This window comes from Lucilia sericata, unplaced genomic scaffold, assembly GCF_015586225.1.
Source record: "Lucilia sericata isolate MDLA Ls3-8-SP2 unplaced genomic scaffold, ASM1558622v1 Contig000070F_arrow, whole genome shotgun sequence".
Classification (NCBI taxonomy): Eukaryota; Metazoa; Arthropoda; class Insecta; order Diptera; family Calliphoridae; genus Lucilia; species Lucilia sericata.
In genome coordinates, this window is record NW_023994104.1 from 4,496 (window position 1) to 76,584 (window position 72,089).

A 72,089-nucleotide genomic window follows, 5' to 3' on the forward strand; every position below is an offset into this window, starting at 1 on the left:
TTTTATTCGACGTAACTGATGTGCGTTTTGCATGTATTTAAATAGTTGGCAATCTGATATTTATACTAGAACTAGTAGTAAGACTCTTACCTAAAATAACTAACAAATTTTTAAGCTTTTCATTAAATTCTAAAGGTATGAGTTGTCACTACAAATAAACTTAACTAAAAAGGTTTTTAGCATGTCGCCGTGTGATTAATTTAAATAAACAATGAAAAAAATATGAAGAAAAAAAATTGTATTTTAGCAGCAAATAAAAACTTTATTAAATATATTTTTAAATGCTGAAATAAATCTTGCACAAAAGCTATGGTGTCCTCAACAACAGTTTTTGTTTATATGGTAATATTTGTTTTATTTTTTATTTTCCAATTAACCATAATTGTTTTGAAATTTTGTTAATATACAAATATAAACTTTTTAAAGAAATTTTAAAGTTTTGTAAACAAAAAATGAAACAAGTTTTCATTTCATATATTATAGATGGGTATGTGTTCTTTATAACAAAAATACTTTACTTCTGAAGAAATAAACTCCACATGAAAAGCAGAGATGAACAACAATAATAAAAGAGCGGCTCCTCACCCAACTTCGCTATAAACTAGAATATATCCAAAACTATTGGTTAAACTTTATACTAAAGTTATACCATAGACCAAACTATACAATAGACTAGACTATAGAATAACCAATACTATAGACTAGACAATATACCATAAAGTATACTATAGATTATACTATGGATTACACAATAGATCAGTTTATAGACTAGACTATAGAATAGACTATAGACTAGACTATAGACTAGACTATAGAGTAGACTATAGACTAGACTATAGACTAGACTATAGACGAGACTATAGACTAGAATATAGAATAGAATATAGAATAGAATATAGACTAAACTATAGACTAGACCATAGACTAGACTGCAGACTAGACTATTGACTAAAATATAGGCTAGACTATAGACTAGACTATAGACTAGACTATAGACTTGACTATAGACTAGACTATAGACTAGACTATAGACTAAACTATAAACTAGACTATAGACTAGACTATAGACTAGACTATAGACCAGACTATAGACTAGACTATAGACTAGACTCTAGACTAGACTATAGACCAGACTATAGACTAGACTATAGACTAGACTCTAGACTAGACTATAGACTAGACTATAGACTAGACTAGACTAGGACTATAGACTAGACTATAGACTAGACTATAGACTAGGACTATAGACTAGACTATAGACTAGACTATAGACTAGACTATAGACTAGATTATAGACTAGACTACAGAAGACTAGACTAGGACTTACAGACTAGACTATAGAACTAATATAGACTAATATAGACAAGACTATAGACAAGACTATTTAGACTAGACTATGGACTGGACTATGGACTAGACTAGACTAGATAGACTATAGACTAGACTATAGACTACACTATAGATACTAAGACTATAGGGACTAGACTATAGGACTAGACTATAGGACTAGACTATGGACTAGACTACTAGACTAGACTATAGACTAGACTATAGACTAGACTATAGACTAGACTATAGACTAGACTATAGACTAGACTATAGACTAGACTATAGACTAGACTATAGACTAGACTATAGACTAGACTATAGACTAGACTATAGACTAGGACTATAGACTAGACTATAGACTAGACTATAGACTAGACTATAGACTAGACTATAGACTAGACTAGACTAATAGACTAGACTATAGACTAGACTATAGAATTAGACTATAGACTAGACTATAGACTAGACTATAGACTGACTATAGACTAGACTATAGACTAGACTATAGACTAGACTATAGACTAGACTATGGACTAGACTATAGACTAGACTATAGACTAGACTATAGGACTATTTACTATAGACTAGACTATAGACTAGACTATAGACTAGACTATCGACTAGACTATAGACTAGACTATAGACTAGGACTATAGACTAGGACTATAGACTAGACTATAGACTAGACTATAGACAGACTATAGACTAGACTATAGACTAGACTATAGACTAGACTATAGACTAGACTATAGACTAGACTATAGACTAGACTATAGACTAGACTATAGACTAGACTATAGACTAGACTATAGACTAGACTATAGGACTAGACTATAGACTAGACTATAGACTAGACTATAGACTAGACTATAGACTAGACTATAGACTAGACTATAGACTAGACTATAGACTAGACTATAGACTAGACTATAGACTAGACTATAGACTAGACTATAGACTAGACTATAGACTAGACTATAGACTAGACTATAGACTAGACTATAGACTAGACTAGACTATAGACTAGACTATAGACTAGACTATAGACTAGACTATAGACTAGACTATAGACTAGACTATAGACTAGACTATAGACTAGACTAGACTATAGACTAGACTATAGACTAGACTAGACTAGACTAGACTATAGACTAGACTATAGACTAGACTATAGACTAGACTATAGACTAGACTATAGACTAGACTATAGACTAGACTATAGACTAGACTATAGACTAGACTATAGACTAGACTATAGACTAGACTATAGACTAGACTATAGACTAGACTATAGACTAGACTATAGACTAGACTATGGACTAGACTATAGACTAGACTATAGACTAGACTATAGACTAGACTAGACTATAGATTAGACTAGACTATAGACTAGACTAGACTATAGACTAGACTAGACTAGACTATAGACTAGACTAGACTAGACTAGACTAGACTAGACTAGACTAGACTAGACTATAGACTAGACTATAGACTAGACTATAGACTATAGACTAGATTATAGACTATAGACTAGACTATAGACTAGACTATAGACTAGACTATAGACTAGACCATAGACTAGACTATAGACTAGACTATAGACTAGACTATAGACTAGACTATAGACTAGACTATAGACTAGACTATAGACTAGACTATAGACTAGACTATAGACTAGACTATAGACTAGACTATAGACTAGACTATAGACTAGACTATAGACTAGACTATAGACTAGACTATAGACTAGACTATAGACTAGACTATAGACTAGACCATAGACTAGACTATAGACTAGACTATAGACTAGACTATAGACTAGACTATAGACTACACTATAGACTAGACTATAGACTAGACTATAGACTAGACTATAGACTAGACTATAGACTAGACTATAGACTAGACTATAGACTAGACTATAGACTAGACTATAGACTAGACTATAGACTAGACTATAGACTAGACTATAGACTAGACTATAGACTAGACTATAGACTAGACTATAGACTAGACTATAGACTAGACTATAGACCAGACTATAGACTAGACTATAGACTAGACTATAGACTAGACTATTGACTAGACTATAGACTAGACTATAGACTAGACTATAGACTAGACTATAGACTAGACTATAGACTAGACTATAGACTAGACTATAGACTAGACTATAGACTAGACTATAGACTAGACTATAGACTAGACTATAGACTAGACTATAGACTAGACTATAGACTAGACTATAGACTGGACTATAGACTAGACTATAGACTAGACTATAGACTAGACTATAGACTAGACTATAGACTAGACTATAGACTAGACTATAGACTAGACTATAGACTAGACTATAGACTAGACTATAGACTAGACTTAGACTAGACTATAGACTAGACTATAGACTAGACTATAGACTAGACTATAGACTAGACTATAGACTAGACTAGACTAGACTAGACTAGACTAGACTAGACTAGACTAGACTAGACTAGACTAGACTAGACTAGACTAGACTAGACTAGACTAGACTAGACTAGACTAGACTAGACTAGACTAGACTAGACTAGACTAGACTAGACTATAGACTAGACTATAGACTAGACTAGACTAGACTAGACTAGACTAGACTAGACTAGACTATAGACTATAGACTATAGACTATAGACTATATACTATAGACTATAGACTATAGACTATAGACTAGACTATAGACTATAGACTATAGACTAGACTATAGACTAGACTATAGAATAGACTAGACTATAGACTAGACTAGACTATAGACTAGACTATAGACTAGACTATAGACTAGACTATAGACTAGACTATATACTAGACTATAGACTAGACTATAGACTAGACTAGACTAGACTATAGACTAGACTAGACTAGACTATAGACTAGACAATAGACTATACTATAGACTAGACTATTGACCAGACTATAGACTAGACTATAGACTAGACTAGACTATAGACTAGACTAGACTATAGACTAGACTATAAACTAGACTATAGACTAGACTATAGACTAGACTATAGACTAGACTATAGACTACACTATAGACTACACTATAGACTAGACTATAGACTAGACTATAGACTACACTATAAACTACACTATGGGCTACACTATAGTCTAGTCTAGTCTACGGACTAAAATAGACTAGTATATAGACTAAAAACTAGATTTTAAGTTCTTTGTTAAACAAACATTTTTTATTCATTTTTTTGCCCTTATGGTTGCCCCTTATTGTTTATTCATACACATATCCTGATCCTTATGCATACATCTAAATAACTTCATTCATAGTTTTTGTTGCTACAGCTACAAAACTCCTGACGACAAGAACAACAAAAACACCAACAGCAGGAACATAATAAGAAACTCAATTTTAAAGAAGTTGTTTCTTTTCTACGTCTTGCATAGAGTTTTTGTCGTTTACCTTTGCTGCAGTAACTTTTTAGTAGAACAACTAAGTTGGTCTTAGCATTTCATCATCATCTAGTTTTTGTTCTTTTTTTTGTCGTGTTTCTTCTTCTAGTAAGTAACTTTATTGAATTAAGTTGTTAAATTGTTTAGTTTTTGTATGGATATACAAAATTATGTATACGCAGACAAACTTATAGTTGCAAGAACTTCTTTTACCTGGCCATTCAGTTTTCTGAACTTTTGTTGAAAAGTTCAACAGTCAGGTTGTTGGCTTTTTTTTTAACATTTTGCATTCTTTTTTGATCAGATACCTTTACGAGTATGTATGTCTATTTAGCAAGTTATGTCCTGTTTTTATATGATTTTTATATGTACTTATACTTAAGAAATAATACTATTTTTTATTTAAAATATAGAAACATGCAATGACATGTTTTTTTCATTCATGGTAGATGATTTGAATTCTTTATAACAAAAGTAGTATAAGTATCTAGTGTGTATTAACTTGTTTATAAATGTTAAAACTTGTTGAAAGAAATTGTTAAAATATTTGAATGAATTTTTTAAATAACTAAGTATTTTTATAAATACAACAGAAAGCAATTTTGCAAAGAAATAATTATTTGCATTGAATTAAATTTGTTTAAAATAGTCACTATGAAAGCTATATGATGAAGAAGACTGTTCCATATATAATCTATTCTATTCGGCAGTTTATAGATCATTATTTAGTCCACTCTATAGTTCTTTTTTCTGAGAACTACTGAGATGAAAGTTTTACTGTCAGAAATCTTCTTCATATAAGTACTTATTATACAAATATTATCTTTAATATATAATTTATTTTTATTTCAACATTTCTATATTAAGAATTACAAAATCCCAAAAAAGAACGAGCCAAAGAGTAAAAAAGACATTAAAATACATTACAAAACGTACTTACTTGTGTCTTAGATCCCTAAATATCTAGTGGTTTATATAATTAAGTGAAATTCTTTTAATTTTCTTTATTGTAGATTTGAGCTTATTACGTTGCCAATTAATTTTATGACTGTGTTGTCAGCCAAATTCCATGAAAAATACTTATACTAACACAGCAAAGTTACTAAAAAAAAGAAAAATAAAAACACAAAAAATGAAAAGGACTTACTACTACATACATACATACAACTCCAACTAAACATGTACAGCAAGCACCAAAGGACAAATGTCAGTTCTGTTTAAGTAATTTTAATAAGAAATACAAGTATTAGGCTGGAACTAATTACAAAATATGTACATTTAAGGGAAAAGGTAAAGGGGCTAAGAGATAAGCAGGATGAAAAGAAAAGTAAAAGTCAAACTAGTGAAAGGAAAGCAAATAATTTTCTTTATTCTTTATCCATTTTTTTTACAAGTATCTTATCTGTAGATCTAAAGAGTCAGGAGTATGAGCATGTTTTCCATACAATTTAAATTACATACATATATTCTTATTTTTTATAAGGAAATATTTGCATTTTATAATTAGCTGAAAGTAATTAAGTTTGTCTTATTTAGCTAGAAATTGTTATCGTCGTAAATATTTTAACTAGTGCCTCTAAGAATTGTACTAATTTTGGCAAATATTTAAGAGATGTGTTTTTTAATATAAAATATTAATAACAACCTAGACTTGGCTATAGACTATAAACTAGGCTATGCTATAGATTACTCCATAGATCAGAATAAAGACTACATTATAGACTAGACCATAGAATAGACTATAGACTATATACTTGACAGGCTAAACTAGACTAGACAGTATAATATGGTGTATACTAGACTATTGGATAGCTAGAGTATAGATTAAACTATAGACTATTGACAAAACAGACCAGACAGACGAAGAAAATACAGACCAGACTATAAATAGATTATAGACTAAACTATAGACTAGACTTTACTATATACTAGACCATAAGCTACACTATAGACTATACTTTGGACTATACCTCTATTATAGTTACGCTAGGACTAGACTATAGACTAGACTATAGACTAGATTATAGACTAGACTATATAGACAAGACTATAGACAAGACTATAGACTAGACTATAGACAAGACTATAGACTAGACTATAGACTAGACTATAGACTAGACTATAGATTAGACTATAGACTAGACTATAGACTAGACTATAGACTAGACTATAGACTAGACTATAGACTAGACTATAGACTAGACTATAGACTAGACTATAGACTAGACTATAGACTAGACTATAGACTAGACTATAGACTAGACTATAGACTAGACTATAGACTAGACTATAGACTATAGACTATAGACTAGACTATAGACTAGACTATAGACTAGACTATAGACTAGACTATAGACTAGACTATAGACTAGACTATAGACTAGACTATAGACTAGACTAGACTATAGACTAGACTATAGACTAGACTATAGACTAGACTATAGACTAGACTATAGACTAGACTATAGACTAGACTATAGACTAGACTATAGACTAGACTATAGACTACTAGACTAGACTATAGACTAGACTATAGACTAGACTATAGACTAGACTAGACTATAGACTAGACTATAGACTAGACTATAGACTAGACTATAGACTAGACTATAGACTAGACTATTAGACTAGACTATAGACTAGACTATAGACTAGACTATAGACTAGACTATAGACTAGACTATAGACTAGACTATAGACTAGACTATAGACTAGACTATAGACTAGACTATAGACTAGACTATAGACTAGACTATAGACTAGACTATAGACTAGACTATAGACTAGACTATAGACTAGACTATAGACTAGACTATAGACTAGACTATAGACTAGACTATAGACTAGACTATAGACTAGACTATAGACTAGACTATAGACTAGACTATAGACTAGACTATAGACTAGACTATAGACTAGACTATACTATAGACTAGACTAGACTATAGACTAGACTATAGACTAGACTATAGACTAGACTATAGACTAGACTATAGACTAGACTATAGACTAGACTATAGACTAGACTATAGACTACTATAGACTAGACTATAGACTAGACTATAGACTAGACTATAGACTAGACTATAGACTAGACTATAGACTAGACTATAGACTAGACTATAGACTAGACTATAGACTAGACTATAGACTAGACTAGACTTTATACTAGACTTTAGATTAGACTTTAGACTAGACTTTAGACTAGACTATAGACTAGACTATAGACTAGACTATATACTAGACTATAGACAATAGACTATAGACTAGACTATAGACTAGACTATAGACTAGACTATTGACTAGACTATAGACTGGACTATAGACTGGACTATAGACTGGACTATAGACTGGAATATAGACAGGACTATAGACTAGACTATAGACTAGATTATAGACTAGACTATAGACTAGACTATGGACTGGACTATAGATTAGACTATAGAATGGACTATAGACTGGACTATAGACTAGACTATAGACAAGACTATAGACTAGACTATAGACTAGACTATAGACTAGACTATAGAATGGACTATAGACTAGACTATAGACTAGACTATAGACTAGACTATAGACTAGACTATAAACTAGACTATAGACTAGACTATAGACTAGACTATAGACTAGACTATAGACTAGACTATAGACTAGACTATAGACTAAACAAAATGTTCCTGATTATTAATAAATTTAAATTCTTAATTTTATTATACTAATAAAATAATTTAAAATATTTTTCTTTTTTTTTGGGTAAACAAATATAAAGATAAATCTTAAATTCCTTTGTTAAATAGCTTCTCTGCATATTTTTGGCCCTAGGATATTTTATAGTTTTCTTCTCCCTACTCATAGATCTATAACAACTAAAATCAAACAAACCAACTGTTATAAATGAAAGAAAAAAGAATTCAATAATATATTTCCGGTCGGTTGGTTTATTTTATTTTTCTTGTTTCCTTCCAGAGAAAGGTTTGCGTGTTAGTTGAAGTACGTGTGTATTTTTACACCCAATCATACTTAAATAACGAACAAACACCATATTGAATTATTTAGTATGTGTGGCCTACACAATTGCCTCAAACTAAAAGTTTCCTTTATAATATTTTTTCGGTACATTTTGTTCGATTTTTAAAGAAAATATATTTTATTTTAATTTTTTGAGGTTTTCTTTGCGCTCTTCCCCCTGTTTTGCTATTAGTTACCTCTGCTGTTATAAGAAACATGTCCATTTTGTGAAACCTGACCAGCATAAAATTATGTGTTCAATTTTTTTTTAGCTTCTGCCTTTTGGATTTTAATATTTGATTTACAATAGTCTAATATATTTTATTTCCCTTTACTAAAGGGTTAAATTATAAAATATAAAAAAAAAACAGGAGCAAACATTTTCACAAGAGTTTGTTGACTGTAGGAATAATCAAACAAGACTAGTGTTTGATTAAACGGATTACAATGCAAGCAACAAATTGGTGTTAAGTCAGAACATGGAAATACACACATACTGACACAGGCGCTGTGAGTGTGAAAATCCTTTTGTTTGACCCCGTACGTGAGAGATTAAAAGAAACAACAGGATACCAGTTTAGAATATATTGATTAAATTTAAGTTGAATAAATATTATCAATATTTGAAAATTATACACGATTAAATCGGGGTTTTAAATAACAAATGTATATAATTGGTTTAAAACAAATTGGTTTAAATAACACGTAAATGGTTTAAGGAAAAATTATAAATATAGAGGAGGGAGAAGACGATTCTAGAAGTTTTATTGTTTTAGCAAAACTGTGTGATGTTTGAAATTCGAATGGCAACAGTATACAAAAATCTACATAATTTTAAACTTATAATATGATTGTATAACTAACTAACTAACTAACTAACTAACTAACTAACTAACTAACTAACTAACTAACTAACTAACTAACTAACTAACTAACTAACTAACTAACTAACTAACTAACTAACTAACTAACTAACTACTAACTAACTAACTAACTAACTAACTAACTAACTACTAACTAACTAACTAACTAACTAACTAACTAACTAACTAACTAACTAACTAACTAACTAACTAACTAACTAACTAACTAACTAACTAACTAACTAACTAACTAACTAACTAACTAACTAACTAACTAACTAACTAACTAACTAACTAACTAACTAACTAACTAACTAACTAACTAACTAACTAACTAACTAACTAACTAACTAACTACTAACTAACTAACTAACTAACTAACTAACTAACTACTAACTAACTAACTAACTAACTAACTAACTAACTAACTAACTAACTAACTACTAACTAACTAACTAACTAACTAACTAACTACTAACTAACTAACTAACTAACTAACTACTAACTAACTAACTAACTAACTAACTAACTAACTAACTAACTAACTAACTAACTAACTACTAAACTAACTAACTAACTAACTAACTAACTAACTAACTAACTAACTAACTAACTACTAACTACTAACTAACTAACTAACTACTACTAACTAACTAACTAACTAACTAACTAACTAACTAACTAACTAACTAACTAACTAACTAACTAACTAACTAACTAACTAACTAACTAACTAACTACTACTAACTAATACTAACTAACTAACTAACTAACTAACTAACTAACTAACTAACTAACTAACTAACTAACTAACTAACTAACTAACTAACTACTAACTAACTAACTAACTAACTACTAACTAACTAACTAACTAACTAACTAACTACTAACTAACTAACTAACTACCTAACTAACTAACTAACTAACTAACTAACTAACTAACTAACTAACTAACTAACTAACTAACTAACTAACTACCTAACTAACTAACTAACTAACTAACTAACTAACTAACTAACTAACTACTAACTAACTAACTAAACTACTAACTAACTACTAACTAACTAATAACTAACTAACTAACTAACTAACTAACTAACTAACTAACGAACTAACTAACTAACTACCTAACTACCTAACTAACTAACTAACTAACTAACTAACTAACTAACTAACTAACTAACTAACTAACTAACTAACTAACTAACTAACTAACTAACTAACTAACTACCTACCTAACTAACTAACTAACTAACTACTAACTAACTAACTAACTAACTACCTAACTACCTAACTAACTAACTAACTAACTAACTAACTAACTAACTACTAACTAACAAATCTTAGTTCAGATCATTCAATTGGTGCGCTTTTATTCCATTAAAACAATAACACAATAATATTGCTATAACATGAGTTGAATTTTCTTATATCCAGCTATAGGCACTGTACGTATGAATAATATATAATTGTTGCTTTAGATACATATTACTCATACTCTGTACCTTAAAGGGCATTTTATTAAAGAAGTTTCTATTTTAACGTAAACAAATGGAGTAATGCTGTAATTAGAAGATGTTGCGCCGTAAAAGAATTTAATGGATTTATATTTTTGTAATGATCAAATATAATTCCTTTTTTAGTTTTGCCAGTATAGTAAACTATGATATAATGAATGTTTCTTTAACCTTTAAAATTGTGTAATTCCTATAAACTATCACATAAAACACATATAATATAAATAAAGTAAAAAGAACAACACTATAAAATGGCCTATAGCTCTTGGAATCATACTTCTTGTAGTTTACTTATTATTTCTCCTCTTCTTTGTTCTGTGTTGGTTTTTATTTTGAGCCCGATGACAGTATTGATAATTTATGTTATTTTAGTTTAGTTTGTTGTTTACGTGCCAAAAATATTTTTACCTGTATCAGTTTCAATATCAGTTTAGAGAAAATAAAAGCAACATTTTTTTCTATTTATGGTACCAGCAGTACTACATACACATTTGTAAACTAATACAAAAACAAACAAAATACCTTAAAACATACATACGTATACATATAAACACACATACATATTTTGAAAACTATATATTTATTTGCCAAAATATAGATGTTGTAGTTGATTTTGTTGCTGCTATAGTATTACAAACTTAAGATATGGCATGCCATGAATTATACAACTAAATAATAAAATAAATAGTAATAAATTCATAATGTCAACTGTCAACAGGCAATATATTTCATACACATATTTTTACTTATATACACATAAATTTTAAGTTTATATACTTATACATATGTAGGTATAATGTGTGTTTGTATTTTAGTAGGAAAAGGAACTTACCTTAAAACGAGCAAAGCAATTTTATTAAGAAAATGTTGTTATATTAAATATTTATGGAGTTAAAGGTGTTTAATGACTTACAATATGGGTGGTAATTTGTTAAATTTTTTCTAAAGGACCTGCTAAATAAATTATAGCTTAAAGAGAGAATTAAGGACCACTTTATAGTATTACATGTTTTTTTTTTGTGGTAGAGCGTATTAACAAATAAAATTATGTCAAAAATTTTAAAACAGTTCTAGTTCAGTTCTAGTTCAGTTCTAGTTTAGTTCTAGTTCAGTTCTAGTTCAGTTCTAGTTCAGTTCTAGTTCAGTTCTAGTTCAGTTCTAGTTCAGTTCTAGTCCAGTTCTAGTTCAGTTCTAGTTCAGTTCTAGTTCAGTTCTAGTTCAGTTCTAGTTCAGTTCTAGTTCAGTTCTAGTTCAGTTCTAGTTCAGTTCTAGTTCAGTTCTAGTTCTGTTCTAGTTCAGTTCTAGTTCAGTTCTAGTTCAGTTCTAGTTCAGTTCTAGTTCAGTTCTAGTTAAGTTCTAGTTCAGTTCTAGTTCAGTTCTAGTTCAGTTCTAGTTCAGTTCTAGTTCAGTTCTAGTTCAGTTCTAGTTCAGTTCTAGTTCTAGTTCTAGTTCAGTTCTAGTTCAGTTCTAGTTCAGTTCTAGTTCAGTTCTAGTTCAGTTCTAGTTCAGTTCTAGTTCAGTACTAGTTCAGTTCTAGTTCAGTTCTAGTTCAGTTCTAGTTCTGTTCTAGTTCAGTTCTAGTTCAGTTCTAGTTCAGTTCTAGTTCAGTTCTAGTTCAGTTCTAGTTCAGTTCTAGTTCAGTTCTAGTTCAGTTCTAGTTCAGTTCTAGTTCAGTTCTAGTTCAGTTCTAGTTCAGTTCTAGTTCAGCTCTAGTTCAGTTCTAGTTCAGTTCTAGTTCAGTTCTTGTTCAGTTCTAGTTCAGTTATAGTTTAGTTCTAGTTCAGTATATTTAACAAATTTATCAAACATTTTTGGTAGAAAAGATACAATATTTAATCCCTTCCTTCCTGTAAAATCCCGGTCTTGTTGAATCTTCTATCCCTTTTTCTTCACACTTAAAAAGATTCAGTTGCTTAAAGGTATGAAACTCAAACACCGAAAAAAGCTACAAAAGAGAAAAAATGTATAAATTTAATATATTACCCACCACGTTTGCCACTAATGAAGGTAACGCGAGTTGCATATTTTAATAAAATGAACTGCTTCATTTAATGATAACAACAACAAAAAAGGTGAGTAACAAGAGCACATTAATTATAATTTTTTTGCTGCATAAACTCACACACTACGACAACTCCTTCCATTCCCTACCAACTACCGGCAAGAGATACGTATACCTTGTCTTGTTGCTTACCTATTTTCCCCGTTATATTCTCGGTATGACACCATATCAACAGTTTTTGCTACATTTTTTGCTGAGACAGACACATGCACTTGTCATTGTATGCTTGTATCTAAGAGAGAGTATAAATGCAAAGTGTGTGCTCTTAATATGTTGTCTCTTATCCTTGGTTTTATCCTTTAAGTTTTTTCTTCTTGTGTTCTTGTATAATGCATACAATTTGCATGTTGTAAAGCTAGAGTGTGTTTATAGGTAGTAGTTAGTTTTAGCAGCAAAAAAATTTTCAGACGTGTAAGCAGTTTGAGTTTAATAAATTTCCATATAAAAACATTAAGTCATTTATTGTAATTAGTTGAAACAGTGAATTTATAATTATGAATTATTTATGTTAATATGCATATTAAAATACGTGAAGTATATTTATGTTAAGTCCTTCATATGTTAGTGTCATTAATTGAAAGGTAGCACAACTAATTGGTATTAATGGAGAAATTTCAAAATTAAATTAATTATACATAATTTTAAATGTTTAACTCTGGAAAATGTTTCAAACTGAATGCATTTTTGCTGTTTCACTTAAGGATAAGTATCATTAAGTGACATATAATTGGTTATAGAACCATCACTGAACTATAACTGAACTAGAACTGAACGAGAACTGAAGTAGAACTGAACTAGAACTGAACTAGAACTGAACTAGAACTGAACTAGAACTGAACTAGAACTGAACTAGAACTGAACTAGAACTGAACTAGAACTGAACTAGAACTGAACTAGAACTGAACTAGAACTGAACTAGAACTGAACTAGAACTGAAGTAGAACTGAACTAGAACTGAACTAGAACTGCTGTTTCACTTAAGGATAAGTATCATTAAGTGACATATAATTGGTTATAGAACCATCACGGAACTATAACTGAACTAGAACTGAACGAGAACTGAACTATAACTGAACTAGAACTGAACTAATAACTGAACTAGAACTGAACTAGAACTGAACTAGAACTGAACTAGAACTGAACTAGAACTGAACTAGAACTGAACTAAACTGAACTAGAACTGAACTAGAACTGAACTAGAACTGAACTAACTGAACTAGAACTGAACTAGAACTGAACTAGAACTGAACTAGAACTGAACTAGAACTGAACTAGAACTGAACTAGAACTGAACTAGAACTGAACTAGAACTGAACTAGAACTGAACTAGAACTGAACTAGAACTGAACTAGAACTGAACTAGAACTGAACTAGACTGAACTAGAACTGAACTAGAACTGAACTAGAACTGAACTACTGAACTAGACTGAACTAGAACTGAACTAGAACTGAACTAGACTGAACTAACTGAACTAGAACTGAACTAGAACTGAACTAGAACTGAACTAGAACTGAACTAGAACTGAACTAGAACTGAACTAGAACTGAACTAGAACTGAACTAGAACTGAACTAGAACTGAACTAGAACTGAACTAGAACTGCTATAACTGAACTAGAACTGAACTAGAACTGAACTAGAACTGAACTAGAACTGAACTAGAACTGAACTAGAACTGAACTAGAACTGAACTAGAACTGAACTAGAACTGAACTAGAACTGAACTAGAACTGAACTAGAACTGATCTAGAACTGAACTAGAACTGAACTAGAACTGAACTAGAACTGAACTAGAACTGAAATAGAACTGAACTAGAACTGAACTAGAACTAGAACTGAACTAGAACTGAACTAGAACTGAACTAGAACTGAACTAGAACTGAACTAGAACTGAACTAGAACTGAACTAGAACTGAACTAAAACTGAACTAGAACTGAACATATATCAAACATATTTTTTTACTATCATTTCAAACAGGTGGATTTGAAAAATGAAGAAATGCATATAATGATTCTTAAATACATCCTTTCTACAACATCAAGGATGCTGCATATGTTGTAAGAACTTATGTATATCTGTATATGTTTGTTAAAGTCATAATTTATAACATGTTCATGTTAATATCTTGATTAGGCTGGCAGCTTTATCTTGTTCTTATTTCTTTCTTCTTATTATAATTTTTCAAAGTTTTAAAACAGAAAAAAAATCGAATCAAAGGAAAACAGAGAAAAGGGGAAATAAAACAAGTAAACATGAAACCCAACACAAATGTAAATGAAGTTTATGGTACAACATTTTAAAGGAAGTAGATTGAAAAAAAAGTAAATACAAGAACAAAGTGTCTGAAATATATTCTTATTTGAGATATTAAATTACTTTTTTCCTTTTAGAAATTTTACTTTTAACATACACAAACCCGGCTGATCACTCTCACACACACACACATTAAAATACTTGCATGTTTAACTTACACTTGTGTATTTTAAAAGATTTTGTTGTTGTTGTTTTTATAATTTATGACTTACAAACTGATATGACAGTTTCCTTACACATTTAAACTGATAAACCCTTTTGTTTATAAACACTCACCTATACCACCTACACACTAACTTACAACACAACCTGCCAGTGTAAGTAGAAGATTTCTCATTTATTTTAAAAAACTAACACACTTACATAAAGAAATACACCTACATGATTTACAAACACACTTAGTTTCATTCACAAGTAACTGTAAATTAATAGGTGGAAAAGGAGGAGGTGAGACCAAGAGATGGTGGCAGATAGGGTTTGAGTATTTGTGTATCATTATTATTTGTTTTAATTGTTTGTCGTTGTAATTTGTCAACTTTGATCTTGTGTGAATGTCTGTAGTATTTGTTGTTGTTACTTATTTTACATACATATGTATATATACATATACTTACATAGTACGTATGTCGCTGATGTGTGTTTATTTCAGAGCATGTATGTATGAGTGTTAGTAAAAGTTTTACAAATGGTTTATGTCAATTTATTATGTTGCATGATAATGTTATTAAATTTAACACACATAATAGAAGGGCTTTTTTGTTTTAATTTTTTTATAAACAATATTCAACTAATTAAGTTTTTACTTTGCTTGTTTGTAATTTTTTACAGGTGCATATACTAACATACATTTATTTAAACTAAATACAGAGTAATTATGTAATGGAATTCTATTATGTAATAAAAAGTGCAAAACTGTATCAAAAATGAGTTATGCTAAAATCCTTATAATAAATTATAGTATCAATACTATCATTTGTGAACTTTATTAGGCAGGAAATTTGTGTTATAGTTCAGTTCTAGTTCAGTTCTAGTCTAGATCAGTACTAGTTCAGTTCTAGTTCAGTTCTAGTTCAGTTCTAGTTCCAGTTCTAGTTCAGTTCTAGCTTCAGTTCTAGTTCAGTTCTAGTTCAGTTCTAGTTCAGTTCTAGTTCAGTTCTAGTTCAAGTTCTAGTTCAGTTCTAGTTCAGTTCTAGTTCAGTTCTAGTTCAGTTCTAGTTCAGTTCTAGTTCAGTTCTAGTTCAGTTCTAGTTCAGTTCTAGTTCAGTTCTAGTTCAGTTCTAGTTCAGTTCTAGTTCAGTTCTAGTTCAGTTCTAGTTCAGTTCTAGTTCAGTTCTAGTTCAGTTCTAGTTCAGTTCTAGTTCAGTTCTAGTTCAGTTCTAGTTCAGTTCTAGTTCAGTTCTAGTTCAGTTCTAGTTCAGTTCTAGTTCAGTTCTAGTTCAGTTCTAGTTCAGTTCTAGTTCAGTTCTAGTTCAGTTCTAGTTCAGTTCTAGTTCAGTTCTAGTTCAGTTCTAGTTCAGTTCTAGTTCAGTTCTAGTTCAGTTCTAGTTCAGTTCTAGTTAGTCAGTTCTAGTTCAGTTCTAGTTCAGTTCTAGTTCAGTTCTAGTTCAGTTTCTAGTTCAGTTCTAGTTCAGTTCTAGTTCAGTTCTAGTTCAGTTCTAGTTCAGTTCTAGTTCAGTTCTAGTTCAGTTCTAGTCATTAGTTCAGTTCTAGTTCAGTTCTAGTTCAGTTCTAGTTCAGTTCTAGTTCAGTTCTAGTTCAGTTCTAGTTCAGTTCTAGTTCAGTTCTAGTTCAGTTCTAGTTCAGTCTAGTTCAGTTCTAGTTCAGTTCTAGTTCAGTTCTAGTTCAGTTCTAGTTCAGTTCTAGTTCAGTTCTAGTTCAGTTCTAGTTCAGTTCTAGTTCAGTTCTAGTTCAGTTCTAGTTCAGTTCTAGTTCAGTTCTAGTTCAGTTCTAGTTCAGTTCTAGTTCAGTTCTAGTTCAGTTCTAGTTCAGTTCTAGTTCAGTTCTAGTTCAGTTCTAGTTCAGTTCTAGTTCAGTTCTAGTTCAGTTCTAGTTCAGTTCTAGTTCAGTTCTAGTTCAGTTCTAGTTCAGTTCTAGTTGAGTTACTTAAATCCTTAAAGTATTCTTTAATTTTTAATTAGTTAGTTCTCTTCAATGTTTCATGCAAATAATTATATTTCTTACAAATCATGTATTTCATTCATTACGCCAATGAAAACTAAATGCGTTATAACAAAAACGTATTTTTTAATTTTAATTTCCCAAAACTCTTCAATTTTTTTTTAATGCATACAACAGCTTTTGTTTTTAGCAAAGAAACTAGAAGAAAAAACTCAATTAAAATAGCTATTTCATTACGCTAAAGTAACAGTAAATATTTTTTTAACATATTTTTAGCAAAAAAGGAAAAAAATAATAAAACTATAAAAAACACTAGTGCAATGTTCATTTTATATTATTTTAACAACTATTTCCCTTCCATGTCCTTTTCCTTTGCTGTTGCTGCTGTTGAATTTTTGAACATTTTGTTTTTATAAAAATTGTTTGTTTGTATTTTATAGTCATCTCTCTGGTGATGATGAAGCTGGCAATTGCAGTTTGGTATGATGACTGGTAGCAACAAAAAAAAGCAGACTGGGTGTTGGTAACATTTTACATGATGAACACGTCTCATCTAAATAAACACAAACCACCTTTTGCTCACATACATTTTGAATTTTACTTTTCATACATTTTATTTCCTTTTTTACCTCTGTTACTGCATAAGTCTGTCTGTCTGTAGTATGTTTGCATGCAAATGCCCTGCATACTACCTTTGCTTTTGATTTCAACAAAAAAGGTTAGGGGGGTTTTGGCTTGTTAAGTAAATTAAAAACAAATAAGATTTCTTAAATCAAAAAAAATGACAAACACTGTTATTTATACACGTACAAGAAAAGTGTGTGTGAGTGTGTGTTTATTTGTTTAATATCACAAGAAAGATATTAAATAGTAAAATAAATAAATAGCAAAAGTGTTAACACAAACAGAAACTGTTTGTTAAAACATTATTTTCATTTTCTATTACTTTTTATGTCTTAGTGTTGCATAGTTTAAGGGGTTTATTTAAATTAAAATCAAATTAGGTAAAACAGGGTATAGTTTGGAGTGTGTGGTGGTTATCGAAAAGTGTAGCATATTTTAGATCATAGTTTATATAAATTTAATTATGTTTATGGAAATATTGTCTACATAGCTTTTTGTTAGTCAACTGAATTGTTAATATATGAACATATTCCTGACCAAATATCAATTCCTGTCACTATTCTTTTTGTTTTAGTCTTAAATGTCAACATTTCCTTTCTTTACTTTTCATTCTATGACAAAAATATTTTAATTTAATAAATATAAATTCCAAATTTGACATATGAATTGATAGCAACTAAGCCTCCAGTAGAGTTTTGCCAACGACTAGACAATAGGCAGACACAAAAACAACAAAAAAAAAAAAAGAAAAGTAGAAACAAAAAAAAAAAATAAAACTAGGAAGCGGAAACATAAACGGAAAAAACATGAATAGAGTTAGTTTAACAAATAAAACACCACACCCTAATCGAATGTTATCTATTGTTGGTAGAAAGTGGAAAAATGTCTCAAGACAAAACGAGAAAAACAGGAAGTTTCTTATGTTTTCTTAAAGAAAAAAGAAAGAAAACATAAAGGAAACTATACTTTATAAAGCCTGGGTAAATCTCAAACAACATTGATAAAAATTAAATTAAACAGATTGACACATTGTCACATTCTGCACGGCTTTATAATGTTTAACAATGGCTAAAGTTTTTCATACAAAAAACCAAATAATCTTTCTGCTTTTCTTGGCACTAAATAAAAGATAAAACAAGTTGAGTCAATACAATGCGTCCAAAGGTTGTAACCGGGAACACTCTACTTTGTTTGTTCTTTAGCGCTTTTAAATCTTGGCCTTTAACTGCAAAAGTCTTTTGTTTGCTTTGTGGTTTTATTTGGTCTCAAAAAAATAAGAAAAACTAAGTTGAGAATAAACAGCAGCTTTTTAATAAATTAATGTTGACCATTCAATAAAATGTGTGCGTTATCAATCATTTTTATGTAATCATTGTACATTAAAAGAAAAGTAATTTTATTATCTTTTGATTTTTGTTAAGTTTAATTTTTCATTTTTCTGGATAATAGATTGTGGTTTTAATTCATTAAGATATTTACTGAACAAAGACTTAATTAGATTAATATATTACATAAATAAAGGCATCCTCAAAAGTATGCTTCATTAGTTTTGTATTAAATTACTTAAGGTATGCAATAGGTAAGAGATGAATTAATTATATTTTATTTACTTTATTAAAATAATGTTTTTCGAAGAAAATTACTATAAGAATGCAAGAAAAAACTAAAAAAATCAAGTTTTCAAGGAAAGAAAATCGAGAAACGAATATGTCTTTCAAAGTTCCTGATAAGAGAAGTGTTTTCCAAGCCATATAGGCTATAGTCCTAGTCTCTAGTCTAGTCTATAGTCTATCTATAGTCTAGTCTATAGTCTAGTCTATAGTCTAGTCTATAGTCTAGTCTAGAGTCTAGTCTAGGTCTAGTCTATAGTCTAGTCTATAGCTAGTCTATAGCTAGTCTATAGTCTAGTCTATAGTCTAGTCTATAGTCCTAGTCTATAGTCTAGTCATAGTCTAGTCTAGTAGTCTATAGTCTAGTCTATAGTCTAGTCTATAGTCTAGTCTATAGTCTAGTCTATAGGTCTAGTTCTATAGTCCTAGTCTATAGTCTAGTCTAGTATAGTCTATAGGTCTAGTCTATAGTCTAGTCTATAGTCTAGTCTATAGTCTAGTCTATAGTCTAGTCTATAGTCTAGTCTATAGTCTAGTCTATAGTCTAGTCTAGCTAGTCTATAGTCTAGTTATGTCTAGTCTAGTCTATAGTCTAGTCTATAGTCTAGTCTATAGTCTAGTCTATAGTCTAGTCTATAGTCTAGTCTATAGTCTAGTCCTATAGTCTAGTCTATAGTCTAGTCTATAGTCTAGTCTATAGTCTAGTCTATAGTCTAGTCTATAGTCTAGTCTATAGTCTAGTCTATAGTCTAGTCATCTATAGTCTAGTTAGTCTATAGTCTAGTCTATAGTCTAGTCTATAGTCTAGTCTATAGTCTAGTCTATAGTCTAGTCTATAGTCTAGTCTATAGTCTAGTCTATAGTCTAGTCTATAGTCTAGTCTATAGTCTAGTCTATGTCTAGTCTATAGTCTAGTCTATAGTCTAGTCTATAGTCTAGTCTATAGTCTAGTCTATAGTCTAGTCTATAGTCTAGTCTATAGTCTAGTCTATAGTCTAGTCTATAGTCTAGTCTATAGTCTAGTCTATAGTCTAGTCTAGTATAGTCTAGTCTAGTCATAGTCTAGTCTATAGTCTAGTCTATAGTCTAGTCTATAGTCTAGTCTATAGTCTATAGTCTAGTCTATAGTCTATAGTCTAGTCTATAGTCTAGTCTATAGTCTAGTCTATAGTCTAGTCTATAGTCTAGTCTATAGTCTAGTCTATAGTCTAGTCTATAGTCTAGTCTATAGTCAGTCTATAGTCTAGTCTAGTCTATAGTCTAGTCTAGTCTATAGTCTAGTCCATAGTCTAGTCTATAGTCTAGTCTATAGTATAGTCTATAGTCTAGTCTATAGTTTAGTCTATAGTCTAGTCTATAGTCTAGTCTATAGTCTAGTATATAGTCTAGTCTATAGTCTAATCTATAGTCTAGTCTATAGTCTAGTCATAGTCTAGTCGTGAAATTTTTCAGTAAAAATTTTATTTTTAAGTAAAAATTCCATTTTCACTTAGAATTCAATTTTTTCACTAAAATTCTTTATTTCGTTATAAAAATAAATTTTTAACAAAAATTTAAATTTTTTATTAAAAATTAGATTTTTTATTAAAAATTAAATTTTTCACTAAAAATTAAATTTTACACTAAAAATTAACATTTTCTTAAAAAGTTAAAATTTTTATTGAAGAGTAAAAATTAAATCTTTCAGGGGAACTATTTAAAATTTAATTTATATTGATTTAGGGAAATGATCTCGAGAGTCTGATTTGTCTATTGATTTTAAGTTTATTTATATAAGTTATTTAAATTATTTGTTATTTTTTGATAAATCCCTAAAGTATAAAACTTTTCATTTCGGTTTTTATTTGTTTTCTGTTTTATTTTCCTTATTTTAATTTGACAGTTTTGCATAAATGTGAAGTGAAAAAAAGTATTTCCTACATCATGAAAATTATGTTTAAAATTTGACATAAAGTGAAATGTTTGACTTTTATTCAACTTTACTTTTGCTCTATAATTTAAAATGTTCTTTGAGTTTTAATTTTCTATGCAAACTAAATGATACAATAACAAAAGAAGAAAATTCTAACAAAATGTTGCATAATAAATTAATAGAGAAATCCTTAAGGATTTCATAGCTAAATAGAGAAAAAATCAAACAAATTGTCTTGACAAATAAAAATTAAAAGCAAATGGAAACAAACGTATGTTAAGCACATGACCTATTTGGTAAAAGTGAAAAAGGCATTATGTAGCAAAATTTATTTTACTTTCCTTTTTTTATAGAGTCTGCTGTGTATTTGTAAATTTCTGTTAAGACCTTTTTTCCTTTTTTGTTGTAGTTTTGTTATGCAAATTCATTTGTTTGCTAAGCTGTTTAAATTACTGCTTTCTTGTATATTTGCAAAACGGAAAACCTCCCTTAGTGTGTGTCTATTCTGTTAGGGTTTTTTTCTCTCTGTTAAAGCCAAAATCCAATTAACAAATCATTAAACTTTCATTAAACGCCAGGCTTAACAAACAAACAAACTACATAACATATGGTTGGTTGTTATGTTTGAGAGCTGGTTGCCATTTTTTTCAATATTTGCCAACATTTTTGCAATGGTCACTGTTAATAAAATGGTATAAAGTTTATTTGAATTTGTTTGGTTTGTTCTGGTTTGTTTGTATGTAATTTTATTCTCTTCTGTTGAGCGTTTATTTTTTTTTTTTCGTTTTCATTCAATTTTATTTCATCGTTTGTTCATCCGTTTACTTTCGAGTATGTTGTGTAAACTGTTTCTATAAAGTGCATTTGTGTTAATCCATTTTTGCGTGCGAAAATTGCTTTTGGGGATTTTTTTTTGTGTAAAAAGAAGTACATACTCATGTGCATGTACATATAAAGGGTTTTCCAAAAAAGCGGTTAAATTATAATATACTCTCATCAAGTTAGATGAATTTAATCGGATTTACTTGTTAGTGTAGTTTTATCTTCTGCACATGTTGTTTTGTTAAATTCTAACTTTTCACCCTTTTTATTGTTATATCCTTTATGAAAACTCACATATTTTTCTAGTATTTGATGAAGTATGAAAGTGTGTGTACGCACATATGTATGTTCACATGTGTGTTAAAAGCGTTTTTCATAAGCAATCATTTGAATAATTCAATATGCTTTTTTATGGAATACATTTTTATTAGAACCTTTTGCAAATTTTTCAAACCCAATTTGGTCACTGAAGTAGTTAAGGATTTGGTGGAATATTAATTATTTTAAATATTGAAATCTATGAAGACTAACAATCAACATATATAAATAGAAGAGTTATATTTGTTCGTTATCGATAAACTCAAGAACTACGGCACCTTATTAAGACAAAACTTCAAATATGTGGTCATGAGGAGTGTTCCTGTCAAGCGGCTGCAACGCTGACCGGGCACCATTAGTAAGGTATAAAATAGCATATTGAATTCTTCACAAAACATAAATTATACCCTACACCACTTTAGTGGGGAGGCTATATAGGGTTAGTGCTGATGTTGGTAAAGCACAAGATTGGTCCTACACCCACCTTAAATAAAGTAAAAAGATTCTAAGCCGATTAGTAGAATCTTTTGCTGAGTCGATTTAGCTATGTCCTTCCGTCTGGCAGTCCGTCCGTCCGTCTAAACTTTGTAATCAAACTACAGCTTGCAATTTTTATATTCAATCATTTTCTGAGTCGATAAGATAGAATTCTGCAACAAGTGTTCTTGACAGATAAAATATCTGATATAACATCACTCCCAAGATGACAAAGACAGAGAAGGTATAACTGCATTCTATGGTCTTCTCCTCATGCTTTATCTCCTTCAGATCCACTCGTCTAATATTGTATAGTTATGCCCTTAATCCGTATTGTTCAGCTAAAATACTGACCTTGGTCTTGCTTTTACCACACTATTTCAATTTCCGTGTAACTCAAGGACCTTAATAGCAGAGCTTATAACTGGTAGAGTAGTCTGATATGACTTTTTTACAGTCTAACAAGGTTTTATATTCAGCCTTATCAGCTGATATCATCGTAGTTGCTCTCTTTCTATGCTCCATATTCAATCCATTCCCTTTCACACACACCCCTCTATAGCATGCACTTTTGCCTTGAAGCTAGTTTTTTTTTGTTAGGTTATCCTCGTTTTACCACACTGTTCCAATTTCTGTGAAATCCGGGGACCTTAATAGCAAAGCTTATTGCTATGCCCCATATTCAATCCATTCCATTTTACACGCATTCAGCTATAGCAAGGACTTTTGCCCTGAAGCTATTTTATTGGTTAGGAAGACGGTAGTATTTCTCAGCTTCCGCCTTTCAACTGATTCCCACATAAATTTTCAGGTCTTTATGTATAATCATCCAATATGTACGATTTATATTGATAGCTTGTCCTGTAACCTGCAGATCAATTCTCTTAAAGATAAGAGCTGTTTGGGGGCTAGTGTCCTCTGGCACTTATCTTATCTACATATGACTCAATTGAGGGATATCCAGCAATATTTATAGAGCTTTGGTTGTCGTAGGAAACTATCGTTGACATTCGTAAAGTTAATATTTTATCGGAGAGATTTTATCGATCAGACAATAATAATAAAGCTAAATAAAGTACTGAGTTGAGTACTCAGCAAAGTTTTTCGTTTAATTCTCTTTGTTCTTTGAATCAGTAGCTAAGATCACTTAAGGTGTTTTTATTACCGACCAATTATTTGTTCAAGGTCCAGAGCAATTTAAAGGTTCTTTTTTTTATCAATAGACTTACGTTCACTCAGAACCATTTATCTCTTTTTATTTTTATTCTATTTAGGCTTCTTCATTACTAAAGAACGTTTTCATTCAACTAGAGAGATACATTGGCAGAGAGTAAAAAATTGCTTCTCTGAGTGCTTTTGTTTGTTTTTTAATCATGTGTGAGCATGAACATGTAAACTTTATAAGTTTTCTGTTATCATTAGAGAACCATTTCTTTTAGATTATCTCAAATTTGTGGATATTTTTCAAAAGAAATTTTGATCAAAAAGCTGGAACCATTTTTTTCTATTTCAAAAAACTTTCACATAGCGCCAAAAAGCTTTCTCACTTTCACATGTGCAAAAGCTCATACTTAGCCATTATAGTTACTATTCGAAAGTTTTAAAGGTTTTCTAATGTCAAGAATATTTCAAAAAAGATCTTTTAATGTTTTATACTGCTGTTTAAGTTTTACAGCAAAGTTAAAGGATTTAAGATATATTAGATCGATTCAATTTAGATATTGAATTTCTCAGACCCATAATACAGAGTTTATTGTTTTATCTATTTTCAGTAAATTTATGAAAAAAAGTCAAAATAATTTCCATTTCTTTCAAAGTCTCCTTACACAGAAAAAAGTTTCAGCATAAATATTATGAACTGCTTTCATTGACTAAAGTTAATAATATTTAAGAATAAGTTCCTAAATTGTATGAATTTTTTCATTTTTATATTTTTAAACATAATCTAGAAGCCTTGACTTAAAATATTAAAAATTTTCTTTATATTTTTCTGTTTGTTAAAAAATGTTTGAAATTTTCTTTAGAAAATTTGTTATTTCTTTATGATTTTTAGATTGAAAACAATGAAATATGCGCGTAACATGCAGCATTTTCTGAAGAATGGATGTTTAGCTATATGCTGGTTTTTTATTTCATATTTTGTTTTCCAGCATTTTTATTTATTTATCATAAAAATACGCTAATATGTGATTATTTTCTAAAAAATGGAAGATATTAATGGGTAACGGTTATTTATTTATTGCATTTTTGATGAAAATCAAAGAAAATGAACAAAAAAACAAAAAAATCTTTCATGTACAAATTCATACATTTTATGAACTTTTAATATTCTGAATGAAAATGGTTTGGGAAAAAAAGTCATGTTCGATTCATTCAATTTATTTCAAAATTCATTCCAAATATGAATTATTTTTTTCTGTGTAATAATTTATTAATATTTTCTTTAAAATTTTATTATTTCATATTTGATACATTTTTTATAACACAATCCTCGAACTGATAAACCACCTGACAAGGATTTGAAGATTTGATGTTAGTACACTTAGCCAAGGCTGGTTTAATTTTATCCTTATCATTGGGAAATCTAGACTCTAAATATTTCAATACCACCTCAGGCTTTTGCTTGCCATCTGCACCAATAATGCCAATATGCTTATAGTAGCACAGCAAGAAACATTTTAGTTTCTCGGAGGTCTCTTTATATTTAGTGCTAAATATATCACCGTTCAATATGCGTTTAGTATCTTCACCACCTAAACTGCCTTCCTTAATGCACTTCTCGGTAGCCTTTTTGCCAACTTCAGCGTCAGTAGCAGCGGCCTGAAATTAAAGACTATGATTTTCTCACTCCATAAGTGTGGGTGTTTTTTTTTTTTTACTTACTTCCGTGTGATGGTTAAAGCTTAAAGCCACCACTACCAAGATGAACAAATAACAAATAATGGTTTTCATTATTGCAAGTTGTTGAATTTAATGATAACATTGCTCTCTGCTCATGTTGTTTAAATACTAATTTTTAATCAAATATGCGGTTGGCTATTGTTTGTGAAAAAAATTTAATTAAATAAAAATAAAATTACCTCTTTAAAATTATTTTTATTCTAATAAACATATTGTATAATTAATTTTTTTCTCCCTTTTGCTTTATTTAATTTGAGTTAAATACAATTATTTCAAGCACACTTTTTTTTCGCTCATTTTAGTTAATATCTCTATATGCTATGGCTAATATTTTAAATATTTTAAATTAAATTTTAATAAATATAATACCAACAGGGTTTTTTTTTGTAATTGTGGTTTTGTTTTTAAATTGAAAAATTTTCACATAAATAAACATAGAACAACCAATGATTTTAATAGTGAAATTCAAACAACCATAAAAAGTACACGGTTAACAATGACAACAAAAATATTATCATCAAAGGCAGCCGCAACTAAAATGACAAAAACTTTAAAATTATTAAAAATGCAACAATTTATGTTTTTAATGATTTTAATGGTCATTGTTAATGCTGCTATGGTATCAGCTAAAATGGTAAAAGAGCCATAAAAATAAAATAAATTTTTTCTAACAAATTATATTTCCTTTTTAGTCCGAGGAGGAAGCTTTGGAAAAGGAACTATTGGAATTTCGTAAAAAGTGCATGGGTTTATCTAAACTTACTAAAGAACAAGCCAAAAAAATAAACCAGCATACACTCTTCTCCAAAGACACCACTCTGGCCAATACACCCAGAGAGGTCCAGTGTTATTGTTCCTGCATTTTGGAGCAATATGGTATTTTAGTTAATGGTAAACCCAATGAGAAAACTTTACGCCAAACCTTGCCCGTTGTGATAAATGATAAAAAGAAGGCTGATGCTGCTTTGGACAAATGCACGAAATTGGAGGGCAAGGATAAGTGTGAAATTGGATTTAATTTTCAATTGTGTGTGGTTAGGGAGACTGGTTTACAAGTTTTCCAATAACATCAAAATTTCTATGAATATTATTTAAAATAATAATATATTATAGAACATATTGCATTTTAAAATCTATGGTTTTTCATTTATCTAACAACAAGGATAACTATAACTGATAGCAGAATCAAGATTTTATCAAAAAGTGGTTTGTAGTCAAAAGTCTCAGCAAACAATAGTCAAGAGTTTGTGTTGACTATATCAAAATCCAGATTAGAGCTTACTGAATAGTTTCTCAGAATATCGCCTTTTATCTGAGCAGAATGTAGTCACAACTCTGAACAGTCTTTCAAACTAAGTATAACAAAAAGTATGAACACACTATTGTTATGGGTCTATGCGGGCTATAGTCAATAGTCTGGGAGGACTTTAGTCCATAGTCTGAGCAGACTATAGTCAATAGGCTTAGCAGGCTACAATCAAAAGTCTGATAAGACTATAGTTAGTATTCTGAGCACACTATATCTATGACTATAAGAAGCTCAAATTATTGACAAGAGTCAATATGAGCAGACAATGTCTGTAGTCTCAGCAGTATATATACAATAGCCTGAGATGACTTTAGTCAATAGTGTATATATAGTATACTATATATAGTCAATAGTCTGAGTAAAGTAGAGTCAATATTTTGAGTAGTATGTAGTCAGTATTCTGAGCACATTACAGTCAATTGTCGAAATAGATTAAAGTAACTATTACGAATAGACTATATACAATATTACGAGCAAACTATAGTCATTGAACAGAGCTAATCATAGTCAGTAGTCTGAGCAAACTATAGTCAATGAGCTAGGTAGACTTTAGTCAATATTATGAGCAGATTATAGTCAATGAACAGAATAGATTATGGTAACTAGTCTTAATAAACTATATTGAATAGTATAAGCAAGCTGTAGTCAATAGTCAGAGCTAATTATAGTCAATAGTTTGAGATGGCAAAGTCAGTAGAATATATACAATAGCCTGAGATGACTATAGCCAATAGTGTATATATGAACAGACTATGGGTCTAGGCGGGCAATAGTCAATAGTCTAGGCAGACTGTAGTCCATTGTCTGAGCAGACTATAGTCAATAGGCTTAGCAATCTATAGTCACTAGTCTATATATATGTATGACTATAAGAAGCTCAGATTATTCACAAGAATAAATATGAGCAGACAATGTCAGTAGTCTCAGCATTATATATACAATAGCCTTAGATGACTATAGTCAATAGTGTATATATAGTATACTATATATAGTCAATAGTCTAAGTAAAGTATGGTCAATAGTTTGAGTAGTATATATTCAGTAGTCTGAGCAGATTATAGTCAATTGTCGGAATAGATTATACTTACTAGTCTGAATAGACAATAATAATAGTCTGAGAGAGCCATAGTCAATATATTGTCTATAGTGTGAGCGATTAAAGTCAGTAATCTGAACATAGTATATAAATGGTGTAGGCAAACTTTAGTCGTTACACACAACTGATTACAATCAGAAGTTTAAGCGACGATTTTAGTAGCCGGAGCAGCCTGTAACCATTACTCTGAGGAGACTATAGTCCATAATAGGCTACTGTTCGTAGTCTGAGCAGAATTAAAACAATAGTCTGAGCTAACTTTAATCAATCAAGGCTATAGACAATAGATGAGGCAAACTGTTGTCAATAGTCTCCGCTAACAATAGTAGACGGACTCAGCCAACTATAGATAACAGAATGAGCTGACCACAGTCCATAATTTGTGGTGTTTTAGAAATCTGATTTATTATAAAATTTTCTTAAATTTTCTATTTCATAAATATTTTTAAAGATCAGTTGTTGTTTTCCTCAACGTTTAGCTGTAGTGTTAACAGTTCTGTTAATTAAAACCTCTTACCGCTTAAAGGTTAACTAACACTTAACATAACTGTAAAAATGTTTTTATTTTAACTTGGCCTCCCTAAAATAGGCAATGATTTCATTTAATTAACATCCACACACTTAGACAGGCTGTTTCATATTAAATTTTTACATTTCTTTCTCACAAAACTATTAAAAATTCCATACACTATAAATCCATTAACCTTAATATACATTAATCCATTAAACATATAGATTTTTTACATAGATTACAGGGCATATAGCTGATTTTATTATGACCCAATTATAAATGGTTTAATATAAATATTAAATAAAAAATAATAAGCTGAAAAATATCACGGACATTGATTTAATTCTTTTTTTGCCAGCATGCATACATTTACAAGATAAACAACGTCATTATCGATAACATCATCATATATATTATCAACATTATCATCATCAACATAATATATGTATATGTATAATACTAATACTTTATAATGCATTATAATATGCATTAATTAATAATAAATATTCAGCAGATAGAGAGAGTTAGTCGTATGAATATGTATCAGTATTAAGGTGGCTCAACAAATTTCATTTGAATAGATTTGAAAAGATTTGAGGAGACTTTAATCCACAGTATCAGCCTAGGTACACTACAGCCTGTTTACACTATAGTCAATACCTTTAGTTGATTATAGTCTATTTCCTGACTAAACTGTAGACTTTATCATGAGTATAGTCTGAGTAGACTATAGTATATAGTCTGAGTAGCCTATAGTCTGAGTAGACTATAGTCTATAGTCTGAGTAGACTATAGTCTATAGTCTGAGTAGACTATAGTCTATAGTCTGAGTAGACTATAGTCTATAGTCTGAGTAGACTATAGTCTATAGTCTGAGTAGACTATAGTCTATAGTCTCAGTAGACTATAGTCTATAGTCTGTGTAAACTATAGTCTATGGTCTATAGACTGAGTAGACTGTAGTCTATAGTATATATTTTGAGTAGACTATAGTCTATAATCTGTATAGTCTATAGACTGAGTAGATTCTAGTCTATAATCACTCAGACTATACTCTATAGTCTGTGTAAGCTATAGTCTGTAGACTGAGTAGACTAGAGTCCATAGCTTGAGTAGACTATAGTCTATAGTATGTGTAGACTATAGTCTATGGTCTGAATAGACTATAGTATAAAGTCTGAGTAAGAAATAGTTCATAGTCTTAGTAGACTATAGTTTGAGTAGACTATAGTCTGTGTAGTTTCTAGTATATAGTCTGAGAAGTCTAAAGTCTCAGTAGACTATAGTCTGAGTAGACTATAGTTTGTAGTCTGAGTCGACTATAGTCTAAGTAGAATGTAGTCTATAGTATAAGTAGGATACAGTCTATAGTCTTAGTAGACTATAGTATGATTAGACTATAGTATATAGTCTTAGTAGACTATAGTCTATAGTCTGAGTAGGCTATAGTCTATAGTCTGAGTAGGCTATAGTCTATAGTCTAAGTAGACTATAATCTATAGTCTGAGTAGGCTATAGTATAGTATATAGTCTGAGTAGTCTGAGGAGACGGTAGTCTATAGTCTGAGTAGACTGTAGTCTATAGTCTGAGTAAACTATAGTCTATAGTCTGAGTAGACTGTAGTCTATTGTATATAGTCTGAGTATACTATAGGGTATAGTCTGAGTAGACTGTAGTCTATGTTGACTATAGTCTATAGTCTGAGTAGACTATATTCTATAGTATGAGTAGACTATAGTCTATATTTGAGTAGACTATAGTCTATATTTGAGTAGACTGTAGTCTATAGTCTGAGTAGACTGTAGTCTATAGTCTGAGTAGACTATAGTATATAGTCTGAGTAGACTATAGTATATAGTCTGAGTAGACTATAGTATATAGTCTGAGTAGACTTTAGTCTATAGTCTGAGTAGACTATAGTCTATAGTTTGCGTAGACTGTAGTCTGAGTAAACTTGTCTAAGTAGACTCTAGTCTATAGTGGACTGTAGTCAAAGTGGACAATAGACTGAATAGACTATAGTCTTTACACACTACAGTCTGCAGTCTGAGTATACTATAATATGAAAAGACTATAGTTTTTAATCTGGACTATAGACCAAATTGTAACAGGTTTTAATATATAAAAATTCAAAAAACTACAGTCCTTAAATAAATATGTAGTTCTTGTAGTCGATGATTGTTAATTTGGAGCCTCGTTATATAACATACTATAAAACTGACAGACAATCTGCCAAACATTAGCAATTTAACAACATTTTATGTTAATATGTTTTGTGTGAATAATATTTTGATATTTATTTCTGAATGTGTGTGTGTGTGTCTCTCTCTATTGCCAGAAAATCAAATATTTAGTGAAAAATTATTATATTGATAATGGACACATAAAACTATATCAGATCATATTAATGTTATCATGACTAAATTTGTATACATATATTCAAACAACTAATATTGTATACAATGTATTCATATACGGCTGAATAAGTAGACATTAGTACGTAAATAGACAAACACAGATACTTGTGTTTATATTTGTATTTATGTTTGTATTACGATTTCTAATGAAAATTATTATATTAGTAATTTTATGAATGTGTTGTGCAATGATGCATGTAATTAAGTAGAAGTTTCCCATATGGGTAGCTAAATATGTATATACATGGAATATGTATTTATTGTTGTTGCTTTTCTAAATTTATATATGTCAAAATATTAATTTAAATTATATTAATAAATAATAGAAGTATTTTGTAAATATAATTAAAAATCGAGAAATTTATAGTTTGTTAAATTAAATTTAATTTTATATAAAGCATTTAAGTGACAAATCATTGAGTTTGTTTTTTGTTTGCGCAAAAAAAAAAAAAAAAAAAAAAAAAAAACAACAACAAAAATTATATTCAAGATATTTATCTAAACAATTGAGCAATTTAAAATTCATTTAAAATTTGTTTTAAAATAAAATATTTTAAAATGCTTTTAATGAGTTTTTAATGCATAAATTTAAAATGTTTAGATTTAAATTGTTATTTTTTAATTGTATCACAAATTTAAAACAAATTTAGACAAATCCCAAACTGTCTACATAAATAAACAGCATTTAACTGCTGTATTAATATATTAAAAGCTACAGCTAATAAAAATCTCTACAAGCAGTCTTTGGCTGCACTACACTGAAATGCATAAATATGTTGTGTAGTTACAAAAAAATGTTAAGAGAAAACTATTAAATTTATGTATAGTTTTTATATTCATTTCGATAATTAATTTTCAATAAATATTTTAGTCTCCTCATATCATCCATACATTTAATTATGAGCAATTTTTGCTATACTTAAAACCAACCAAAAAAACTTAATAACTCTATAAACATTTAAAAAATATCATGAAATTATATGACTTAATGGTTGTAGCAATTTTTATTAAACAAAATACATTAAATGACTACAAAAGTACTATTTTTTATGGGATTTTTTACTCACAGCGATCTTAATCTTGTCGCGTCTCTGCAGTAATTTACAATGTGTTTTTTTCCCCATATTTTTTTTTTTAACAAACGACTTCTTGTTAACAACTACAACAATGACATAACGAGTAGCCCCAACCCTAGCAAATGGAGATGCACGCAATAAGTGTTATTTACCAAGTGCAGGCTAACGCTACTCATGTTGCTGTTGCTAGTGGCAATGATGTTGTTGCTAGTTGACGACGTTGTGGAGGTTTGATGTCATAAAATGCTGACCAAATGACCGGTAGTTGTAGTAGTCGACAATGACTATGACATTGTAAATTGATTGTAAAAAAACAGCTATGAATCGTAATAGTTCTGTACAGGGTTGGAAAAGTTCATTAAAATAATTCTAAAGCAGTAACTTCTTCATTTTCCATACAGACTACTATCTAAATCTATCAGAAATGCACTAGACTATAGACTAGACTATCGATTAGATTACAGACTAGACCATAGACTAGACTAGACTATAGACTAGACTATAGACTAGACTATAGACTAGACTATAGACTAGACTATAGACTAGACTATAGACTAGACTATAGACTAAGACTATAGACTAGACTATAGACTAGACTATAGACTAGACTATAGACTAGACTATAGACTAGGACTATAGACTAGACTATAGACTAGACTATAGACTAGACTATAGACTAGACTATAGACTAGACTATAGACTAGACTATAGACTAGACTATAGACTAGACTATAGACTAGACTATAGACTAGACTATAGACTAGACTATAGACTAGACTATAAGACTAGACTATAGACTAGACTATAGACTAGACTATAGACTAGACTATAGACTAGACTATAGACTAGACTATAGACTAGACTATAGACTAGACTATAGACTAGACTATAGACTAGACTATAGACTAGACTATAGACTAGACTATAGACTAGACTATAGACTAGACTATAGACTAGACTATAGACTAGACTATAGACTAGACTATAGACTAGACTAGACTAGACTATAGACCTAGACTATAGACTAGACTATAGACTAGACTATAGACCGGACGATAGACTAGACTATAGACTAGACTATAGATAGACTATAGACTAGACTATAGACTAGACTATAGACTAGACTAGACTATAGACTAGACTATAGACTAGACTATAGACTAGACTATAGACTAGAGCTATAGACTAGACGATAGACTAGAGTATTGAGTCTAGTCATAGTCTAGTCATAGTCTAGTCATAGTCTAGTCATAGTCTAGTCATAGTCTAGTCATAGTCTAGTCATAGTCTAGTCATAGTCTAGTCATAGTCTAGTCATAGTCTAGTCATAGTCTAGTCATAGTCTAGTCATAGTCTAGTCATAGTCTAGTCATAGTCTAGTCATAGTCTAGTCATAGTCTAGTCATAGTCTAGTCATAGTCTAGTCATAGTCTAGTCATAGTCTAGTCATAGTCTAGTCATAGTCTAGTCATAGTCTAGTCATAGTCTAGTCATAGTCTAGTCATAGTCTAGTCATAGTCTAGTCATAGTCTAGTCATAGTCTAGTCATAGTCTAGTCATAGTCTAGTCATAGTCTAGTCATAGTCTAGTCATAGTCTAGTCATAGTCTAGTCATAGTCTAGTCATAGTCTAGTCATAGTCTAGTCATAGTCTAGTCATAGTCTAGTCATAGTCTAGTCATAGTCTAGTCATAGTCTAGTCATAGTCTAGTCATAGTCTAGTCATGTCCATAGTCTAGTCATAGTCTAGTCATAGTCTAGTCCATAGTCTAGTCTCGTCTAGTCCTAGTCATAGTTAGTCATAGTCAGTCATAGTCTAGTCATAGTCTAGTCATAGTCATAGTCTAGTCATAGTCATAGTCGTAGACATAAAGATAGTCATAGTCTAGTCATAGTCATAGTCATAGTCTAGTCATAGTCTTGTCATAGTCTAGTCAAAGCCTAGTCATAATCTGGTCATAATCTAAGATTTTAGTCTTTGTGGACAGTAGTTTATATTTTAAGTAGAATGCATCAACATTCCATCCCCGTTGGACAACACAATAGTTTATAGACCTGATGCTACAAAATGGAAAAATATAACAAGCGGAAGTAATTTTTATATATTTATTGATGGGCGAGAAATAAAAAGCGCAAACAGCAGCGAAATCTTTTAAAGAAAATTACAACAGCAATAAACAAAAGTGTTTAAAAAATAGTGGACAATGAATTCGAATGTAAAAATATTTTAAGTTTCAATTAAAGTTGCGTGAACTTTACATTTGAAAGAAAATTTGCAAAATTCTTTTCATATTTTATTTGATTTTATTAAACTTTACTTTCGTTAAACAATTTTTAAACATATCTTGCTCTTATCTCAGAAATTTATCTAAATATGTGCATTGTTAATTTTCTTTAAATTTTATTTTAACAATCTCTGCTTTAAATTCCTTTAACCCTAATTGTTATTAAAGGAAATTATTTGCCATAACTGTTTAAATTGCAGTAAAAAGTTTAAGTTTATGCATTAATAAATAACTTTAACCCAAAAAGTTCATTAATACAAAATTTAGTTTTCTGCCAAATCTTTACTAAAATCCTTTAAGGACAAAACGAAAGACCTTAAGTGTACATATGTATATTTGAGACTACCCTCATCAATTTCTTATCTTTAACTCTATTTAAGACAAACAGAAAAATAAACTATTATTGCTGAAAAAAAATACATTTCGTTAGGTTTGTAGCCCAAATATGCAGTATTGGTTTTAAGAAAATGTCACAGTTTAGTAGGCCTATAAATTTTTAATAAAGTCGAATGTTTTTAAAGGGGTTATCCTTTCATTACATTTTCTATTCTATTTTATTAAGGTTTAACTTAAATATATAAAACAGTCACACACACACACCAAATGCATACAAAATTTCTTTAGAAAAAGAAAAAGTAACCAAAAAATAAAAAAATAAAATTGTTTTGAAACACAAAGTATTGAAAACACTAGATAAGCAGACGTGCGTTACTAATTTGGTTAAAAGAAATTCGTAAAGAAGAAAATAAATTAAAGGATTTTATAAAGTAATGTTTAAGCAAATAAGTTCAAATCTAGAAATTTCATTTAAATTTTAAAAAAGTATTTTTTGTTCAATTGTTTCTTTTTTCTTTAAATTTTAAGAATTGAAAGCAATAATGAATAATTACTTTTAAACTGTCATCTCATTATGTTTAATTTTTTTTTGTTAAACACAGAATACATAAATACATTTACTGCCAAAAAAAACTATAGTTCTTAAAGTTTACTTTTTTCTCTCTATTTGTGGTTAATATTATTACTTCCAGCTATATTTAATGCAAAAAAAGCGTATCAACAATTATTTTTATTTTTTATTTCTTCGTGTATGTAATTTATTATTTTTTGCTTGTTTTCTTTACAGTCGTGTTCTATTATGTGTTTAAAAGATACGCTACTTTCAAAGGCAAGGTAATATTAATTTATCATGAGGGTTATCCCAATACTATAATCACAAATTTTTACAGAAGTATGTATCTAGTCTATAGTCCAGGCTACAGGCTAGTATATAGCCCAGTACATAGTCTGGTCTAAACTCCAGTCTATAATATATTAGTTTATTTTGTATACTAGTTTATAGTTTTGTCTATAGTTTTGTCTATAGTCTAGTCTATAGCCCAGTCTATAGTCTAGTCTATAGTCTAGTCTATAGTCTAGTCCATAGTCTAGCCTATAGTCCAGTCTATAGTCTAGTCTATAGTCTAGTCTATAGTCTAGTCTATAGTATAGTCTATAGTCTTGTCTATAGTCTAGTCTATAGTCTAGCCTATAGTCTAGTCTATAGTCTAGTCTATAGTTTAGCCTATATTCTAGTCTATAGTCTGGTCTATAGTCTAGTCTATAGTCTAGTCTATAGTCTAGTCTATAGTCTAGTCTATAGTCTAGTCTATAGTCTAGTCTATAGTCTAGTCTATAGTCTAGTCTATAGTCTAGTCTATAGTCTAGTCTATAGTCTAGTCTATAGTCTAGTCTATAGTCTAGTCTATAGTCTAGTCTATAGTCTAGTCTATAGTCTAGTCTATAGTCTAGTCTATAGTCTAGTCTATAGTCTAGTCTATAGTCTAGTCTATAGTCTAGTCTATAGTCTAGTCTATAGTCTAGTCTATAGTCTAGTCTATAGTCTAGTCTATAGTCTAGTCTATAGTCTAGTCTATAGTCTAGTCTATAGTCTAGTCTATAGTCTAGTCTATAGTCTAGTCTATAGTCTAGTCTATAGTCTAGTCTATAGTCTAGTCTATAGTCTAGTCTATAGTCTAGTTCTAGTATAGTCTATAGTCTAGTCTATAGTCTAGTCTATAGTCTAGTCTATAGTCTAGTCTAGTCTAGTCTATAGTCTAGTCTATAGTCTAGTCTATAGTCTAGTCTATAGTCTAGTCTATAGTCTAGTCTATAGTCTAGTCTATAGTCTAGTCTATAGTCTAGTCTATAGTCTAGTCTATAGTCTAGTCTATAGTCTAGTCTATAGTCTAGTCTATAGTCTAGTCTATAGTCTAGTCTATAGTCTAGTTATAGTCTAGTCTATAGTCTAGTCTATAGTCTAGTCTATAGTCTAGTCTATAGTCTAGTCTATAGTCTAGTCTATAGTCTAGTCTATAGTCTTCTATAGTCTAGTCTATAGTCTAGTCTATAGTCTAGTCTATAGTCTAGTCTATAGTCTAGTCTATAGTCTAGTCTATAGTCTAGTCTATAGTCTATAGTCTAGTCTATAGTCTAGTCTATAGTCTAGTCTATAGTCTAGTCTATAGTCTAGTCTATAGTCTAGTCTATAGTCTAGTCTATAGTCTAGTCTATAGTCTAGTCTATAGTCTAGTCTATAGTCTAGTCTATAGTCTAGTCTATAGTCTAGTCTATAGTCTAGTCTATAGTCTAGTCTATAGTCTAGTCTATAGTCTAGTCTATAGTCTAGTCTATAGTCTAGTCTATAGTCTAGTCTATAGTCTAGTCTATAGTCTAGTCTATAGTCTAGTCTATAGTCTAGTCTATAGTCTAGTCTATAGTCTAGTCTATAGTCTAGTCTATAGTCTAGTCTATAGTCTAGTCTATAGTCTAGTCTATAGTCTAGTCTATAGTCTAGTCTATAGTCTAGTCTATAGTCTAGTCTATAGTCTAGTCTATAGTCTAGTCTATAGTCTAGTCTATAGTCTAGTCTATAGTCTAGTCTATAGTCTAGTCTATAGTCTAGTCTATAGTCTAGTCTATAGTCTAGTCTATAGTCTAGTCTATAGTCTAGTCTATAGTCTAGTCTATAGTCTAGTCTATAGTCTAGTCTATAGTGTAGTCTATAGTCTAGTCTATAGTGTAGTCTATAGTCTAGTCTATAGTCTAGTCTATAGTCTAGTCTATAGTCTAGTCTATAGTCTAGTCTATAGTCTAGTCTATAGTCTAGTCTATAGTCTAGTCTATAGTCTAGTCTATAGTCTAGTCTATAGTCTAGTCTATAGTCAGTCTATCTAGTCTAGTCTATAGTCTAGTCTATAGTCTAGTCTATAGTCTAGTCTATAGTCTAGTCTATAGTCTAGTCTAGTCTCTAGTCTATAGTCTAGTCTATAGTCTATCTAGTCTAGTCTATAGTCTAGTCTATAGTCTAGTCTATAGTCTAGTCTATAGTCTAGTCTATAGTCTAGTCTATAGTCTAGTCTATAGTCTAGTCTATAGTCTAGTCTATAGTCTAGTCTATAGTCTAGTCTATAGTCTAGTCTATAGTCTAGTCTATAGTCTAGTCATAGTCAGTCTATAGTCTATAGTCTAGTCTATAGTCTAGTCTATAGTCTAGTCTATAGTCTAGTCTATAGTCTAGTCTATAGTCTAGTCTATAGTCTAGTCTATAGTCTAGTCTATAGTCTAGTCTATAGTCTAGTCTATAGTCTAGTCTATAGTCTAGTCTATAGTCTAGTCTATAGTCTAGTCTATAGTCTAGTCTATAGTCTAGTCTATAGTCTAGTCTATAGTCTAGTCTATAGTCTAGTCTATAGTCTAGTCTATAGTCTAGTCTATAGTCTAGTCTATAGTCTAGTCTATAGTCTAGTCTATAGTCTAGTCTATAGTCTAGTCTATAGTCTAGTCTATAGTCTAGTCTATAGTCTAGTCTATAGTCTAGTCTATAGTCTAGTCTATAGTCTAGTCTATAGTCTAGTCTATAGTCTAGTCTATAGTCTAGTCTATAGTCTAGTCAATAGTCTAGTCTATAGTCTAGTCTATAGTCTAGTCTATAGTCTAGTCTATAGTCTAGTCTATAGTCTAGTCTATAGTCTAGTCTATAGTCTAGTCTATAGTCTAGTCTATAGTCTAGTCTATAGTCTAGTCTATAGTCTAGTCTATAGTCTAGTCTATAGTCTAGTCTATAGTCTAGTCTATAGTCTAGTCTATAGTCTAGTCTATAGTCTACTCTATAGTCTAGTCTATAGTCTAGTCTATAGTCTAGTCTATAGTCTAGTCTATAGTCTAGTCTATAGTCTAGTCTATAGTCTGGTCTATAGTCTAGTCTATAGTCTAGTCTATAGTCTAGTCTATTGTCTAGTCTATAGTCTAGTCTATAGTCTAGTCTATAGTCTAGTCTATAGTCTAGTCTATAGTCTAGTCTATAGTCTAGTCTATAGTCTAGTCTATAGTCTAGTCTATAGTCTAGTCTATAGTCTAGTCTTAGTCTAGTCTATAGTCTAGTCTATAGTCTAGTCTATAATCTAGTCTATAGTCTAGTCTATAGTCTAATCTATAGTCTAGTCTATAGTCTAGTCTATAGTCTAGTCTATAGCCTAGTCTATAGTCTAGTCTATAGTCTAGTCTATAGTCTGGTCTATAGTCTAGTCTATGGTCTAGTCTATAGTCTAGTCTATAGTATAGTCTATAGTCTAGTCTATAGTCTAGTCTATAGTCTAGTCTATAGTCTAGTCTATAGTCTAGTCTATAGTCTAGTCTATAGTCTAGTCTATAGTTTAGCCTAGTATTCTCTATACTCTAGGTTGTAAATTAGTCCGTATTTTAATCTATAGTTTAGTCTATAGTCTATCCTACAGTATAGACTGGTCTTAAGTCTATAGTCTAGTATACACTCTCGCCAGTCTACTATTACCGTTTGTAAATTACTTTATATAACTTTATTATGTTTTTTTTTTATTTTTTAAGAAAGTAAACACTTCATGAAACTATTACCTGTTGAAAAAAATCACAAAACGAAATAATAATATTTAGGAAACAGCAAAAAAAAAAATCACAATAAAAAAATTCGCGAACTTTAATTGCTTAAAAAACTCGTGATTTTTTCGCTAAGCAAAATTAAACACATTAAAACCTGATTTTGTGTATCTATTAATTTGATTACAATAATTAGTGCAACATTTCCTACTTGATATAAAAAGCCTCAAGTACAGTCAATAAGAACAACACAAGACACTTAACAGTCCCTTAGAGAACATACAAATTCTACACAAACAAAAATCTAAAATATTTCAAAACATGAAGTTGGTCATTACTTTAGCTGTTGTTTGCCTAATGGCCTCTGCCTTAGCTTCAGTAAGTTTTCTATATTTTAGATTTTAAATAAAATATTTAATACATATTCCATTTCCAGCCTTTAGAGCTAAACGATGAACAGAAAGTCAAAGCTAAGCAATATTTCGAGGAGTGCATTAAACAGGAGAACGTGTCCGATGCTGATGCCGAAAAATTGCGCAAAAAGGATTTCGCCAATCCCTCTAAGAATTTGAAATGTTTCGGTACTTGTTTCTTTGAAAAAGTCGGTACTTTGAAGGACAGTAAAGTGCAGGAAGATGTGGTTTTGGCAAAGTTGGGTTCCATTATAGGTGAGGAAAAGACCAAGGCTATTTTAGCTAAATGCAAAGATGTTAAAGGTGAAGATCGTTGTGATACCGGTTTCAAATTGTATGAATGTTTTGAAAGTGCTAAGGCTGAAGTGATGGCAACTTATTGATTTAAGTAAGAATTTGTTGTTATTAAAAGTATTTTATGTAAAGAGTGTATATTAAAGGGTTTTAAATAAATATTTTAAAATTAACAGTTTAATGGGATTTTATTTCGTAATGTAATTTTTCTAAAGTTAAGGCATTAGACTTGAGTCTTACACAACAGATATTGACACGCGTATGAATCAAGAAATATATTCGGAATGGTGTATTAGAAATGATCACTAGTACGTTTGTTTGTGTAGATACAACCAGAGAATATTGAAATTGTAAACAACAAACTTAAAAGCTTATAATTGTAAACATCTCTCAAGTTTTAAGAATTTTGTTAGTCGTGAAATGCGTTCGTAATGATGTCTTCGAGACAATCACTTCTTCAAGTTATAGACGTAAAGAGAAAAATCTTGCTGGTTGAAGTATTCATCACATTGCAATATCTAAAAGCTTCAGATTCTAAGCTTTTCTTCTCTATTGCTCAGTTTGTTTAATTTATTTAGAATTCGTAATATTAACATGTTAATTACCGATGACCTTTGCCCACTAATCAATATTCAAATATGCTTGAAAATTGTGATCTTTTCACCATCCAACCATATAAAAGAGACTTTTTAAATGTCATTCCGGAGACATAAAATTCCTTTGATTATAATAAGATTCAAGCCATGTCCATCCGTCTGTCTTTCGGTCTATCGATCTATACATATATGTATATAATTGCATGCCGATCCGTTTGTTTGTCTATCAACCTGTCTGTTTCATTGCCAGTCTGATGAACACACAATGCAGCCAAAACAAGAGGAGTTGGAGGGCTGAGTAGTCATGTCCGTCTGTCTGTTAGTCTGTCAGTCTGTCTGTCTATATATCTGTCGGTTAATCTGTTTGTCTGTATCTCTGTTAGTTCGATGAAAACACAAGGTAATCAAAACAACATGAGATAGAGGGCTAAGTAGTTATGTATGTCCGTCTGTCTGTTAGTTTGTCTGTCTGTCTTTCTATCTGTATTTCGGTCTTTCGATCTATACATATGTATATCTGCCTGCAGATCCGTCTGCCTAGCAATCTGTCTGTTTCCTTGTTAGTCTGGTGAAATACAATGCAGCCAAAACAAGAAGAGTTGGAGGGCTGAGTAGCCATGTTCATCTGTTAGTCTGTCTGTCTGTCTATCTATCTATGTATCTGTCTATATATAATTGTCTGTTAATCTGTTTGTCTATCTATCAATCTGTCTGTCCGTTTCTCTGTTAGTTTGATTAAAACACAATGCAGCCAAAACAAGAGGAGCTAGAGAGCTAAGTAGACATGTCCGTCTGTCTGTTAGTCTGTCTATATATCTGTCCGTCTGTCTATATATCTGTCTGTTAATCTGTTTGTCTATCTATCAAACTGACAAAAGCCATGCGAAGCCATGTTCGACAATACGTAAGTCTGCCTATCTGTCTGTTAATCTGTTTAACTATCTCTCCAACTCTCTGTCTGTTTCTCTATCAGTCTGAAGAAAACACAATACAGCCACATAAAGAGGAGCAAGAAGGTTGAGTATTAAGAATGGAAAAAATGGATAAAACTATTACTTGATAATACCTCATTTAAATCTCGTAAGCACCTTAAAATTTCAAGAAAAGCTTTATCTAACAAAATTTTAACAATAAAATCTCCATCAACTTAATTTTCTTTAACTTTTATTTTTCACAAAAATAATACTTTATTTTACCACAAAACTTAAGCGCTCAATTGAGCCTTGTAGTTTTCGAAACATTCATAGATTTTGAAACCGGTATCACAACGATCGGCACCCTTGATATCCTTGCATTTGTGCAAAACTTCCTTGGTCTTCTCTTCACCAATCAAAGCACCCAATTTAGCCAAAACAACATCTTCCTGAACTTGGCTGTCCTTCAAGGTGCCAACCTTTTCAAAGAAACAAGTACCGAAACATTTCATGGCGTCTGAGGGATTGGTAAAGTCCTTGTTACGCAATCTAGTGGCATCTTCTTCGGAAACGTTTTCTTGCTTAACACACTCTTGGAAGTGAACCTTAGCTTTGGCTTTTTGTTCTTCGCTCAATTCAAGGGGCTGGAAAATAAGAAAGTGGTTGATTAGTCAAAAAGAGTGTGTATATTTGATGGTTTTTTCTGAAGGAGTGATCCTTACATTGGCCAAAGTTGAGGCAATGAAGCAAACAACAGCTAAAGTAATGAAAGCTTTCATGTTGATTTCTTTAGTTTTTTGTTTGTTTGAGGAGTTTGAGTGTTTCTTAAAAGACTGCTAAGAAAGTTGTGTTGTTCTAGTCTTCCAACTTAGGGGTTTATATATTCTGAATGTTTTACTGTGTTAGCACTAAATCCAGTTTATTTTGTTTATTAACATACATAGATATATATGTTTATGTGACTGTAAATTTTTTATTATTATGTGATTTTTCGTTAATAGTTTCGTGCAAAGATTTTTAAAGAAAGCCCTAAACAGCTGTTTCGCTTAACTTTACCAAAATGTTTTAATTTTTTTTTGTTCATTATTTTTAAGCTGATTTTAATATTTGTTATTTTTATGACGTTTAAAAAGTGTCTGGCTTGTTTCTTAGGAAAAAAAAAATAATTTGTATAATTTATCAGCAATGTTCTCCATCATCAGCCAGTTTTGCTTTAAGACCAAATGTCTTCATAAATTATTCATTAATTTTTTTTGGCCTTATAATAGTCAGTCTGCGATATCTGTATAAAAAATTAGATTAATATGTAATAAAAATTATGGTGATGTTTTCTGGCGCCTAAGAAAAAGTTTAAGTCAGACTGTAACGAAAGGGACAAAGGTTAAAAAATAGTCTTGTTGATTAAACTAATTAATGGAGAATCTATAATTTTAAAAAATTCAAATTATCAAATTTCGAATTTTTCAGAAAACTCTAGACTTTAGTTTATATAGGGGTTTGTAGATGAATCTTATCCGAAATCGGGAGATTACTATGTTTGTTTCAAATTAATGTAAACTAAATTTAATAACAATTTTATATTTTTTCCATTTTTAATCATTCGCTTAATATGCAGAAAAACCTATATTCTGCATAATTATATCAAACATCCCAAAAGATGAAGAAAGACGGACGGACTAATCATGTCCGTCCGTCCGTCTGTTTGCTAAAATTTTAGTACTTCCTAAACAAAAAGAGAGTATTTTTCTATAAAATGTCTAGCTACATTACATAATTATATGAAACATCTCTACATAATTATATCAAACATCACAAAAGATGAAGAAAGACGGACGGACTAATCCCGTCCGTCCGTCCGTCCGTCCATCCGTCTGTTTGCTAAAAGTTTAGTACTTCCTAAAAAAAGAAAGTATTTTTCTATAAAATATTTGGCTTATTGATAACAGTATTATAACTTAAACAAATTATAAAATTTTATTAAATAAAAGCACAACTAGACATAAAAATCGATCACCAATTATGTTTACCATTTTTAAAGAAAGTTATTAACACCAAAATAAAAACATTAAGCTTCTTTTTTTTGATAATTTCAAACAAAACATTAGATGTAATTAAACTCTATACAGAAAAAAAACTAAGCCAGCAGCATAATATACCAGCAAACCACTCAATATTAAGAGCAATCTCCTAAAGTGTGTATGTCAATCATTCAATGAAACTATAAAAAAAACTATAAAAATAATAACAAATAAACAAATGATAAAAAAAAACATGAAAAAAAAGTTTGCCAAAATTGTAAACATATTCAAAAAAAAAAAAAAAAAAAGTAAACAAAAAACTGGATTTCATGTAGCTAATGCTATTAGCTTTAGCAATGAGCAAAAAACTACAATGATTATAAAAACCCCTGAAATCGAAGCAAAGAATCACACAACTTTCTTAACAGTCTTTTAAGAAACATCAAATCAGACAAACAAAAATCTAAAGAAATCAATATGAAGGCTTTCATTACTTTAGCTGTTGTTTGCTTCATTGCCTCAACTTTGGCCAATGTAAGTAAATCCTTGAAGAAATGTAATATGAATAAAATGTCTAACTAATACCTACCTATCATTACAGCCTTTGGAATTGAGCGAAGAACAAAAAGCCAAAGCTAAGGTTCACTTCCAAGAATGTGTTGAACAAGAAAAAGTTTCCGAAGAAGATGCCACTAGATTGCGCAACAAGGACTTTACCAATCCCTCAGACGCCATGAAATGTTTCGGTACTTGCTTCTTTGAAAAGGTTGGTACCTTGAAGGACAGCCAGGTGCAAGAAGATGTTGTTTTAGCTAAATTAGGTGCTTTGATTGGTGAAGAAAAGACTAAGGAAGTTTTGCAGAAATGCAAGGACATTAAGGGTGATGACCGTTGTGACACCGGTTTCAAAATCTATGAATGCTTCGAAAGCTACAAAGCTCAATTGTCGGCTTAAGTTTTAAGTTAAAGAGAAAAAGTATTATTTATGAAAAAAACGTTTTACTTTTATCAAATAAATTAAAATGGAAAAAAGTTAATATTTAATGTTTTTCTTCAATTTCTTTGAAATTTTGTATCAGATATTGTAATAGTTCTAAAACTACTGCATCCTTAAGTGGCTCTGATTTGTGATATGTATGTCTATCAATCTGCTTTGATATCTCTCAATCTATAATTAGGAAGAGTGTAAGATGTGCTTTTCATAATTTAAGAAAAATAAGATTCACAGATGGGATCAGAAGATATTTTTGGAATTAGATAACTGAACGTTAAAACTCTTGTATGAATCTCACAATGCTAGTTCCTGCCGATGTTACGATACTTCTACCGAACAGGGTGAAGGCAGAAATTGATATTGAACAGTAAGAAATCGTGAGGATAGTTTGTGCAAATATAAGTACACTCCACTGGTGTCTACTTGTCTTCTTATTTTTCTCAGAACACTGAATCGCTGACTATATTATGGCATTCACCATAACATAAACTGATGTGCTGAAATAGACTATAGCACTAAAGGGAACACTACAGGCTATTGATTGCACTACCTTCAAGACTATAGACTAGACTATAATCCAGACAATAAACTGGGCAACAGACAAGACTATAAAAGTAGATTGTAATAAAGGCTAGACACTAAATTACAGACTATTCCTTGGACTAGACAATCACAACTATATACTAGACTAAAGTCAAGACAGAACTATAAAGTTAATAAACTGTAGTCAAGACTAAACTAGACTGACTAGACTGTAGACTAGTTAAGACTATACACTGGACTATAGTCAAGACTGTAAACCAGACTGTAACCAAGACTATAGACTCAATTATAGCCAATACTATTTACTAGAATATAGTCCAGACCATAAACTAGATTATAGTCAAGACTTGACTAGACTATAGTTAAGACTTGACTAGACTATAGTCAAGACTATATACTAGACTAATGGCAGGACTATAGAATAGACTAGAGTCGAGACAATAAACTAGACTACAGTCAAGATTATAGACTAGACTACAGTCAAGATTATAGACTAGACTATTGTCAAGGCTATAGACTAGACTTAAGTCAAGACTATAGACTAGAATATGGACAACACTATTGACTAGACAATTGTCAAGACTATAGACTAGACTATTTTCAAGACTATAGACTAGACTATAGTCAAGACTATAGACTAGACTATAGTCAAGACTATAGACTAGACTATAGTCAAGACAATAGACTAGACTATAGTCAAGACAATAGACTAGACTATAGTCAAGACAATAGACTAGACTATAGTCAGGATTATAGACTAGACTATTGTCAAGGCTATAGACTAGACTTAAGTCAAGACTATAGACTAGTCTACAGTCTTGACGTTAGTCTAGTCTATTGTCTTGACTATAGTCTAGTCTATGGTCTTGCCTATAGTCTATTCTAGACTAGACTATTGTCAATAACATAGGTAAGACTATAGTTAATACTAAAAGATAGAATATTGTCAGGAGTAGACTATAACTAAGACTAAACTATATACTAAACTATAGATTGGACTACAAACTGTACACAATACTTTAGACTATACCACAGACTATGAAATATAGAATAGGCTATTTACTGTATTATAGACGAATTATAGACTAGACTATAGATTAGACTATCGACTAGACTAGACTGGACTGTAGTGAATACTATCTACTAGACTATATTCATGTTAATATAATAAACTAGACTATATACTATTTAAGTCCTAAAACTAAAAAATCATCAAACTTCCGAATATTAATTTGTTCAATATAATTTTATTTATTACCAACAAATTAAATTTTTTTCATATCTCTTTTTTTAATAAATACTCTTTCCATTCAAAACTTAAGCCGACAATTGAGCCTTGTAGCTTTCGAAACATTCATAGATTTTGAAACCGGTATCGCAACGGTCATCACCCTTGATATCCTTGCATTTGTGTAAAACTTCCTTGGTCTTTTCTTCACCAATGAGAGCACCCAATTTAGCCAAAACAACTTCTTCTTGAACTTGACTGTCCTTCAAGGTACCAACCTTTTCAAAGAAACAAGTACCGAAACATTTCATGGCAGCTGAGGGATTGGTAAAGTCCTTCATGCGTAATCTTTTGGCATCTTCTTCGGAAACATTTTCTTGTTCAACACATTCTTGGAAGTGAACCTTAGCTTTGGCTTTTTGTTCTTCGCTCAATTCCAATGGCTGTAAAGATAAGAATTTTTAAAGAAATTTATTTAGAATTTGTGTCCAGGTTTTCCTCTTTAAAGGAATAACTTACATTGGCCAAGGTTGAGGCTATGAAGCAAACAACAGCTAAAGTAATGAAAGCTTTCATGTTGATTTCTTTAGTTTTTTGTTTGTCTAAGAAGGTGTTTCTTGAGAGTTGTTTAAGAAAGTTGTGTGATTCTTTGCTTCGATTTCAGCGGTTTTTATAATAAGAATTTTTGTTGGCTTTATATTACACTTAACAGAATTTTGTTTATAAAATCCAGTTTTATGTGTATGTGTTTATTATGTTTGCCAATTTTTCATGTATTTTTTTCTAATTTTTCTTTAATAGTTGTTTCGTAAAATGATTGACATACACACTTTTGGAGTTTGCTCTTAATATGTGTAGCTTGTTCAATATTTTATTGTTGTTGTTGTTTGAAATTGTCTGGTGTTGAATTACAAATCATGTTTAAGATCAAGTTATAAAAAAGGCTTGTGTGTTTTTAATAACTTTCTTTAAAAAACTAAAGTAAATTTGCTGTCGTTAAACAAACATAACTGAAATTGTAAAAAATTTAAGTTTTGAGAAACTTACTTTTTAAGGACAATGTTATACATAAGACATTACTTCGAAGTGATTTAGTAATAGACATTATGTTAGGCTTTTCCTCAGGACAAGTAATTATAGTTAAACTATAATTCTCATTCAGTTAAGAATGTATATAAATGAATCTACGGTTTTGTAAAAGGGATAAGTTTAAGATAACATAAGCATTTGTTGCCATCATTATTCAGAGTTCTAGAAAAGGTTATAAACCAAAAACTGTTTTACTTTTTACATGATTATACATATATATGAACACAAGTTCAACATTATTGGCAACTTAACTTTTACTATTTGCACATAAATCTCTTTTAATAGTTTCTGTTAATTAAATGCAGGTCAATAACTTTATTTTTTTTGCTATATTAAATTTCAATAAATCTCTAAGAAGTGTTAAAAAATCAATCAATTATTTTAATATTTTTTTTTAAAGAAAGTAAATGTCTTAAGAAAACCAGCAAAAGCCAAGCCTTTTCATAACTTCAGAGAAAAACTCATACAATATCTGACAACACTTCAAAATATCAAAATATTACTTAAAGGCAAAAGTGTGTATGTAATCATTTCTAGAAACTATAGACAGTAAAAAAACAAGTAAGAAATTATAGTCGGGCGAGGCCGACCATATAAAACTCTACACCTGATACAAAAATAAAGTGTGATTTGGTTTTCATAATAAAGTATTTAAATTGTATTGTACCTCATTTATTATTGAATAAAATTTTGGACATTTAAGTCAAATTTTGAAGGGGGATTTGTATAGGGGTTATGGTCAAATGAGACCCTATAATTATAAAATTTATGTGGGTCATCAAGGCTAGTAAAGAACTTGGTTTTGCAGCTTTTTGTCGAGATATATTAAACATAATTATGAACTTAAGAGCCCTATTCGGCGGGTTCAGTTGTTTGGGGGCTAGGTGAAATAATGGACCGATGTTAACCATTTTCAATAGGAAGATCATGTGCTAAATTTTATTGAATTATCTTCAAAATTGCGGGCTGTAGTTTGATTACAAGGTTTACATGCACGGACAGACAGACAGACAGACAGACAGACAGACAGACAGACAGACAGACAGACAGACAGACAGACAGACATACAGACAGACAAACAGACAGACGGACATAGGTAAATCGACTGAAATGATTATAAGCCGTTTTGTTTTCTTTAAGGTGAGTACAAACATCAGCACAAACCTAATATACCCTCTCCACTAAAGTGGTGTAGGATATAATAAAAAAACCATAATAATAACAAATCAAGAAAACATAAACAAAAAATGGCAAAAGATGTAAACAAAAAAAAATAAATAAACTAGATTTTGGTTGTGAACATATATGTGAATATGCTACAGTAAGCTAAAAATATTCTGATTATAAAAACCCCTGAAATCGAAGCAAAGAATCACACAACTTTCTTAACTGCCTTTAAAGAAACATCGACCCAAACAAACAAAAATCTAAAGAAATCAACATGAAGGCTTTCATTACTTTAGCTGTTGTTTGCTTCATTGCCACCACTTTGGCCAATGTAAGTAAATCCTTAAAGAAATATAATATGAATAAAATGTCTAACTAATAACTACCTATCATTACAGCCTTTGGAATTGAGCGAAGAACAAAAAGCCAAAGCTAAGGTTCATTTCCAAGAATGTGTTCAACAAGAAAATGTTTCCGAAGAAGAAGCCACCAGATTGCGCAACAAGGACTTTGCTAATCCCTCTGCCGCCATGAAATGTTTCGGTACTTGTTTCTTTGAAAAGGTTGGTACCTTGAAGGACAGTCAGGTGCAAGAGGAAGTAGTTTTGGCTAAATTGGGTGCTTTGATTGGTGAAGAAAAGACCAAGGAAGTTTTACACAAATGCAAGGATATTAAGGGTGATGATCGTTGTGATACCGGTTTCAAAATCTATGAATGTTTCGAAAGCTTCAAGGCTGAATTAACTGCTTAAGCAAAATAAAAGTATTATTTGAAGAAAATAAAAAAAAATATTTTTAGTTCTTTCTATTACATACGACTTAATGATTCATGATTAAACTGCCTATTGTGCTATTGGTGGCCTGCCAAAGAAGTACTATTCAACTTCTTCAACATTTAATTAATCCCATAACTCTATAAATAGAATAAAATATATTAAATTTAACAAAACATTAGGTACATAATTTTCTACCACTGACAATGAACCGACAAACAAGAAGCATTTAATAAAAAATTTTGAGCAAATTAAATGTTTAGCGAAAATCTGAAGTTAGTCACTTTATTTAGTTTTTATGCAAAAATTGCTAAGAATTTTAAAAATATTTTAGATTTTTTAAAATCTACACTTAATTACCTTTCCAACAATATATAATATGTTATACTTACCAGCTACTAACCTATTAAAATATTGGCAAAACATACAGCTCTACGAATATATTCACTAATAACTTTATTTATTAAACCAACTAACTACTATGCGCTTCTCATTTAAGCACAGACCATTAGCAAAAACTTATGAATGTTGTTGTTTTTGTGAAATCAAAAAAAGGGCTTTAGTAAACTTTTAGTAACGAGGAAACACACATCTCGTAAATTTAATACATTTTCTAAAATGCGTGCTTCAGCGTTTGCAAATATATAAATTCATAAAAAATTGAAATTTTCATAAAAAACTGAAATTTTCATAAAAAACTGAAATTTTTTTGAAATTTTCATAAAAAATTTAAATTTTCATAAAAAATTTGAATTTTCATAAAAAATTTTTTAGTTAGTTAGTTAGTTAGTTAGTTAGTTAGTTAGTTAGTTAGTTAGTTAGTTAGTTAGTTAGTTAGTTAGTTAGTTAGTTAGTTAGTTAGTTAGTTAGTTAGTTAGTTAGTTAGTTAGTTAGTTAGTAGTTAGTTAGTTAGTTAGTTAGTTAGTTAGTTAGTTAGTTAGTTAGTTAGTTAGTTAGTTAGTAGTTAGTTAGTTAGTAGTCGTAGTAGTTAGTTAGTTAGTTAGTTAGTTAGTTAGTAGTTAGTTGTAGTTAGTTAGTTAGTAGTTAGTAGTTAGTTAGTTAGTTAGTAGTTAGTTAGTTAGTTAGTTAGTTAGTAGTTAGTTAGTGTTAGTTAGTTAGTTAGTTAGTTAGTTAGTTAGTTTAGTTAGTTAGTTAGTTAGTTAGTTAGTTAGTTAGTTAGTTAGTTAGTTAGTTAGTAGTTAGTTAGGTAGTTAGTTAGTTAGTTAGTAGTTAGTAGTTAGTTAGTTAGTTAGTTAGTTAGTTAGTTAGTTAGTTAGTTAGTTAGTTAGTTAGTTAGTAGTTAGTTAGTTAGTTAGTTAGTAGTTAGTAGTTAGTAGTTAGTTAGTTAGTTAGTAGTTAGTTAGTTAGTTAGTTAGTTAGTTAGTTGTTAGTTAGTTAGTTAGTTAGTTAGTTAGTTAGTTAGTTAGTTAGTTAGTTAGTTAGTTAGTTAGTTAGTTAGTTAGTTAGTTAGTTAGTTAGTTAGTTAGTTAGTTAGTAGTTAGTTAGTTAGTTAGTTAGTTAGTTAGTTAGTTAGTTAGTAGTTAGTTAGTTAGTTAGTTAGTTAGTTAGTTAGTTAGTTAGTTAGTTAGTTAGTTAGTTAGTTAGTTAGTTAGTTAGTAGTTAGTAGGTAGTTAGTTAGTTAGTTAGTTAGTAGTTAGTTAGTAGTTAGTTAGTAGTTAGTTAGTAGTAGTTAGTAGTTAGTTAGTTAGTTAGTTAGTTAGTTAGTAGTCGTTAGTTAGTAGTTAGTTAGTTAGTTAGTTAGTTAGTTAGTTAGTTAGTTAGTTAGTTGTTAGTTAGTTAGTTAGTTAGTTAGTTAGTTAGTTAGTTAGTTAGTTAGTTAGTTAGTTAGTAGTTAGTTAGTTAGTTAGTTAGTTAGTTTTTAGGTAGTTAGTTAGTTAGTTAGTTAGTTAGTTAGTTAGTTAGTAGTTAGTTAGTTAGTTAGTTAGTTTAGTTAGTTAGTTAGTTAGTTAGTTAGTTAGTTAGTTTAGTTGTTAGTTAGTTAGTTAGTTAGTTAGTTAGTTAGTTCAGTAGTAGTTAGTTAGTTAGTTAGTTAGTAGTTAGTTAGTTAGTTAGTTAGTTAGTTAGTTAGTTAGTTTAGTTAGTAGTTAGTTAGTTTAGTAGTTAGTTAGTAGTTAGTTAGTAGTTAGTTAGTTAGTTAGTTAGTTAGTAGTTAGTTAGTTAGTTAGTTAGTTAGTTAGTTAGTTAGTTAGTTAGTAGTTAGTTAGTTAGTTAGTTAGTAGTTAGTTAGTTAGTAGTTAGTTAGTTAGTTAGTTAGTTAGTTAGTTAGTTAGTTAGTTAGTTAGTTAGTTAGTTCATTAGCTAGTACATTAGTAAGCAGTCTCATGAATCTACCAACTTCTCAAGTTGTCAAAAACTTGAAGTGGGTGAAAGTAATAAACCTTTGTTCCAGTTTCGCTGCATAGCAAATCAATTGAATAATTTCAATTATCGTTCAATAACCCCCTTTCAACATTTATTTACTTGACATCCAATTGAATAAATTAAATAATTTTTATGATTTCTATTTCCAAATAATGGAAAATAACTATTATGAACTCTGATCTAACATTTACATAAAATATAGTTCTTTTTTTTTTAATATATATATATTTTTTATTTACTAATTTTAGTGTTTATTTTATTGTTATAACTCGTGTGAAATTTTTGTCAAGATTTATTAACAATTAAACATTGTTATTGTTATTTACTCAATATTAGCATTACAAATTGTTTAGCAGAAACAAGACTGTAGTTTATTTGTGTACAATTTTTGAATTTGTTTCGCTGTGTTTTTTTTTCTATTTTCTATTTTATGTTTTTGTTTCTCTATTTTCTAAATTGATTAATTGTTTTTGGTGTTTTTGTTGTTGTTAATATTTGATTTGTTTATTTACTTTTTATATATAGTTTATTATAGTCTGTACGGTGATTGAGCATTAATTTTGTTGATTTATTTTTGTTTTTGTCAAGTGCACTGAGCGAAAAGTAGAGTAATGTTAAATTAATTAAAATTCTATTAGGGTTTAAGGCATTAAAAGTAAATTAAATTTGGTAAATAGTTTATATGTTTATATATTATTAAATGCAGTTGACATGTGCTGTTTAAATTTATAGAGTTTTTAAGATGTTGAATATAAAGTAGAGCAATATTTAGAGAATATTATTAGATAATAAAGGACAGGTGTTAGGAAGTTTTTAGAAATGTTATGTAAGAGTGAGCTTCAGTTAAGTATATTTTGAATTTAACAATTTGAAATGCCTTTCACTTTCTAAACAAGAAAAATTCTGTTGAAATTGAATTATTAGTGAAAATTAGATATATGATATTTTTAGTGATAAATCGTCTTCTAAATGATAAATCATCTGAAGATTTAAAATTGTTAGAATTCAAAATTTTGAACCAGTTTTATTTCCCTAGTAGCTAAATAGCTTGAAATATATTAACCATAAATTAATTTATTAAAATATAGATTTTTTACTGGTTTTAATTCTCAAAACATTTCCTAAAGAAAACAGGTAGCAAGCAATCTTTATTAAATCACTTTAGAATGCAATACATTTATATGACTCTTAATTGCTTGTGATCAAAACAAATCACGTAGCTGTGAGTCCCCCAAAATAGATTTTGAATTACATAATTTGTTGTTAAAACAAAAATTAAAATTGATTTACATTGCTTTCCAGGAAATACATCAAAAACAATGCAACACACATATAACCACAATAAACAGATTAACAAAAATTATTATTATAAAGCTAAATATTTTAATAGTACATGTGAAATGACATCACAATGATGAGTATAAGTGAGAACATTATAGATGACATTAAGATCTTCTCGATAAAAAAGTATTTGACCATTTAGCAGACAAACAACAATAAATAAGTAATTGCTGCTTATTAAGTATTTTATCGGTGTACGACGAGTATCTTCAAGATTTATTACTTTCGTCGCTGGTGTTTCTTTTTTTCTATTTTGTTTTGTTTGTTAGTTTTAAACAATAACAATTGTTTTGTATATTTTATACCAACTATGAAATTTTGCCGGTAACCGGTTTTCTACTGAATTAATTGACCGGTTTTTAAAAAACCACACTCAGACTACTCGTGTCTAGCTGCAGACAAAATTCGTTATAATACAGCTGCCGTTAAACAGTTTAAAGTTCAGTAGGAATCAAATTTAAATGTTTATTTAATTTTGTTATAAAATGATCAGTGATTATTCATTTAAAAATATAATAAAAAATAGAGCAAAGTTCATTTTGTAAACATTAGAATAAAATATATTAAATTAATTAATAGGTTTGTGTTTTTGCCATTTAAATGGAAAATTTTATTTTTGTATTTGTGAGAATACAATTTTTCTAGAAATTTAAAATCTTCAAAATCATTTACATCAGTTTTCTTTGTTTTTCCTCTTAATATTTGAAAAAAAAAAATCTGCATTAAATAAGCTCTTCTAAAGATAACACTTTTCAGAGGAAAGAAAATATACTGGATTTTAGATATGGAATGAAGTTACAACTGAACTAGTACTAAACTAGAACTAGAACTATATAAGAACTGAACTAGAACTGAACTAGAACTGAACTAGAACTGAACTAGAACTGAACTAGAACTGAACTAGAACTGAACTAGAACTGAACTGGAACTGAACTAGAACTGAACTAGAACTGAACTAGAACTGAACTAGAACTGAACTAGAACTGAACTAGAACTGAACTAGAACTGAACTAGAACTGAACTAGAACTGAACTAGAACTGAACTAGAACTGAACTAGAACTGAACTAGAACTGAACTAGAACTGAACTAGAACTGAACTAGAACTGAACTAGAACTGAACTAGAACTGAACTAGAACTGAACTAGAACTGAACTAGAACTGAACTAGAACTGAACTAGAACTGAACTAGAACTGAACTAGAACTGAACTAGAACTGAACTAGAACTGAACTAGAACTGAACTAGAACTGAATAGTACTGAACTAGAACTGAACTAGAACTGAACTAGAACTGAACTAGAACTGAACTAGAACTGAACTAGAACTGAACTAGAACTGAACTAGAACTGAACTAGAACTGAACTAGAACTGAACTAGAACTGAACTAGAACTGAACTAGAACTGAACTAGAACTGAACTAGAACTGAACTAGAACTGAACTAGAACTGAACTAGAACTGAACTAGAACTGAACTAGAACTGAACTAGAACTGAACTAGAACTGAACTAGACTGAACTAGAACTGAACTAGAACTGAACTAGAACTGAACTAGAACTGAACTAGAACTGAACTAGAATGAACTAGAACTGAACTAGAACTGAACTAGAACTGAACTAGAACTGAACTAGAACTGAACTAGAACTGAACTAGAACTGAACTAGAACTGAACTAGAACTGAACTAGAACTGAACTAGAACTGAACTAGAACTGAACTAGAACTGAACTAGAACTGAACTAGAACTGAACTAGAACTGAACTAGAACTGAACTAGAACTGAACTAGAACTGAACTAGAACTGAACTAGAACTGAACTAGAACTGAACTAGAACTGAACTAGAACTGAACTAGAGACTGAACTAGAACTGAACTAGAACTGAACTAGAACTGAACTAGAACTGAACTAGAACTGAACTAGAACTGAACTAGAACTGAACTAGAACTGAACTAGAACTGAACTAGAACTGAACTAGAACTGAACTAGAACTGAACTAGAACTGAACTAGAACTGAACTAGAACTGAACTAGAACTGAACTAGAACTGAACTAGAACTGAACTAGAACTGAACTAGAACTGAACTAGAACTGAACTAGAACTGAACTAGAACTGAACTAGAACTGAACTAGAACTGAACTAGAACTGAACTAGAACTGAACTAGAACTGAACTAGAACTGAACTAGAACTGAACTAGAACTGAACTAGAACTGAACTAGAACTGAACTAGAACTGAACTAGAACTGAACTAGAACTGAACTAGAACTGAACTAGAACTGAACTAGAACTGAACTAGAACTGAACTAGAACTGAACTAGAACTGAACTAGAACTGAACTAGAACTGAACTAGAACTGAACTAGAACTGAACTAAACTAGAACTGAACTAGAACTGAACTAGAACTGAACTAGAACTGAACTAGAACTGAACTAGAACTGAACTAGAACTGAACTAGAACTTAACTAGAACTGAACTAGAACTGAACTAGAGAACTGAACAAAATCAAGAGGTTGCAAATTCAACAATACTTTTTAACATTCCTCCTCCTTAAACTTTGTTGAAAAACTGAAACAAAAACTCATCATCATTTTCGTTAAGTTTATGTAGCAAAATTGTTAAGTTTAAAGAAAATAATAATGGTATAAAAATAACAGCTGAAAAGCTACAACTGCTACTACAACAACTCCAAATAAAGAAAAACAAAAAACTTTACGAATCCTATTATTTCTACATAGTTGTAATCTTATTATCCGCGAGTTGACAGCAAAATGACATTTAGGGAAAATGCACAACCAAATGCTAAAGCAACGAGGTAAAAAAATAAACAGAAAACAAAAACCCATCTTTCGAACCAAGACCAAAACGAAATGAAATGAAAACAACTTTCAAATCGAAGAAAAAATACATTTATTTGTAGAATCTATAAGGAAGAGTAGACAAGGGTGTTGGTATGTTAAGAGCGAAAGAAGAAATCTAAAAATGTATTCTCTGTTTATATGATTTTAATGAAGTTTATTAAAAAAATACAAAAACAACAATACGATATGTTAAGGATGAAAGAAAGAAAGAAAGTGAAAAGGAATTAATATCTATCAAATGTTAAACCATGAAAAACATAAGTTATAATTAAAAAGTTTGATTTGAATTCATTTTTTGTGGATAAGGATTTGGAAAGTAATAGCAACAGATTTAAAATAACATGACAGTTGTGGGTAATAAAAACTTAAGAAATTTAAACATTGTTTTGTCAAATTCTCCCTTTCGAAAAAACGTTGATAAATTTAGCCTAAAGAAAAATTAAAACTATGAAAGTACTGACACAGAACTAGAACATAACTAAAACAGAACTAGAACAGGACTAGAACAGGACTAGAACAGAACTAGAACAGAACTAGAACAGAACTAGAACAGAACTAGAACAGAACTAGAACAGAACTAGAACAGAACTAGAACAGAACTAGAACAGAACTAGAACAGAACTAGAACAGAACTAGAACAGAACTAGAACAGAACTAGAACAGAACTAGAACAGAACTAGAACAGAACTAGAACAGAACTAGAACAGTACTAGAACAGAACTAGAACAGAACTAGAACAGAACTAGAACAGAACTAGAACAGAACTAGAACAGAACTGGAACAGAACTAGAACAGAACTAGAACAGAACTAGACCAGAACTAGAACAGAACTAGAACAGAACTAGAACGGAACTAGAACGGAACTAGAACATAACTAGAACAGAACTAGAACAGAACTAGAACAGAACTAGAACAGAACTAGAACAGAACTAGAACAGAACTAGAACAGAACTAGAACAGAACTAGCACAGAACTAGAACAGAACTAGAACAAAACTAGAACAGAACTAGAACAGAACTAGAACAGAACTAGAACAGAACTAGAACAGAACTAGAACAGAACTAGAACAGAACTAGAACAGAACTAGAACAGAACTAGAACAGAACTAGAACAGAACTAGAACAGAACTAGAACAGAACTAGAACAGAAACTAGAACAGAACTAGAACAGAACTAGAACAGAACTAGAACAGAACTAGAACAGAACTAGACAGAACTAGAACAGACTAGAACAGAACTAGAACAGAACTAGAACAGAACTAGAACAGAACTAGAACAGAACTAGAACAGAACTAGAACAGAACTAGAACAGAACTAGAACAGAACTAGAACAGAACTAGAACAGAACTAGAACAGAACTAGAACAGAACTAGAACAGAACTAGAACAGAACTAGAACAGAACTAGAACAGAACTAGAACAGAACTAGAACAGAACTAGAACAGAACTAGAACAGAACTGAACAGAACTAGAACAGAACTAGAACAGAACTAGAACAGAACTAGAACCAGACTAGAACAGCACTAGAACAGAACAGACTAGAACAGAACTAGAACAGAACTAGAACAGAACTAGAACAGAACTAGAACAGAACTAGAACAGAACTAGAACAGAACTAGAACAGAACTAGAACAGAACTAGAACAGAACTAGAACAGAACTAGAACAGACTAGAACAGAACTAGAACAGAACTAGAACAGAACTAGAACAGAACTAGAACAGAACTAGAACAGAACTAGAACAGAACTAGAACAGAACTAGAACAGAACTAGAACAGAACTAGAACAGAACTAGAACAGAACTAGAACAGAACTAGAACAGAACTAGAACAGAACTAGAACAGAACTAGAACAGAACTAGAACAGATCAAAAAAAGAACAGAACGTTTTCTTCTGTCTTAAGAGTGAATTTACTCTTAAATTTGTATAAAGTAGTAGGATTTTCTATTGATTCTCTAACCAAGAAGATTTTTTTTTATAATTTTTTGTTTGTGAAAAATGTTTGTTAAATCAATTAAAAACTTAGTTTTACTTTTTTTCAACATTTATTTTAACATATTTAATACTTTTTTCGAATCACCGGTGTTTTACAATTTAGTGACCTAATTCAGCTTTAGCTTTTTCAACACATTCGAAGATTTTGTAACCGGTTTCACAACGATCGGCGCCCTTTTCATTTTTGCATTTCTCCAAAACCTTCTTGACATTTTCTTCACCGTAGTGGGGTACCAATTTGGCCATAACAACATCTTCTTGGACAGCATCACCCTTCAAGATGCCGACTTCTTCAAGGAAGCAAGCACCGAAACATTTCATGGCTGGTGTAGGATTAGCGAATTCCTTGTTTTTCAATTTAGTGGCATCAGCTTCGGGGACATTCTCTTGTTTAACACATTTTGCGTAGTGAGCCTTGATTTTGGCTTTTTCTTCTTCGGACAATTCGTGGTGCTGGAGGAATTGGATATAATAAAATAGATGTTTGATCCTGATTCCTGGGTGGATTTGTTACTTACCGCAAAGGCAGAGGCAATTAAGCAAACAACAGCTAAAGTGATGAAGACCTTCATTTTAAATGTTTAGTTTTTTTTTTTTGTTGGTTTCAGATAAGAGTCCAATAATGACTGTGATGATTGCAAACTCAAACCGGGGTTTTTATAACAAATTGTGTTTTTCTCTAGAAATTTTTAAATCTTGTTTTGTTTGTATGTTTTTTTATATTTTAAACAATTTAAATATATGCATTTTTATATAGCTTATTTTTTAATTATTTATAATTTGTTTTGGTTTTTTTATTATTGCTATTTATTATATTTTTTTGTTTGGGTAATAGTTTCATGAAATTATAGAAAACCTCAATATGAGCTGACTTGTACCCTCAAGTTTTAAATTTATGATGATAAGGAAAGTTTTTTTTAAATATTTTTTTAGTATTTTTTTTAATAACAAACAACAAAATTTATTTAAATCTAGAATACTAGAGGTGGGTTCTATTATTAGTTTTGGTGACTTAAATCAAATTAATGTTGATAATAAAAAAATATTTTTTATAGTAATTTTATAGTGTTTGTCATATTTTGATTAAAATCAAATTGTAAGTTAATGAATATTAATGATTTATTTGTTGGAGGCCTGGATTTGTGTAACAACGATAAATATATAGATTTAATTATATGGTCTAGTGCAAGTGTATCAGTGAGATTTTTATAATTTGGTTGCAAATTTTTGATAATTAGTTTTTGTTTTATTTGTTTTAGACTAATTGATCACTGTTTAAGTTTGCCAATTTATATATAATTAAAATTTGCTCAAATATTCTACATATGAGCCTCTAAAAACGGGCAAGTCTGTGCTTAAGTTGTCATTTTATACAGAAATAATATCAAAAAAAAGAAAACTGTCTTAAGTATTTCAATTGAATTTGTAATAAAGCTTTACATTCAAATTTGCGTTTGATTTTTTCATATAAATAGTTCTCTGCTTTCTCCAAACTCCAATTTTACATACAAATATACATACATTAACTAATACTTACATCAACTAATGCCCCTTTAAGTTTACAATGCATTAAATTTGGCTACAAAGCTAAATATTAAATTTAAATTGAAAAATAAATTGAAGAAAAAACGAAAGGATAACTCGTTTGTTGCAAACATTTATTGTGGATCTTAACGAGTATTTGATGATGCCGCGAGGAATTAAATATTAAAATATATGCAAAATTCGTATCCTTACACATGCTTATATACAGATACGGCAAACTATTGTTGACACACATTAACATACTTACTATCATACTTATTTTTAAACATACACATGTTGCCAGTACTCTTAATGTTTGTCTGAATACATTGGCTTTGCTCGAAAATTAAAAAATAAAAATAAATACAATACAATTTTCCATAACATTAAGGTCTTAGACCCTACTAAAATAGAGACAGACATTGTGCGACTTAAAGGCACCAACTATGTATAAACAGAACTAAAACTGAATTACAACTGAACTAGAACTGAACTAGAACTGAATTAGAACTGAATTAGAACTGAACTAGAACTGAACTAGAACTGAACTAGAACTGAACTAGAACTGAACTAGAACTGAACTAGAACTGAACTAGAACTGAACTAGAACTGAACTAGAACTGAACTAGAACTGAACTAGAACTGAACTAGAACTGAACTAGAACTGAACTAGAACTGAACTAGAACTGAACTAGAACTGAACTAGAACTGAACTAGAACTGAACTAGAACTGAACTAGAACTGAACTAGAACTGAACTAGAACTGAACTAGAACTGAACTAGAACTGAACTAGAACTGAACTAGAACTGAACTAGAACTGAACTAGAACTGAACTAGAACTGAACTAGAACTGAACTAGAACTGAACTAGAACTGAACTAGAACTGAACTAGAACTGAACTAGAACTGAACTAGAACTGAACTAGAACTGAACTAGAACTGAACTAGAACTGAACTAGAACTGAACTAGAACTGAACTAGAACTGAACTAGAACTGAACTAGAACGAACTAGAACTGAACTAGAACTGAACTAGAATTGAACTAGAACTGAACTAGAACTGAACTAGAACTGAACTAGAACTGAACTAGAACTGAACTAGAACTGAACTAGAACTGAACTAGAACTGAACTAGAACTGAACTAGAACTGAACTAGAACTGAACTAGAACTGAACTAGAACTGAACTAGAACTGAACTAGAACTGAACTAGAACTGAAGACTGAACTGACTACTAGAACTGAACTAGAACTGAACTAGAACTGAACTAGACTGACTGAACTATAGAACTGAACTAGAACTGAACTGGAACTGAACTTAGAAACTGACTAAACTGAACTAGAACTGAACTAAACTGAACTAGAACTGAAACTAGAACTGAACTAGAACTGAACTAGAACTGAACTAGAACTGAACTAGAACTGAACTAGAACTGAACTAGAACTGACTAGAACTGAACTAGAAACTGAACTAGAACTGAACTAGAACTGAACTAGAACGACTAGAACTGAACTAGAACTGAACTAGAACTGAAATAGAACAGAACTAGAACTGAACTAGAACTGAACTACAACTGAACTAGAATTGGATTAGAACTGAACTAGAATTGAATTAGAACTGAATTAGAACAGAACTAGAACTAAAGAGAAACTGAACTAGAATTAAATAAAAGCAGAACTAGATTTGAGCGAGAACTAAACTAGAACTGAACTTGATTTGTGCGAGAACTGAACAAGGACATTTATAGTTGGTCACGTTTTATCGCCCTAATGTAACGAAGTGTAAGTCCTCCATCGGTGGCTTTATTCTATCTAAACCATGATGGTGTTTTATGTAAGCATTTGTTTGGGAATATATTAAACAAAATAATAATAATACAATAGAAATGATTAAGTTTTCCGCATGCGAGCACAAATTACACAAGGACACCAACATGCATACATATGTACGTATACTTGCAACAAAAAGAAACATACTTAGAAACATACCTTAAAATGAAGTTGAAAATAAACAAAGACGAAAAAAAAAAAATAATATTAAAACAGGACACTGCTTTGAACGCCCTTCTCTTTTTTTGTATACCATTTCAATAGGAGCATAATTTCCAGACTGTAGGTTATTTTAATACAATGTTGGTTATTATACTTTAGAAGATAAAAACTAACAAAAAATAAATAAATACATACAGAGAGGAACGTGCAACAAAAAAAAATCCATTTATGTTTAATACCACTACACAGCCACTCAAGCGTTACTTAGCAGCAGCTCTGCTTAAAAACGCTATGTATCTTTTTTTAATTTTTTGGAAACACTTCACTGAGACTGCTGGTTTTCACAGGGTGTTGGTATGTTTTACTAGGATATTAAAAAGTTGGCTAAAGCTGTATACTCTAGCTGAGATTTTTACACAAGAACAAAAAAATTTACACAAGATAATACAAAATGCGAAGTAGTAAAGAAGAAAACTGTTGCATATTTAAAATTGTTAGCAAAAAAAAAAGGACACTCGTTCAATGTCACACAGAGTAAAAGCATGTGTAACCAGCCACTTTTTCAGTTTTTTTTTTTTCTTTGGCAACATTATAACAACACTTTCCAACATTTTTTTGCTACAATTGTAGCTGCAATATTATAAGACTTTTTTCAGATCTTTTCTTCTTGTTGCATAGTGGATGTATAAGTATAATGCAACAATATGCTAAATTTGTTTAACAATCCAATTTTTTTCCTGATGCTGTTGTTGCTGCCTGGCTGTTGTTTTTCCTTTTCCTGGTATCTTTTTCTCTCTGTTGGATAATACGTTGCAAGAACAATACTACAACACAGCACGTTTTAGCAACAACTTCCTAAAGCTACTTTAGTCATTTAAACATATGGTGCCGTAGTAAAAGACATAATTGCGTGAAATTCTATAAAAAAGATGAAGGCTGAAGAAAAAACTAGGCTAGCAGGAGTGTAAACGAATTCAAAATACGCTGCTTAAACCATTAAAGAACTATAACAGAACTAGAACAGAACTAGAACAGAACTAGAACAGAACTAGAACAGAACTAGAAGAACTAGAACAGAACTAGAACAGAACTAGAACAGAACTAGAACAGAACTAGAACAGAACTAGAACAGAACTAGAACAGAACTAGAACAGAACTAGAACAGAACTAGAACAGAACTAGAACAGAACTAGAACAGAACTAGAACAGAACTAGAACAGAACTAGAACAGAACTAGAACAGAACTAGAACAGAACTAGAACAGAACTAGAACAGAACTAGAACAGAACTAGAACAGAACTAGAACAGAACTAGAACAGACAGAACTAGAACAGAACTAGAACAGAACTAGAACAGAACTAGAACAGAACTAGAACAGAACTAGAACAGAACTAGAACAGAACTAGAACAGAACTAGAACAGAACTAGAACAGAACTAGAACAGAACTAGAACAGAACTAGAACAGAACTAGAACAGAACTAGAACAGAACTAGAACAGAACTAGAACAGAACTAGAACAGAACTAGAACAGAACTAGAACATAACTAGAACATAACTAGAACATAACTAGAACAGAACTAGAACAGAACTAGAAACAGAACTAGAACAGAACTAGAACAGAACTAGAACAGAACTAGAACAGAACTAGAACAGAACTAGAACAGAACTAGAACAGAACTAGAACAGAACTAGAACAGAACTAGAACAGAACTAGAACAGAACTAGAACAGAACTAGAACAGAACTAGAACAGAACTAGAACAGAACTAGAACAGAACTAGAACAGAACTAGAACAGAACTAGAACAGAACTAGAACAGAACTAGAACAGAACTAGAACAGAACTAGAACAGAACTAGAACAGAACTAGAACAGAACTAGAACAGAACTAGAACAGAACTAGAACAGAACTAGAACAGAACTAGATCAGAACTAGAACAGAACTAGAACAGAACTAGAACAGAACTAGAACAGAACTAGAACAGAACTAGAACAGAACTAGAACAGAACTAGAACAGAACTAGAACAGAACTAGAACAGAACTAGAGCAGAACTAGAACAGAACTAGAACAGAACTAGAACAGAACTAGAACAGAACTAGAACAGAACTAGAACAGAACTAGAACAGAACTAGAACAGAACTAGAACAGAACTAGAACAGAACTAGAACAGAACTAGAACAGAACTAAATTAAACAAACTCCTAGTCCATGTAGGGTACATATCATTCTCTGTTTTTTCCTTAACACTCGTTGTCGCTATTTTTTGCTATAAAAACAGTATTATTTTGATGTGCATTTATTTTTTTCTCTCTATCCTTATTGTAAACCCATCTTCAAATGGGGCGTGTATATTATCATCCTTTTGGGTTCTTTGCTATACTTATGGCAAAAAAACACAGACATACATATATAACAATATACTACATATATAGTACATATCGTCATCCTAACATGCATACATTACATACTGCTGCATTTCGTGTAGATTTACATAAGGGATCCTATGTCAACAATGTCAAGCTAATCTCAAATGGTTATTTTCATATGTATGACTGTTTTGTTACTCAATTTTTTTTTTCATTTTGATTTCTTTTTATTACAAACGTTACACTGTCTGCTAGTTAAATTTGTGTTTTTATATATACACATACTTACATACATATGTACATATGTATGTATCTATGTTCTTATTGTATCGGAAATGTTTTAACTAGAATTTGTAGCACATGTGTTTGTTCGCAAAAAAAGGGAAAAGGAAGCTTAAGCATAATGTAAATTTAGTATTTATTCTACCGAGATTTAGAAATTTGTTTCACTATGATTTAATTGAAATTAGCTATTTTATTTATTTTATATTCAATTGCAAAAACAATGTTTTAATAGAAAAGTTTTAAATTTTTATGAAGGATTACAAAAAAGAATACTATTGAGCATATGTTTGTGTATTTTTTATGCAAATTAAAGTGTTATTAGTGTTTTAAGTAAATTTAAGTTAAATTTTTAATGTAATTTTGTTTAAATTTGTGTTTAATGTTAAAATATTTAGAATTTTTAAAAATTTTATTTTAAATACTTTATTTGATAGTTTGTGCTAAAAAATTATTCAATAGTATAAAAACTGATAGAATTTCTAAAAACTAGACTTCATTACCTTTCCAATGATATATAATATGTTATATCAAAACATTTTCTACACGCTGAAATAATAGCGACAAATCACTGCTAACAGAAAATGTAAACGATGCTTACTATGCGCTTCTCAGTTTTTCTTTTAAGCCTTTACTCGTATTCTTGATGGTATTGTTGTTGTTTTCGTTATGTTACACACACTTTAACAAGTAAGTTCGTTTATATAGTTGTCTATTAACGCAAAAGTAAACTTTATGGGAATTATGACCAAGTTGGTTAATGGAGTATTTTTATTCGCAAGATGTTAATAAAAGGATTTTTCATCAAAAATTATTTTTTTTTACCAAAAATTAATATTTTTATTAAAAATTTAAATTTTTATTAAAAATTAAATTTTTCACTAAAATGCAATTTTTCACAAAAAATTCTATTTTTCACAAAAAATTCTATTTTTCACAAAAAATTCAATTTTTCACTAAAAATTAAATATTTTACTAAATATTCAATTTTTCACTAAAAATTCTATGTTTCACTAAAATAAACACTTAAAAATAAACTTTTGACTAAAAATTCACTAAAAAATTTAACATTTCACTAGAATTTTCATTAAAAATTCAATACTAAAGTGTTGTGTTTGCTCCCTATAAGTTTTAAACTTAACTTAGACATACTATCTTGAACCTCTTATACTTTTAAGATACAAAAAAACACTCCAAAACAATCTAAAATCTACAAAAAAAAATAACAAAAACTAATAACTACATAAATATTATATTTAATCAAGCCAAACAAATTTTTATCATTAATCTTGTATTGAAAAACAAAACCTAAAAGCTTTATTGGACATTTCTTAAACATTGTCAACAGGAATGCTTTCTTTCATTTTCTTGGCAAACTTTTATCTCTGCTAACACATCAAAATGCTGACCATGTAGTAGCAGTAGAAGTGCAAAAGTTTTAGACGATTTTTCCTTTGAACTTCAACTTTTGTTGTGAATTTTCTTTGACTTCCTTTATAATAAATTGTTAATGAAATATTTGTGAGCAAAAAAAGTACGTATAGACAAAACAAAGCACATACATTCGGTGTTCGGTTTTTTTGGGAGTGTTGCAAAGTTTTGCTTTTGCTGTCCGCTGGTTTGTATGTTTGTGTTTTTCATTTTAAAGTGACAACATCTTTAAGCTATAAATAACCACAAATATCCGGTACATGACACATGGTATCAACAGCAGCAGCAGCAACAAAAACAAAACAAAAAGAATTTAAACATGCTAATGAAACATGTACAATATATTTCAATTTGGACACAAACACATACTAATGTTCGGGAATAAAAAAGCAACATTATTTGTTACACAGTGTATATAAGTAAAAACAATCTGATAACAATATTAACATATACAAATGAAAAAACCACAAGCAGACAGACTGACTGACACTCTCATACCCACAACCACGCAGACAAACTTAGCATAGGGTGGTCAGTTCTTCTTGTGATAGATACCCAGTGGGTTTATAAGTCGGCGAAGTGTTCCCATCTAACAGTATGGACTAGACTATCGACCATAGCCCCGTCTTTAGACTAGATTGCAATCCATACTAAAGACTAGACTATAGACTAGACTATAGACTAGACTATAGACTAGACTATAGACTAGACTATAGACTAGACTATAGACTAGACTATAGACTAGACTATAGACTAGACTATAGACTAGACTATAGACTAGACTATAGACTAGACTATAGACTAGACTATAGACTAGACTATAGACTAGACTATAGACTAGACTATAGACTAGACTATAGACTAGACTATAGACTAGACTATAGACTAGACTATAGACTAGACTATAGACTAGACTATAGACTAGACTATAATAGACTAAGACTAGAATAGACTAGACTATAGACTAGACTATAGACTAGACTATAGACTAGACTATAGACTAGACTATAGACTAGACTAAGACTAGACTATAGACTAGACTATAGACTAGACTATAGACTAGACTATAGACTAGACTATAGACTAGACTATAGACTAGACTATAGACTAGACTATAGACTAGACTATAGACTAGACTATAGACTAGACTATAGACTAGACTATAGACTAGACTATAGACTAGACTATAGACTAGACTATAGACTAGGGACTATAGACTAGACTATAGCTAGACTATAGACTAGCTATAGACTAGACTATAGACTAGACTATAGACTAGACTATAGGACTAGACTATAGACTAGACTATAGACTAGACTATAGACAGACTATAGACTAGACTATAGACTAGACTATAGACTAGACTATAGACTAGACTATAGACTAGACTATAGACTAGACTATAGACTAGACTATAGACTAGACTATAGACTAGGACTATAGACTAGACTATAGAGACTAGACTAGACTAGACTAGACTATAGACTAGACTATAGACTAGACTATAGACTAGACTATAGACTAGACTATAGACTAGACAATAGACTAGACTATAGACTAGACTATAGAATAGACTACAGACTAGACTATAGACTAGACTATAGACTAGACTATAGACTAGACTATAGACTAGACTATAGACTAGACTATAGACTAGACTATAGACTAGACTATAGACTAGACTATAGACTAGACTATAGACTAGACTATAGACTAGACTATAGACTAGACTATAGACTAGACTATAGACTAGACTATAGACTAGACTATAGACTAGACTATAGACTAGACTATACCCCAAACTGCCGGGTCTTTCATTAGATTTCCTTTTTTTGACACAAAACCACTGTTTCGAATTTTTTCTGTTTCTGTTATTTATTTGAAATTTAAATGCAATTTAAATTTATTTTTACTCATTTCCAATTGTATAAAGTCCTTGTTTTTGAGTCATTGTTTATTTGTTTCTGTTGCTGTTATTTCCCCAAGGATTTTGTGTGACTCGACTGTCGTTTGTATTTGAAAAACATTAATGCATCATTATGAATGAGTAAATGAAAAAAATGGGGAGACATAAACTTTTTTTTTGGATTTTTGTACCCAAAAAAAAAAAAGAAACAAAACAAACCAACTAAATGCCGAGCAAAATTAAAAGTCCATGAAAATCAAAACACATTTTGTACAATTATCAAAATACCCCAGAGACTCAAGCGACTAAGAGTACCTTGACTTTGTTGGTGTTGTAGTCGTAGTATTATGCTAAACTGTGACTAACTGTCTAAATGTTGAAATGAATGAAAGGAAGAAAGCAATGGTTGCTTCAATGTGTGATTTTAACGAGGGTCGTTGTTACAAAAACTTCAGTTCAAAGACATTGTCTAGCGGACTTAATTACCATCCTCGTATTTGAAATACCTACAGCCATAATATGTTTCTTACCTTTACCAAACACCCTGGTTATTAGGCTTGATTTACCCCATATTGTCAGAGCATAAGATGAAGAATAACATGAATATTAAGAACAAGATCAAGTACTTTAGACATTTTTTTGGTTAAAAGTTTGTTTATTTTTCTGTCTTTCCTGCTACTTTGACTCATGTTAGAGTATTTCTATTTATAAATATAAAATATTCTCATATGAAAAGTGTCTACTCCCCAAGCTATAGTAATGGTAAACAGCATTTTTGGGTGATTAATGATGTTAATGTTTCTGGTTTTCGAGTTTATTTTCGTTCATCGTGATGTCCTTTTCTTGTAACCAACTTCTTTTACATTTGCATGAGGGGTAGAGGTTTATAATTTAATCGTTACTTTAGCTTTCTACATATGTAGTTTAGATGGCATTGGGGGGTGGAATTTGTTTGGAAAGCTTTGGCAGAAATTCGTTCATTGTTATTTGTTATTTCTCTAGACTTTGGCTATTGTAACTTTATTAGGTAGAAACGTATGACTGTATGGGTCAATGACCATGCGCCCTCTCTAAGGGGAGATGATGAACCCTATAGAGAAAGGTTCAGCATCTAAAACTTCAGAATAAACTAGAAGTTATAGTTCTCTAGCTTATATTTTTACAAAAAGCTTTAGTTTTAAATTAATCGTTTAAATTTAGTCTGAATCTGAGCCGAATTTCTTAAATTATATAATTTTTTTTTTTTTAACTAAACTGGTTATGAAAATTTAATTATTTCTTTGTTTAAATCTGCACCCCTCCACTCAAATTTCCTGTCAATCTAGAACCCATTTGGAAACAAAAGAAAATTAAATATTCCATTTAAATTTGGCAACCAAACAAAATTTCATTATATTCCTCGCAGCAACTACAAGCGGTGTGACCATAATAGCACTTAAATAGAAACGGAGAGAAGAAATTGAAATTGCATTTCAAAATTTATAACAGCAAAAATATAAAATACAAATAGTCCTGCTGCTGGTGTGTCTGACAAGATATTTTGAAAATTTATAATACTTGAACTAAACGATAAAAATGCAATGACATGTCAGGCGAAAACACACACACACACAAAAACACTATTATAATACATACAAAAACTAAAAGAAAAAATCATTTAACAGGAAGTGGCAACATACAGCAAAACAAAAAAAAACAAAAAAATTCAAATCAAACAATAAATTCTGGGGATCTTTTACAAGAACAAAAAAACAATAAAGAAAAAAGTGTACAACAGCGACCTCGTTATTGAAAAAGAATCCAATATCAACATATCAGGATAAATGTTTTGTACTTATAAATGAACAAGGATAAAACGCCGCAGGACGCGATATACTATATATTACCATGCTTTTGCATATACTCAGACACACACACACACATACATTCCTCTACACAGACATCTAACATTTGCTAGTATTTGACAGCTATCCACGACTTAAGTAGTAGTTACTCAAATACTAATGTAATGTTATATTACCAAGAATCCATGAAAGAAATTTCTTTTTTTTTTGATGAAAAGTAAGGCAGAGAAAGAAAACAATTAAATCATCAAAAACTATGTAAAAAGTTAAATGAAAATTTTCTACGAAAAACTTTATATTTAAAGTTCATTTTATTTAAAAGCTTTCATATTTAGTCACACTTGTTTCTTAACTGAATTCTCTTCAAAATCAATTCATTCTTTTCTATCTCTGATATGTGTACATTTTATGCAAAAAAAACAAAATTTCTTGAGAAACCAATGATTTGTCTGCTAGTTTACTAAAAAACAAGCAACTTTACGCCGTTTTTTTCTCTCTTCTATTATTTTCCCCTGGCTGTTCTTTACAAAAATTCAATTTATTTGCATTTAGAAACGTACGACCGCCTTAACAGACTTTAAGGCTGCGGGGCATATTTGTAATCTATACAACAAAATTTTAAAATACAACAAATACACTTGCATACTTTTAGGGGGGTCAATGTTGTAAAACCAACGCTAAAAAATTACTTTTAAGAGTGTGTATGTTTAATATGTAAAATAATGTAAAAACAAAGACATTGGTAAAAACCAATGACAAATGCACGACCGGAAAATAGCTTTAGACCGTATAAATACATTAAATAAAAACAACTAAGAACGACACACGTCACATAGCTGGAGGAAAAGAAATAGAAATTGAAAAAGAACCAATACTCTAAAGTTATAAAATATTCTAAGTCTAAAGGAGCATTAAACTCTAAAGGAATGGTGATATTTTTTTACACATTTTACTTGTAAATACTTACATTTACTATACACATACAATCTTAATTTAGACAGCTTTCTAGACATTTTACTATTGTTCATTGGCGTCGCCACATAAAACAAATGCCGGCTTTTTTGAAATTTCTTGTTTGTTTTTTATATTGCTCCGGCGGGTAAAAGGTGTTTTAAATGTTTGTATAAGCATTGTTGCGTTGTTGGCCAACTTATCAATATTAATGGTGTGCTGAAAAGCGGAAAAATAATGCAATTTTTAACGGTTGTAAAACTTACGAAACAAAATGTATAGTTCAAAAGAAATCAAGTGATTTTACGCTATTAGATTTTGAATAAAGAAAAAAAACCCACTTAGAGGAAAGGAACTTAAATTATGTATTAAGAGAGTGTACAGCAGAACTTGAACAGAACTTGAAGAGAACTAGAACAGAACTAGAACAGAACTAGAAGAGAACTAGAACAGAACTAGAACAGAACTAGAACAGAACTAGAACAGAACTAAAAACAGAACTAAACAGAACTAGAACAGAACTAGAACAGAACTAGACAGAACTAGAACAGAACTAGAACAGAACTAGAACAGAACTAGAACAGAACTAGAACAGAACTAGAACAGAACTAGAACAGAACTAGAACAGAACTAGAACAGAACTAGAACAGAACTAGAACAGAACTAGAACAGAACTAGAACAGAACTAGAACAGAACTAGAACAGAACTAGAACAGAACTAGAACAGAACTAGAACAGAACTAGAACAGAACTAGAACAGAACTAGAACAGAACTAGAAGAACTAGAACTAGAACAGAACTAGAACAGAACTAGAACAGAACTAGAACAGAACTAGAACAGAACTAGAACAGAACTAGAACAGAACTAGAACAGAACTAGAACAGAACTAGAACAGAACTAGAACAGAACTAGAACAGAACTAGAACAGAACTAGAACAGAACTAGAACAGAACTAGAACAGAACTAGAACAGAACTAGAACAGAACTAGAACAGAACTAGAACAGAACTAGAACAGAACTAGAACAGAACTAGAACAGAACTAGAACAGAACTAGAACAGAACTAGAACAGAACTAGAACAGAACTAGAACAGAACTAGAACAGAACTAGAACAGAACTAGAACAGAACTAGAACAGAACTAGAACAGAACTAGAACAGAACTAGAACAGAACTAGAACAGAACTAGAACAGAACTAGAACAGAACTAGAACAGAACTAGAACAGAGCTAGAACAGAACTAGAACAGAACTAGAACAGAACTAGAACAGAACTAGAACAGAACTAGAACAGAACTAGAACAGAAC

The 72,089-nt window shown here is 30.4% G+C and overlaps 8 protein-coding genes across 8 annotated transcripts; 4 read left to right on the forward strand and 4 right to left on the reverse strand.

Moving 5' to 3' along the window:
- Positions 1–25,848: 25,848 nt before the first annotated feature.
- On the reverse strand, positions 25,849–26,366 carry LOC119616389. Its single transcript, XM_037972746.1, has 2 exons — positions 26,295–26,366; positions 25,849–26,231 (listed from the first exon to the last, which is right to left on the reverse strand). Exons 1-2 carry the CDS (start codon positions 26,361–26,363, stop codon positions 25,866–25,868), a joined length of 435 nt encoding a protein of 144 aa, XP_037828674.1. The 5' UTR covers positions 26,364–26,366; the 3' UTR covers positions 25,849–25,865.
- A 419-nt stretch (positions 26,367–26,785) lies between these two features.
- LOC119616390 (general odorant-binding protein 56a-like) lies at positions 26,786–27,397 on the forward strand. Its single transcript, XM_037972747.1, has 2 exons — positions 26,786–26,946; positions 27,005–27,397. Exons 1-2 carry the CDS (start codon positions 26,809–26,811, stop codon positions 27,377–27,379), a joined length of 513 nt encoding a protein of 170 aa, XP_037828675.1. The 5' UTR covers positions 26,786–26,808; the 3' UTR covers positions 27,380–27,397.
- A 12,715-nt stretch (positions 27,398–40,112) lies between these two features.
- On the forward strand, positions 40,113–40,776 carry LOC119616381 (general odorant-binding protein 56a-like). Its single transcript, XM_037972739.1, has 2 exons — positions 40,113–40,274; positions 40,333–40,776. The coding sequence occupies exons 1-2, from the start codon at positions 40,218–40,220 to the stop codon at positions 40,690–40,692; spliced, it is 417 nt and encodes a 138-aa protein (XP_037828667.1). The 5' UTR covers positions 40,113–40,217; the 3' UTR covers positions 40,693–40,776.
- Positions 40,777–42,346: 1,570 nt separating this feature from the next.
- LOC119616382 (general odorant-binding protein 56a-like) lies at positions 42,347–43,004 on the reverse strand. Its single transcript, XM_037972740.1, has 2 exons — positions 42,836–43,004; positions 42,347–42,757 (listed from the first exon to the last, which is right to left on the reverse strand). The coding sequence occupies exons 1-2, from the start codon at positions 42,890–42,892 to the stop codon at positions 42,404–42,406; spliced, it is 411 nt and encodes a 136-aa protein (XP_037828668.1). The 5' UTR covers positions 42,893–43,004; the 3' UTR covers positions 42,347–42,403.
- A 1,372-nt stretch (positions 43,005–44,376) lies between these two features.
- LOC119616391 (general odorant-binding protein 56a-like) lies at positions 44,377–45,168 on the forward strand. Its single transcript, XM_037972749.1, has 2 exons — positions 44,377–44,665; positions 44,733–45,168. Exons 1-2 carry the CDS (start codon positions 44,609–44,611, stop codon positions 45,084–45,086), a joined length of 411 nt encoding a protein of 136 aa, XP_037828677.1. The 5' UTR covers positions 44,377–44,608; the 3' UTR covers positions 45,087–45,168.
- A 1,770-nt stretch (positions 45,169–46,938) lies between these two features.
- Positions 46,939–47,595, reverse strand: LOC119616392 (general odorant-binding protein 56a-like). Its single transcript, XM_037972750.1, has 2 exons — positions 47,416–47,595; positions 46,939–47,339 (listed from the first exon to the last, which is right to left on the reverse strand). The coding sequence occupies exons 1-2, from the start codon at positions 47,470–47,472 to the stop codon at positions 46,986–46,988; spliced, it is 411 nt and encodes a 136-aa protein (XP_037828678.1). The 5' UTR covers positions 47,473–47,595; the 3' UTR covers positions 46,939–46,985.
- A 1,765-nt stretch (positions 47,596–49,360) lies between these two features.
- On the forward strand, positions 49,361–49,953 carry LOC119616393 (general odorant-binding protein 56a-like). Its single transcript, XM_037972751.1, has 2 exons — positions 49,361–49,483; positions 49,551–49,953. Exons 1-2 carry the CDS (start codon positions 49,427–49,429, stop codon positions 49,902–49,904), a joined length of 411 nt encoding a protein of 136 aa, XP_037828679.1. The 5' UTR covers positions 49,361–49,426; the 3' UTR covers positions 49,905–49,953.
- Positions 49,954–58,521: 8,568 nt separating this feature from the next.
- LOC119616394 (general odorant-binding protein 56d-like) lies at positions 58,522–59,298 on the reverse strand. Its single transcript, XM_037972752.1, has 2 exons — positions 59,009–59,298; positions 58,522–58,943 (listed from the first exon to the last, which is right to left on the reverse strand). Exons 1-2 carry the CDS (start codon positions 59,060–59,062, stop codon positions 58,590–58,592), a joined length of 408 nt encoding a protein of 135 aa, XP_037828680.1. The 5' UTR covers positions 59,063–59,298; the 3' UTR covers positions 58,522–58,589.
- Positions 59,299–72,089: the final 12,791 nt, after the last annotated feature.

What these genes read in the sequence shown, in the direction of transcription:
- LOC119616389 (XM_037972746.1), bottom strand. Translation starts at nt 26,363, where the DNA reads ATGAAAACCATTATTTGTTATTTGTTCATCTTGGTAGTGGTGGCTTTA. An exon ending in GCTTTAACCATCACACGGAA is followed by an intron (nt 26,232 to 26,294) that starts GTAAGTAAAAAA and finishes CTTTAATTTCAG; the next exon opens with GCCGCTGCTACTGACGCTGA.
- LOC119616390 (XM_037972747.1), top strand. Translation starts at nt 26,809, where the DNA reads ATGACAACAAAAATATTATCATCAAAGGCAGCCGCAACTAAAATGACA. An exon ending in CTATGGTATCAGCTAAAATG is followed by an intron (nt 26,947 to 27,004) that starts GTAAAAGAGCCA and finishes TTTCCTTTTTAG; the next exon opens with TCCGAGGAGGAAGCTTTGGA.
- LOC119616381 (XM_037972739.1), top strand. Translation starts at nt 40,218, where the DNA reads ATGAAGTTGGTCATTACTTTAGCTGTTGTTTGCCTAATGGCCTCTGCC. An exon ending in TGGCCTCTGCCTTAGCTTCA is followed by an intron (nt 40,275 to 40,332) that starts GTAAGTTTTCTA and finishes TTCCATTTCCAG; the next exon opens with CCTTTAGAGCTAAACGATGA.
- LOC119616382 (XM_037972740.1), bottom strand. Translation starts at nt 42,892, where the DNA reads ATGAAAGCTTTCATTACTTTAGCTGTTGTTTGCTTCATTGCCTCAACT. An exon ending in TTGCCTCAACTTTGGCCAAT is followed by an intron (nt 42,758 to 42,835) that starts GTAAGGATCACT and finishes CTTATTTTCCAG; the next exon opens with CCCCTTGAATTGAGCGAAGA.
- LOC119616391 (XM_037972749.1), top strand. Translation starts at nt 44,609, where the DNA reads ATGAAGGCTTTCATTACTTTAGCTGTTGTTTGCTTCATTGCCTCAACT. An exon ending in TTGCCTCAACTTTGGCCAAT is followed by an intron (nt 44,666 to 44,732) that starts GTAAGTAAATCC and finishes CTATCATTACAG; the next exon opens with CCTTTGGAATTGAGCGAAGA.
- LOC119616392 (XM_037972750.1), bottom strand. Translation starts at nt 47,472, where the DNA reads ATGAAAGCTTTCATTACTTTAGCTGTTGTTTGCTTCATAGCCTCAACC. An exon ending in TAGCCTCAACCTTGGCCAAT is followed by an intron (nt 47,340 to 47,415) that starts GTAAGTTATTCC and finishes TTATCTTTACAG; the next exon opens with CCATTGGAATTGAGCGAAGA.
- LOC119616393 (XM_037972751.1), top strand. Translation starts at nt 49,427, where the DNA reads ATGAAGGCTTTCATTACTTTAGCTGTTGTTTGCTTCATTGCCACCACT. An exon ending in TTGCCACCACTTTGGCCAAT is followed by an intron (nt 49,484 to 49,550) that starts GTAAGTAAATCC and finishes CTATCATTACAG; the next exon opens with CCTTTGGAATTGAGCGAAGA.
- LOC119616394 (XM_037972752.1), bottom strand. Translation starts at nt 59,062, where the DNA reads ATGAAGGTCTTCATCACTTTAGCTGTTGTTTGCTTAATTGCCTCTGCC. An exon ending in TAATTGCCTCTGCCTTTGCG is followed by an intron (nt 58,944 to 59,008) that starts GTAAGTAACAAA and finishes CAATTCCTCCAG; the next exon opens with CACCACGAATTGTCCGAAGA.